Consider the following 53,667-nt stretch of genomic DNA (forward strand, 5'->3'; position numbering starts at 1 on the left):
TTTGTAATAGTGTCAACACTGTTTTTTTTCTTAATTTTCTCTGAAAACCTACCAATACGCGGACGGCAAACAAAGAATTTTATTTAAAGCGCCTTATCAAGTTATTTTTGAAATGATCTGAATATGATTCCGTCTTAGAGTCCATGCGTCTGTCAACAATAACATTGCATGACTTACTCAACTCGTGTAGTTAAATTTCCACAGACCCTTTCTCTTGGGTCTATGAGTTTTCAAGGCTAATAATTCAATATACTTTTGCGGGAAGAAGAAAAAATGTGTTTCTTTTTCTTAAACGAAAACGCTGAATAAGATCAATGAAGGTCATAAGTATTCGCGCGTCGCCAAGTAACGGCCACATTCATAATGGGCGTTTTTTAGTAAAAATGATCTGTTTTATCTGACTCTTACCACAGCTAACTTCGTCTGAATTATCGCCACAATCATCTAAGAAATCACACTCCCAGTACCAAGGGATGCAATTGCCGTTCGCACAGATAAAGTCATCATAGCCACAATCCGCTGTGAAAGGAAGGTCGTGAGGTTAAATATGATATCTATTGGACCCCGACATTTGAGTTCATTAGTAAAAATTCGTGAGTCCTAGCATGTAAAATTTTCCAGGAGAGCGATTTCATCGGTTTTGTACTTCTAAAATGCATACTTTACTCTTACCGCAGGTTAAGTTTAAATGTCATTGCACCACTGGTATCCAGTCTAATTTTGAACTTTCACCCCAAATCAAGCGGGATTAAGAGAGAGAAAAGAAATGCATGAAGACGTAGACACTCATCCTGAAAAGCAAAATCTCAAGGCTGGTACTTGATAACTGGACAGCAATCAACTGAATATTGGATTAAGAGTTCCATTTACCACTCCACGCAATCACAGATATTGTTCAACTTCATGGAAGAATAATTATGCTCACCTGCACTAGATAGCTGCTTGGAGGCTATTCTTGAATCAACTTCAAAAGTACAAAACAAAAAAAAAAGAAAACTGTAAAACCAGAATACTTTCCACTCTCCTGTCAACCTTTTACTCATCTTTATTTTTGCGTTGAAATGTTTTAATGCTCCACATTACATAAAACAGCATCGCATTGAGTTAATAATAATTTGTAGTGATTCTTCGAAGAGAATGGCGGCGACACAAAATGTTTAATCACGAGTGACAATGGCAAGGCGGCGTCAACGATTTGCATCGATAATTTTCACGGGGCTGGAATCTTAAACTTACCGACGTTATTCTTTAATTCTTTACGTTTCTGGATTATGCTCGAGTTCACCTTCCTTGTTCGCTTTGTCTTCTCAACCACTTTCATGGCTTTCTTTTTCTTCGCTGCCTGCGCGAGCAGTTTCTCGGCCTTTGCGTTTGTAGCCTTCTTTCTCTTCAGCTGTCGCAGTTTCTCTTCGAGGAGTGTGCTCGCGTGTTTCTCTGGGTTCTTGTGTCGGGTCTGCTTGTTTCGTTTCGCCGCCTTTCCCTCTGTCATTGTCTGCTCGTCGTTGTCGAGTATTGCCTTGGCTTTCTTCAGCTCTTTGCGTTTCCCTTCAATCTCGACCGCCGTCTTCCTCAGTTCGGCGCTTATCTTTTCCTTCAGGCTGAGGTACTTCTCGTCGGTGATGTGTTCCGTCTGATCGTCAAACATCGCGTCTTTTAGATTGCGCAGAAGGGACCCAACGTGAGGAACCAGTTTCCGTTTCATTTCAGTCGTCTCAGCGTCTTTTCTTTCTTTGGGCACCCCGACGCCAGCCTCACCAGTTGAGTGCATCTTCGCCTTAGCTGCTCTCAGAGCATCCAGCCTCCTTTCCATGCGTCCTTTTTCCTCCTTGCGCTTGTTCTTTGCAACCATCTCTGTGGCCTTCTTTTTTTCAACTGGCGTTTCAATTCGTGTCTTCACAGCGAGATGTTTCACTTCTCTGAGCGCAGCCATTTTTTTCTGCATGCGCTCCTCTTCCTTCTTTTTCTCCATGACAAGGTGGTCTTTCTGTGAAGAAAATGATAACTTAACTTGTTGACTGCTTCTCAGGGACAGTTTTTCAGACTCTCAAATTTTTACGATTTTTTCTCTGACCTACTTGTGGGGGTTCATTTTAAAGCTCTTGAAGTAACAAAAATTTTCACCGTCTTAGTTTTTTGAAAACTTAAAATTTTATTTTTTCGCATAGAGTTAATGCAGGAATGGCGGCCATTTTGAATTTAAAATATCTAGTACCAAATTTTGCTCGATGACCCCCTGATTTTTATTCTTGATTTGGTATGAGTGTGGTTGAATGTTTCATTGAGGAAAGTTTAAGCAAACGTTTTGGTCTTTCACTTTCGAGGCGCATACTGTCTTAAAAGTCGATCTAATCGATCAAACGTTCATGGAAGAGCTGTGTTACTCCTTGGTAGCAAAGCCATCGAAGGCGATCAAATGGTCTCATAAGGTTTTCCTAATGAGTTTAACAAGTCATTATGTCATACTTGTTATGTTTCTATAAAGAACCTCAGAGCCTCGAGAAAAAGAGTCTCGGTAGGACACGCGGAAACTGTGCGTTTGATTATGTACACACTAAAAGTTAAAAGCGCCTCTGTCGATATAGATGTTTTCTATGAACAACACAACTTTTGACAAGATTTACATGGATGACGCAAGGGGAATAGCTATAGACCTTTGATTATATTTTAATTATTTACGTTTCTTAAACAAACACAATTTCTTCTATAGGCCTAATTATCCTCACTAAAGCTTAGTATGTTGAACGACAAGGAAGAAAAGATGCGAACTGCATTGCACTGTGTGTTATTGTTGACGTTTGGATTCTCGTCCGTACAAGCCAGTCAGTAAACAATACATTGAAATGACACGGATTCAGAGATACAATCCATGTAGACAAGTTGACACTATGTGTTGTTACAAGATAAAAGAAACAGACACCACAAAAAAAAAAACACTGGAAAGAACATCAAAACTAGCTGCCGAGGGAGTACAGATTACTTGGAACCGATTTTCAGATTATACAATGGAATGCGGCTTTGACTTAGGCCTCGACGTCCCCGCCCATTCAGTGGTTAAGAAGAGGGATTTGTTTGGAATCTGACTCTTATCCCTGCCACGCCAGCCGGTTCCAAACTGATGAAATTCCGTAAAAACAACGCGCTTTACATTATGCATAATCTGCACCCGCTCCCGCCTTCCATTACTGGATCATTTCGTTGAATACTGTTTTATTATCACGCAAACTGTCACTTAATGCTTTTTTCATACACTCAATTGTCATCACGTCCAATTCAATATTTACCGAGTGAAAATATTAGCAAAAGTTTTAGGTTTTTGTCCTGTTTTTCAGCATGGTAGAGAGATTTAACGATCGAAGGGTTAAAAAACAGATCGCATTCATTTGAAATCATAAAGTGTACTCATTGTCGACGTTCAACAAATTCAAGAATTCGGTACCAGTGGATGAAACTACCCGTAGCAAATGAAGACATGACACATAAAGTTGCTATCATTGGGAGAGGTAGCGACGTAGCAAGTGGAGACAGGAGTGTTGGTCTCATTGCGTCCTTGAAAGAAAGCTTCCTGTATGATTATTTTTTATTGTCTTTCTGTACAAAATGCATAATCGTGAACGCACAAATACACATCGAAATTACAGTTACGTCCCTAAATCGATATGTTCGTCTGTTCATCCGCCCATCCATCAATCGAAGCCTCTCTCTCCATCTCTCAGTCTTTCTCTGTCTGTCTGTCTGTCCGTCTCTCTGTCTCATTCTTCTTTGATAGCTCTCTCTCTCTCTCTCTCTCTCTCTCTCTCTCTCTCTCTCTCTCCTCTCTCTCTCTCTCTCTCCTCTCTCCTCTCTCTCTCTCTCTCTCACCACACACACACACACACACAAACACATTCTTCCTCCCTTAGACATGTCATCTTGAAGCAACGACCAGCCAAAAGACAAACAGGCATCAAGGTTCAGGCAGAATGTATCCTGACCATTGTTTTCTCAGCATCGCAATTAAGAACTCATACAATAGCCATTCGCTTTCACACGCTCATTGAATGAGGGAAAGGGATTCACGCAAGCCGAGATTGGAAACCGATTTGCATGTCCATGCGCGATTGCTTTTCAGTTGACTAACAGGACTAGGCATGCAGATACACTCTCGACTGTGTGCAACTATGACGGCATACAAAGACATCGCCAAGACATATTGCGTGGCATTGCGTAATGAAAGTGTAACTAACGTGACCCTGGAATTACCGAGTGTATAGTATGTGACGTTCCTATTTGTTTGTGTCTCACTTCTCAAACATTTTATCCAAGGGACGTTTCAGAAGAACGTTTGCCCACCAGCGAGACTTTTAGAGGAAAAGGCGACAGAATTGCATAACACTTGAGAATGGAGGGTCGTGGGTATTTTAAAGTCAAGTCGTGTAGTTTGGTTGCTTGAAAACACAGCGCGGTCGCAGCCTTTTTACTTTTGAGGAAGGGACTGTGCTCATGAAGTTCATTAAAACTACCGTACGTTTGATGGATGTTGTAAAGCAAGAATCCACATCTTATCTCCGTAATTGATGCAACCTTTGACCTCAAATACTGAAGCACTAAAGATGCACTCGATTATATACAGAATCACATATCAACCTATATTAATGAGCATGTACGTGTCAAAACTGTGAATTAGCATAGTAGATGATTATATATTGCGTGGTTTCATCCAAATTATTTTCGGCAAACAATAGTCGTCACACTTCAGTTAGTCTCTGTTGAATGCCGCAATGAGTTGCGTCGATGACATACCACATTGCCGATCGCGCGACGATTATTCTGATGAATTGGGGCGGTTTGTTAAAAAATGCAGTGAGGTGAAAAAAAGCGGCAAGTTTTGCTGGTAGGTGCCTACGATAATCTAACACCACGACAAATATTTAATCGGATATGCAGTATTGAGGAATGGTAACGCGTCGCATCTACGCTTGTCGACCGGCTGGTTCAAAGAGCAGTTGACAGACCCCCGTGCAAATAACGATCCATTAAAATCAACAAGTTGTTCCGCGATGCGGGTTTGTTTGTTTGTCGTCGGTTTGCTTGCACAGCAAACCCACACTTTTGTAAAACACATACACACAAGCGAAAGTGTCGACGGCGGCTTGCAATAAATTTCTGTCAAGTTTCCTACATATTTGTCAAATGATCCTGAACCTAACAACCACAAAACAGCGAATGGACGATTTAAAGTAGAACGCGCCATTTGGACTGTCAAACTTTTCCGATATTCTTTCGTGATCTACCACTTGTAGAAACTAATTTGAAGCCCTTGGAGAAAGAAAAACGTCACCGTCTTAGTTATTTTTTTAAATCTAATATTTTACTTTTCTTCATAGAGTTTACACTGGGATGGCGGCCATTTTGAATTTCAAATATCGGAAAATCTTAGGTAATTTGTTTCTCTAGTACCAAAATTTGCACGGTGACCCCTGGTTTTTATTCTTGATTTTGAAAGGCAATGGTTGAATTAGTCCTTGAGGAAAGTTTGAGCAAAATTTGAAGTCTTTCACTTTCGAGGCGCATACTACCTTAAAGTGTTCCCTTGCTATTTTCTGAACAAAATAAACTGTGAAGAAACGTGTTCGACAAACTTCATAATTGCTATGTTAATAACTTACCAGACTACTAAAATTAGCCGTTCTATGTGTCATACGCATTACTTCAACACAATTTCCTGATACTTATGTTGTGGTTGTTATATATGTGTTTATGTTATGCTGTTGTTGTATATATAGTTATCGGAATTGCTAAAATTAAACTTTACGGTTATTGTAACATATAACATTAAAGTTCAAAGTGTGGATGGGATTCGCACGTGTCACGAATTTCACTTTCGCGACAAATCGCTGAAATTGCAGCTGGCGCGATGCTCAGAACGGCGTTCAACAGGTGAGAGATGCTATTCAGACAGTCTGAGTGGAGCAAAGAAAGAGACAAGATTGTAACACGTGTGTTTACCTTTAAATTATGCTAAAGTGAAACCTTTTGTTCAACAAAACCGCACTGCATTCGCGCTTTCGCAAAAGCGGTGGATGCATACTCCTACCTTCTGCTGCAAAGCCGTGATCTTCTTGCGTTTGATTTCTTCTTTCTTCTCTTGATTGACAGCCTGCACGGCTACCAAACAGGCAGCCGCCAAAACGACGGCCGTTGCAAATCGCATTGCTTATCTTCCGTCAAAAATCCCAAAAGCCAAAACGAGTATCAGAACTTCGCCCGAACCAGGAATGGTTGTGCTTCTCTAAAAGGCGTCAGTGCCGGTGTCAAAGCCAGAGGATTACCCATAGTGCACAGCGCAATATCATCTATTGCAGGTGGACTGCGCAGGTGGGCGTAACCGCCCAACTTCCAGTACACGTCAAATCCTTGTTCATTATGCGCTGAGTACATGCTTTCTTGATCTTGTTACAAATCTGTTTACGGAACTAGTCTGTTTTTCTATATATATAATTTTGGTTTACAAATTTCCCATTTTTTCTGAATCATGAAAACCCGTTACACCACAGTCACCAGCACTTGTCCTGAACTATACGCCAGCATCTGAAAAAAAAGACTTTCGATCTGCCGTAACCGACCATTTAAGATGAGACCCTAGCAACTCCAGCTGTCCATTGCTTGCAGGGAGGAAGCATTTGTTTCCGATGGTCTCTCACAAATCAAGGAACAAAGAATTTGTCGATGGAATGCAACAGAGCACAGTGAGCTACTCTATCAAAATGCCTGGCTGTTTGTGGAGTGTCTCCTTGGTGCGTCGGTGCATACCCTTCCTTCGCCAGCTGCAGTGTTCGTAACCTTCATTAAATGGGTCATTTAGATGAAGTGTAAACTGGAAATCCCCTGTGTGTGAGAAGCAGGACACGGTCTTGCTTTCTAAACATTTTTTAGCCAATTGTATGATGCAAAAGTGTGAGAGTAATGAAAATCAGCAAAAATAACCGATTGCGAATATAGTTATGGGCACAACTTTTTTCACTTTTCTCATAAAGCATATCTGACCGCAGAAGTGCTCAACAAACTACTTCGAAAAAGTAGTATTTTGCAAGTCACACCTTGACTGGAAAACATGCAACTTCTCGACTTAACTTGCTCTCAGCGCGGTCGGCGTCGTCTTAACTTATACACAGTGCCGACCGGACACATTGATTGATCGAATATTTGAAAAGACAACCACCGCCCTTCCAGTCAAAGAATCAGTAATACTACTACTTGCATCGCCACAGCAGGAAACGTAGTTCCAATCAAACGCGCTACATTTGACCGACAGACAGTCGCTTATATCAGTAATATTTTCTCTCTGGCTTTCTGTATTGTATATACATGTCTATGTCCGGGTGCCGTTGACGCAAATTCAAGCTTAACTTACTGGTCATGAACACAAGTTACTGATAAAATCTACCTTGTACTCCTCTTTGTAAATGCAGTGTATCTATGTAATATACTGCCTGAGAAGTCAGAACAGAATTTATAGATTCCAGACGAAAGCCAAAAGTACAGCATCGTACTGGGCAGAGTCAGAGAGATGTGGACATTTTAGAAGTCGCATAGTCATTGATTTTGGTGGAAGAATTTTAATTGCCATTTCGCCAGGCACTTTTGAGCTGCTTTGTCATTGACTATTCCAATTGTTCGGATCAGTCGACGTTTTGGCTGGCGTCAGCGATGCGTTTTTTAAGTAACCATGGCGTAGACACAATCTCACATTCAGGGCAACGCGCCCTATTCCCTATTGCCATTTCATCTCCAAGACGTTGACCTACAGTTCTTTTGTTTATAATCCTTCAGTGGCATGAATAAATCTGGTCCATCCATTCTTGAGCCTGGATTCCCACCATCGATTACGCAAGTTTCCTTTCAATTTCGACCCTTTTGTATGTCGAAACATAGACAGAAAAGGGGTATTATCTATGGGTGAAATAAGTAGCTTTTTTGTTTATCGGAGGGGTTTCTGAGTTTCTTCGTTAACAAAATGACTACCCTCGTTTCGGATGACGTTTAGCTTTGTACGATTCTGACAGGCGAGGGGTCAGTGTCCATGCAAATTGGCGAGCTACAAGTGCATTAGATCAAAATAGTGAATTTTGCTATGATTTGATGAACTTTTGTGTCATCTGATCTTCTTGTAGTAGAAAAAGAGCTGTTTTTCGCAGGCGTTTAATTTCCCGCGGTAGAAATTTTCGAACTTGCTCACCGTTTTGCTCTTGTTTACGCCATTCAGTTCCCCGACTTTATTCCACGATTCTTAGGGAGGAATAACATGCATACTTAACAACTGCCCACGCGTGACAGCCATTGAAGATGTATTAAAGACAACGCTAAGCTATACTCTCTATTCGCAATGCCATAATACCGCTTGTAATACGAACAATAGGCGGCTAGAGTTTTTACGACAGCGCACACTGCAACCTGCAAAGCAGGTGCCTGAAAGTTGGGAAAAATACATTCTGAGTTTATTTCTTGTCCTTAAATTGCTGTTTCATTTTTTTCTGTTATTTCCCTCAAGCACTTCGTTACATGAAAGTCATCACCTCAAATGTTACTTTGTTAATAACTCACTGTAGAGTTCTCTCTTGTCCCTTTTCATTTGTACGGGTCAAAACGGAACGCTATTATGCTATTATTTTTAGGAGATCTGATATCATGAATCGTTCAGGTCGAAGCGTTAGAGTCTGTGTCGGAATATTATGGTGAGGATTTTGTTAACCACACGCGTAAAAGGGAAAACAACACGATCCACTTGTCTCAAAGCAATGCACTACTTTCGCCGAATGATAACTTTATTCGGTCAAACAGCGTGAATGAAAGTGTATGGAAACAAACATTTCCATTCGTGTCTCATGACTAAAACCACCGACAATAAGCAATTGTTTACTCTGTTCGGACTGTGATGTACGTGCAACCATGGTGTCTACGTCAGACCTATTCCATGATGACGTCTGAATGTGTGAGGGCACAGAAAGTCTTGACGTCATGGTACGACTTCCGATCTTGTTCATGGTGACAAATGACGAATGTTTCGCTGGTGTTGTAACGAAAGAGGAGGACATGAGTTTCTTGTGATAGAAAAAGCAAGATGTTTGAATCAGATGACACCAATATTTGTCGGAGTTTAAAACATGAGATTACATTATACCACTGCAGTAAAGTGAACAGTACACAACTAATTCAAATTAGACTTATAAACGTGTTCTGTGCGTATGGTTGAGGAAAAAACTTCAAAAAAAATTCACTGAATATGAAAAAGGTTCCAGCATTGCATAGAACTGTTTTCTTTAGACAGTTATTGGCTATCCATAAAATGCAGACGTCATGTGTATCTCACCACAACCACACATTCAATAGCAAAAATAGATCAAAACGAAAAACGATATGACCGTACCTTAAGAATCGTCAGATATTTTATGACACAACACAAGTCCACTGGCATCTAAAGACCATAATGTAAAACCCTTTGAGATATGGTAATTTATCATAGCAGGCAGCGAAACATACAGAAAACCCGACAAATCAAATAATCAGTATATAAAAGAAAAACAACCATTACAATTTCGGAATATATATATATATATATATATATATATATATATATATATATATATATATATAATATATATATATATATATATATATATATATATATATATATATATATATATATATATATATATATATATATATATATATATATATATATATATATATATATATATATATATATATATATATATATATTGACAGGATAGGTCAAGCAGCACCAACTCTAGGACACAGTGTTCTTCTCTACAAACTAAATTATTATATATATATATATATATATATATATATATATATATAATATATATATATATATATATATATATATATATATATATTTAGTTATTGATTTATAGACAATTTATACGGTTAATATATTTTTCAAAAGTCACAATTTGTTAAGTAAAGCCACCAAGGGTAACATCAGTAAATGTGGTTCATCGAAGCGTTAATCCAAACACTTTCATCCAAATCCCCAGAGAAAATCTTCATGTTATAACACACGCCGACGAGTGCCCATATGTTGGAAAGAGAGTGCGTGTCATCTCAGTCGGCAAGGTCATTCTGACCCATCATATACCAGCATCGATCGTTTACGGCGTCCGTCCATTTAGTTCTGCTAGATTTCCATCGAAAACATTAACCTATCATGATTGGAAGTCAAACTGCATCGATGTTGAATTGTCAGAGAGGCAACGGATGATGTATACTTTCAATTGTTTCTTGGTTTTATAATCTCTCGTCAAGCAGAGCGACCCGGAGACATATATTTGTGAGATCTCAACTTTTAATTAAAACATTCTAGTCTGCTTGCTATTTGGACTCGTGTTTAAGCTTGCTCAAAGGATGGAGTTTCCATCATCTTATTTTTGTGAAAATGGAAAATTTAATTTTCCCACCAGGGTTAAACAAGGCATAACGACTATTTTGAATTCCATATGTCGATAAATTTTAGCTTTTATCTGCTGTAATTCCAACATTTGCTCGGGTACCCCTCACTTTTACTCGTTCATATCAAAGAGAGTAATGGTTCACAGTTTCCTTCAGGAATGTTTGAGCTAAACTTTTAAAATTTCCATTTTGAGCCGGAGCTCGTTGCTTTTAACAAAGTCGACCCGTTAAGGTTTGTTAAGCACCGGTTATCTCATGACTAGCTCTAAACGAGAAAAGGAAATAGTTAAATTAAAGTCTTGTTGACAGTTTATTTTCTTGAGTCACCAGTTCTTATGTCATACGAAAACGGAAATAAAAAAGAACAAAAGAGTAAAACGTTGATTTATCAGACATCCCGTCGACTGAATTCCCTTTTCTCTCTATCGATAATCATTGTAATGATAGCTAGACAGTGCATGCAACTCGTTCAAGTTGGTAATCCTGGGCAAAGAGAAATCCCGGGGATTACGCTTGGAAAGGCAGAATTCGTGTCTTCTATTTTGATAAGGAGGCAGACATAGCCAACGAGAGAAGCACTCTCGCCGCCAGGTTGTAATCTTATGTTAGATGTTGTCTTTGGATACGACAATTCTATGGTATCGCATAAGTCGACAATAAGTATAGATAACTCCTATGAACATACTATGCTGTTCTAAATTATTAGCATATATACCCATCCGTAATCCAACAATCATTGATGGAAAGTTAAAATGCCATTGGTCATTGTATACGACAACCATAGCTCAGTATAGCACAGCAACGATAAGTACCTGTACAAATAAAAGAAGCCAAAGTTATGAAACAACAGGGTAATCCGGATTCCGAAAATATAGTTTACGTTTAATTTATAATGAGCACGGAAGCTTCACTGCTTTAAATCCGGGCGCAGGCTTACGGATATTTGCCTCTCATAATTTATCAAGCTATTCGCGTTCATTGTCTCCGGTCCGGGAATAGATCTTTTACCGGTTCCATGAGTATTACAAAGCGTGCACTACTCATTGAACTTTTTCGCTGTAGGATATACGCAGGGTATGTTACTCATAGAACACTGTGGCAAATTACACACTGACATATCGCCGATGGATACACAATACTTAAGGCATATTTTGGATTGCAAATTTATGTCATTATTTTATAACAGTGCGTTGCACACGCAAAATCGGTATGTTTTTGTTGTTGGTTTGAGTGTGTATAACGGTGTTTGAAGCAGCCACAGCAATGAATTATGGATAACTGGTAAAAGGTCTATATTAAACACGGCGAGAGACAGCCTCGGGGACAATTCTGTCCACCAGCGGAGCTAACGACCCATAGGAAATACGGTAAGTTTTAAATCGGGTATAGTAACAGTAGTAGCTCCGGCGATCTTGAATTACTTTCAAATACAGATTTTAATCACAATTTTAAGTATAGGGTCAGCGATTACTGATTTAATTTTCATTAATTTTTGGCAATTAATCTTCAATTTGCTTCATACTACAGCTCTCTTCCGCAAAAGTTCCTGGTATTCACTGTAATTTGACTCAAATATGGTACCTGATCACAAAATGATCAAACTGAAAAGTCAACAGCTACTGTTGACGCGATCGTAAATTTCCACGAAGTACAATTTGATATCACAATCTTAACCACAGTATTCGACTGTACCGATGTAATTTTCAAGAACATTTCACATCTTAAACTTAAGTTTTTATTTTGCACGATTACTCCTTGACATAGATTTTGCCAATGCCGATATAGATAACGGGTACCACAGTACAAATATGGCGCAGATTTTTTGTCTCATAATCATTCGTGCAACTAAAACATCCACCAACTCCACTTACAGACAATCGATGTTCAAAAACCCCCGAAATTTTGGCTAAACATAAGTCAATTATGGCCTACTGGATACCAAAACTCCACAAAACACCATACACAAAGTTTATCACAAAGTTTATCAGGGTCTTCAAACTGTTCAACAACTGTAGTTATGGAAGATACTGACTTCTGTTCTGAGTACCATTAAACCTCGACTTCAGGCATACTGCGCTGTTATTTTTCTTTCTTGCGATCAGAGTGGTATAAATTTGTATATTAAACAATTCCAAGGAACTATATGATACTTTGAAATCAAGATCTATTTCGACTTTCGATTTTTCCACTTTATATACCACAGTACCGCACGATAAATTGACAGAACGATTGAAAAACACCATCAAGCATATTTCTACAAAAATGGTTCATGCCGTTACAAGTAGTATTGGGTATTATTCTACATATTTTCTTAAGAATATGACGAATTCTAAAGTTTTTTTATACAGAGAAAGAAACTACTGGATGTACTGGATGCTTTATTTCCTCATCGACAACATATTTGTTGAATTTGGAGGACACATTTTTCAACAGTGTATAGGAATTCCTTTGGCACTAACTGTGCTCCCTTGCTTGCAGACTTATTTCTATACTCAAACGAGGCAGAATTTGTCAGTAGCTTAATCACACCACATACAAACAGAAAAACAGACTAGCAACGTGACCGGCCTCTTGTTTCATGGCCTTTTCATATTTAAATGAGCCTCGCAGGTGTTAGACTTTTTGGAGACTTTGTTCGTGGTTGATAATTGCACGAGATTATGCGAAAAGTACGACGAGATGGCATCTTGCTGCCAGTCGCGTAGCAACCATACTTTGTGAGGTCTCAGCGAAGAAACACTGCTTCACGCCAATCAAAACATAACACGCCAGCAGTTTCATAAACACGTCCTTACATGACCAACTTGTACAAGGCGATATGAATGACCGTAAACCATTGAGTAAAACCAGACAGTATCGATAAAGACTTTCAAATTTGGTTCAAACACACTCATTGTATATTTATAAAAATGTGAGAGGAATTTTTAAAATGGTAAAACTCACTTTCCCGAAGTTCAAAACTTTCCCGTTTTCACCAGCACGTCAATTCCACTCAGCGCCACACGACAACAACAACAACAACACAAACTTTGCCGAACATACTTTCGCTTAAAAATTGGCGAAAATCCAGAAACTACTGAATGCATTTACTGGTGCATGGTTGGCACCCTTCGGAAAAGAGAGTCGAGAGCTACCTGAGGCGAGGCGTACATGAAGGGCTTACGTAACCGCTTCATACCTTGAATAACACCCGTTGCCAGTTTATCTCTAGATTTGTCTGTGATCACACAGAAAAAGGTCTCTGTAGCTAGAATTTTCAAACTTACATTCAGATACATAGCCGATGTCACTTCAATGAATACGTCCACATTCAGTGATTATCTCGCTATGATTTATCTTCCACAATTATAGATTAAAGAAAGTACACAGAAATGACCTCTTCTGCTTCATATCTGGATATTTTTTCTTGAATTTGACTCCAATGGTCACCTTTCTACTAGACTATATGACAAGAGACTGAGATGATTTCAACTTCACTATCATAAATTTTCCACACCTCATATAACAACCCTGTGGCTTTACATTTATAAGCTTATTGGATATGCAATAGCATGCAGTTCATATGGTGATTTTGTAGAGAGACATAGCCATCTCTGTTACAAACTTTTAAATCAAGGTTACACCAGAGAAAGACTTATCTCTACATTCAAACGCTTATTTTGGCAGGCATCACAAGCTGGTAGATCAAGTATGATGTCTCTCTTCGACAAATGATCGCTGATGGCGTCAGTGATACCTTTTTAACTTACAGATTGAATGGGGGTGCCACATGGGCAGGATGCGCTTACTATTTTCGAAACACCTGACATCACTTCTTGGCTTTTGCCAGAGGTCCATATATCTTTCTTTCACGGATTTGACTTTGTTGTGTGTAACGATACTTTGCTGTCTGTTCTGTGCTGTTGTGTTTGTCTTTGTAGCAATTGACTAAGTAATAACGAATATTTGCCTATTGCTGCTAGATTCTGGATGGGTATGATTGTAATCATTTTAATAAACACACCTGTCGCTATAAATCGAAAGCTTAAAAATTCAACAGGGTGCACCAATACGAACACCCATCAAACACACAAAATACCTATAGATTTAAAAATGATGAGTCTTTCAGTTATTTTGTAACGATTACGTAGTGATTATTTATTACAAAGGGTTGAAATGCACACAGAAGTCAATGTCTTTGTGATTGCGAAAAAATATATAATTCAGTAATAGAAAATGAAAAAGTTCCCACGGTAAAATCTTAAAGTATTATAACTACTAACAATAACTAATATAAGTAGTGTCCCGTGATATAACTGCTCGTTTTACTAATGATATTATTAACGTAATCAGTCATTTGAAAAACTTATGAAAACTATTTTATGATCGTCATTTCATTATTTAGCTTGTCAGCAAAGCCTTTGTGCATATCCTACTGTGCATTTGTATCATTGATAAATGACTTTCAGTCTTGACTCTAATTCAATTATCATCAATAGTGTTGACATATACACTAGGCTTTGTCAATAAACTGAATATTGCGAGTTTCATTATGCTGTAGGGAGACTGAAGGAAATTGCATTACAGTATTTAAAACAGCTCCATTACAAGGCATACCGCTTTTTTCTTAAGCAAGTTCAATGCGATTAATACACTTTTATGGTTTTTTTTGGAATTAAAGTCATGAAGTGCCACAAAATGGATCGGAAAATGATAGAAAACGGGTGACAAGATATTTTAGCCCCCGCTCTGATAAGCCATATATGTCAAAATGTTTTGTATGATTAATACGATTGGAACTAATTTGGGATAATTGGATGGTGAAGTAATAATATCTGTTCAATCTGCAAATGTAAGCTTATCTGCTTTTCTTTTAAGTTGTACATTTGTTTTTATGAGTCAATTGTAATATGCGACATTCAGCTACAGGACACCTAACATTTATGAGAAATTTGGAAAATATCAAAATCCAATTATCCCAAATTAGTTCCAATCGTGTTCATTCGGTAAAGAAATTTTCAATGTACATTGAAACAACAACAGTTGATGGTATAGGCCACCAACCGAATACTTTCAAAACTAACGAATTGGAAAGGGAGGAAAGATGTACGATAAAAAGTTAAAATTTTCACGTGCCTCATTCAAGGCAGGGTATAAGGAATTCTAGAGACCTTGATGAAATTGTTGTTGTCATCTGGATTCATTTGGCTTTATCGAGTTGTTAGTCACGTTTTTCTTTATCCCAAGTTGTTTGTCAGACTTTTCACTATCCTCTTTTTAGGCTAAATCTTCTCCAAGTTTTATCACAGAGATCGTTCTCGGTTTTCCTAGAAACAAGAAAAGACGAAGGAATTCAAAGAGTCAAAACGAGATTACCTGCGAAATAAACGGTCCATCGTTGGTATTGCAATCGATCTACTGTAAAGGATTGGAAATTATGGCATAAGGTATCCATCCTCCATGAGTTAAAAATAATGATAACGATAGCAGCATGCCGAATGCATGTCTAAGAGCGCTCAATTATTGACGGGTATGTGACTTTTCAGCGATACCTTGCTCTTTTTCTATTCCTTCAAATCACTTTATACAACTGTATACCAGGAGGCAAACACCGCATTGTATCATTCTCTGTAAAGGAGTGAGTGTAGCATTATTTTATTCTGGTAAATTTGAACGCAAAGACAGGTTTTTCTTCGCCTAAATGTGCTCATTGATTTTCCCTTTCGTGGAATGAAAGCGTGATTTTAGTGTAAAAAGTCTGTACGTATAGAGATGAATACAACACCGCTAATTAACAATTTGTCCTCATCTCATTGACCATCGTAACCGAAATAGGACATTCCGTCTCTGAAACTTAGTGCCGCTCTAATTTCACGATAGGGAAGTTATTTAGGGAAAGCGGCATATTTTACAAGAAATCTAAAAACGATAACATCCCACTACCCTGCAAGACTGTCGACGTGATGTTACCATTCATCGCAATGCCTCAATTTTTGAGAAATGTTATTGATGCTAAATGCAATACCATCTTTTCTAAGTAGGCGGCGGCACTACCTGCAGTTGCCAACGTTTCGCAAATGGAAGGATTTCCCACATTTGTGTTACAAGACATTGAGATCAATACATTTGCTTTTCCTTCAGAAGGCAGGAGTGCTCACGTGGAAGTTATCATCGGTATTCAATGTCACTATTTTGATGCGTGACTTGTAGACTCTTCATAGTTCAGGATCTAAAAGAGTTGCAAAGTCCTTTAATAATACCTATAGATATATTGATGATCTCATCAGTTTGAACAATCCTGGAATTTCTAATTACCTCCATCACATATATCCAGATGAATTAGAAATTAAAGAAACAACGGAGAGCATGAACTCAGCATCGTATCTTGATCTATTTATTGAAATTAGACACAATGCAATACACACCAAGTTGTATGATAAAAGGGATGATTTTTAATTTTGAAATCATTAACTTTCCCTACTTGACCAGTAATATTCCGTCGAGTCCAGCTTATGGTGTTGTACATTTCACAACTACTGAGATACTGTAGAGCTTGTGATTCATATGGAGATTTTCAAGAGAGACACAGCTTATTAGTCTTAAAGCTGGTGAGACAAGGATTTTCACAAAGTAGGTTGGTTAGATCTTTTAAGAAGTTCTATGGTAGATATGGAGATCTTATATCTAAATATGGCAAATCTGTCACTCAGATGATGAAAGACAGTATTCCCGACTTTGACTCAGAACAGTAATTTAGCAGATAGCTGAATTACCGTACAATAACTTTGTCACACTAGTTCAATCTTGACGGGTGTAGCATGCTAGCAGGGTACGCTTACCCATTTCCGGACACCTGGTACCACCACTTATATAGTGGTTCAAGATTGTACTACCGATTTTGTCAGTGATCTTATGTTTCTTGTGTGTTTGTTTTTACTGTTTATTGGACCTGGTAATTTATTTGCCTTGAATGATAATGATTGCTGGAATCGATTTGATGTCATATTGCCACACCCAGGTGGACATGTCTGCTGGTGGATGCAAGTCCCCGAGCATGTCAATAGCCTGGTACTTCCACAACCAAATGTCATGAGTAATATAAAGTAAATACCGGTTTGGGTCGAGACCGGAAAAATAAAACTACCCCTGATGGTTTGTTTAGGGCAAACAATCCATTAGCTGGACGGAGCCCTCGGATTATAATATCGGACATACTCAAAGAAAATATAGAATGTGATTGCTCTGTGTCACCGTGTACTACTAGAAACTGCAAAACTTGCAACATTCTTATTTCAGATACTGTGACACAGAGTAATCTATCCAAAAAGACTTACCACACAAAGGCATTTGAACCACTCTCTTGCCAATCTAAAAACATCATCTATGGCATAGAGTGTTCTTTGTGTGGTTTAATATATGTTGGAGAGACCGGGGAAAAACTTTCAAAGAGGATGTGTGGGCATAGGTCTGGCATAAATAACAATTTGCCTACCTGCCTATACACCCACTTTAATAATCCTCTACATTCAGTTTTAAACATGAAAGTTAGAATATTGGAAAAAATCTACCATCCTTCCAATAGTTCTAAACTAAGCAGGAGCTATCGCAAACAGCGTGAACACCATTGGATCACTGAACTCGGCACAGCTATGCCATATGGCTGTAATGACAATGTTCTAGGTGTGGGTAATCTATCAAGCCCTAGAGGGAAATCTGTCAATGTCATGGGTTTGTTCAACTCTCGTCCGAGAAGACGACGAAGCCATGGTCATAGACATGGTAACAACACTAGAAATCCCCAGTTCAGTGATCTCTTACCCATGCTTAACCAACTTTTGGTGTTCACAAAATAAGAACTGAGCTGTTTGGATGTTCCTTGCAAAAGTTAAGATCGCTTTTGTTGACTGTTGATAACATGAATTACAATCTGGAAACACCCGAACATCGGTTAATATCTATTATTATAGATATAGGCCATCATCGGCTATTTAGACCTGTTCGGACGGACAGCATCAACAGTCAGCAGAGGATGTTTTTCCCTGTACGGTTTGTCAACAAAGGAATTGACAGTATTAATATCAGCAATATTTTACACAACAAGGATGTCATTGATAAAGTTCCTCCACATTTTAAATTTCAAGAACCACCTATAGTTTCCTACAGCTATTCTAGAACTATAGGTAGGAAACTATTTAATTACAACAAGGTTTTAAAGGATCTAGACCTGGAGAACATTCATGACATTACTTGTGATTGCACGTCATCTTCCTTTTGTTACAAGCCGTATGGTCATGTAATAACTGGTGACCTAAACATCGTCACGAATAATAAACTTCGGCAGTTGTTCCAGTATGGCCCTAAATATCGTGAGCCACCAACCATAAACTGGAACTATAATTTTAAAATCATTATGGATGCTGCCGAGACTTATGCAAAGAAGTGGGCCTCTGTAGAAGATGAAGACGTTGAGTGCCTCTCTGACTGGTTACGTACTGTCAGAGATAAAGTTCAGAAACGTATATCACGTCTTCGTTCTTCATATACTGTCATCAAGACAACATCTTCATTTGATGACTCCACCATACGTGAATGCCTAGATGCATTGCATGATAAATATGTTGTCGTGCCTGCAGACAAAGCTTCTAATAACATCATTTTTGTCTGCAAGCAATTCTACATTCAGTGTTTGATGAATGAACTGAAAATTAATTCAGGTGACAGTAATACCACCTACTGTCCATCAAGCCTGTCCAAACAGGAAATATTTGATAATCATTCATCGGTTTTGAATGCATTTGGCATCAAGCTATCAAATGATGACAATGTTCTACCTCGACTATATTGGATTCCCAAAATCCATAAGAATCCATATAAGCAACGTTTTATAGCAGGTTGCAGCAGATGTACAACCAAACGCTTGTCACAACTCTTGACCACAATTTTGTCAACCATCAAATCTGGTCTGGTACGATATTGTGACAAGGTTTATGAAACGAGTGGGATTAATCAGATGTGGATATTGAAAAATTCTAAAGAATTATTACATACTCTAGATACCAACAAAAGCAAGTATGGTTCAATCCGCACATTTGATTTTTCTACACTTTACACCACCATCCCACACAACAAGCTTAAAACTAGGTTGTCATCATTGGTTTAAGCAGGCCTTCTTTACAAGAATGGCAGTCGTAGGTATGATTACATTGTCATCAAACACAATTCAGGCTATTTTAGTAACAACAGTGATGCCAAATGCAAATACACTGATACGGAAGTAATTAAGATGCTACACTTCCTAATTGACAACATATATGTCTCATTTGCCGGTATGACATTCAGGCAAACTATAGGCATTCCTATGGGTACAAACTGTGCACCACTTCTTGCTGATTTATTTTTGTATTCATATGAAGCTGAGTTCATGCAGACTCTTCATAGTTCAGGATCTAAAAAGAGTTGCAAAGTCCTTTAATAATACCTATAGATATATTGATGATCTCATCAGTTTGAACAATCCTGGAATTTCTAATTACCTCCATCACATATATCCAGATGAATTAGAAATTAAAGAAACAACGGAGAGCATGAACTCAGCATCGTATCTTGATCTATTTATTGAAATTAGACACAATGCAATACACACCAAGTTGTATGATAAAAGGGATGATTTTAATTTTGAAATCATTAACTTTCCCTACTTGACCAGTAATATTCCGTCGAGTCCAGCTTATGGTGTGTACATTTCACAACTACTGAGATACTGTAGAGCTTGTGATTCATATGGAGATTTTCAGAGAGACACAGCTTATTAGTCTTAAGCTGGTGAGACAAGGATTTTCACAAAGTAGGTTGGTTAGATCTTTTAAGAAGTTCTATGGTAGATATGGAGATCTTATATCTAAATATGGCAAATCTGTCACTCAGATGATGAAAGACAGTATTCCCGACTTTGACTCAGAACAGTAATTTAGCAGATAGCTGAATTACCGTACAATAACTTTGTCACACTAGTTCAATCTCTTGACGGGTGTAGCATGCTAGCAGGGTACGCTTACCCATTCCGGACACCTGGTACCACCACTTATATAGTGGTTCAAGATTGTACTACCGATTTTGTCAGTGATCTTATGTTTCTTTGTGTGTTTGTTTTTACTGTTTATTGGACCTGGTAATTTATTTGCCTTGAATGATAATGATTGCTGGAATCGATTTGATGTCATATTGTCTCCGTTCAGATTCATGTCCGCGGAATTCTGGTAAAATAATGGGTTAAAAAGCGGATTCATCAGTAAAACCAGAAGTTTTTTTAAAGAACTCACAGCCCTGTCAGAAACTCACCGTTGATAACGATTTTAGTCGGCGCCATATATATTCTCTTCAGTGCCAATTTCAGTAACTCCTTGAAGAAATTAATGAACAAATGCATGATTGATGAAGACACACATTCGCACAGAAGTATACCCTCATCCAAACACAAACAAACAGACAAACAGACAGACAGACCCAGGCAGACAGGAGGGCAGACAGGCATGCATGCATGCATGCATGCATACATGCACACCATACATACATACATACATACATACATACATACATACATACATACATACATACATACATACATACATACATACATACATACATACATACATACATACATACATACATACATACATACATACATACATACATACATACATACATACATACATACATACATACATACATACATATATACATATAACACACATACATATAACACATATACATATAACACACATGCATATGTACATGCATACTGATGATGCATAGCATGAACTAACTTTTGAAATGAGAAGTCTTCAGTGCATGTTGATAAATAACGCGTCAGTTTCACAGCCAGTCTATGGTTAATGAGTATGTTTAGGTGCGTTATTAAGATGACGAAAAGGCCAATAAAAGCAGGTTTATCATGAAGTGCGGTCCTTTTAAAAAAAAACCGCTCTGACAGTATAGCATTTACATTACGATAGAGTAAAAATAATGAGGGTCCTTTGTGTCAAATAAAGATGATCAAATTCAAAATTTAGAGCTTTTCGATTATCAGACGCGTTATGATGCGCGTGATGAGTTGGTCTGTCTGAAAACATGTACTTTGCTCACATAGGTTTGAGTGTTGTTAGACAGAGTGCAGCATAGTGTTAACAATTGATCTAAGTATGTGAAATAAAGAGAAAAAAGAATGTATACTGTTGGTGACCTAGACAGGTTGTATAACAAATACCATAGACTCAACACGAATAACAAATCAAGCCAATACACCCGTTACTTCCCTCCTTCCCCACCCGGCCGAAACCTCTTTCAGACTGACTATTGAAATAGCAAGTACAGTACTTCAATGAACCCTTTTAACTCCAAAGTCAATTTCCGTTGCATTTCTAAGATATACCTCAGTCAATTTTTTACAGATTTTTGCCAAAATTTTGATGAAAAAATTTAGCTAATAAAATGTGATGTCCTTTTGATCCAAAATTATCAAAAACGTTAGTGGAAATTTCATAAAATTTGGCAAAATGTTGCACTAAAATTTGGATCGGAAAAATTGCAGCACTCAAAGGATTAACAGGTAAAATTCCATTCAATTTGACATAAAATGACAGTCTGTCCGTGAGGATGACTGCTGCCTAATTGGGAAGTATCTGTGATGACTGATGTTAAGTCTTTTTATTAAAGTCATCGATAAAACAGTATCCCCTGCATAGAGGGGATGGGATTCTGAGTATCTGACACACAAACAACCCTGTCTTTAAAAGATCCTCCCTCAAGCACAGAAACGAGAACATACTGTAAGTTGTAAATGAAGTGGAACTCTGTGATTGGTCATTTAGAGGCCGCGCCATGGCAAACCGACCAGTATCCAATCCGCTGATACGCACAGCCGATTAACAGGCTGGCAATGTTTGCCGAGAAATTAGAGTGGAGAGGAGATATGGACTTGTAGGTAATAAAGAAAGCAGTCAAACAGATTGGAGTCGAAATCTTTATTTGAAACTTCACAGTCAAAATTAATAAAATAAAATAAAACAAACTGTTCCAAAAAGAACCCCATCCCTCCCCCACCCAGGAGACTGACTGTGCTTGAACCCGTGACCTTTGAGTGGACCCTCAGACTTTCGCAAAGTTCGAGCGCAAATCTTGTACAAATTGGTGCCCACATCGAAACGAGTTGCAAGTTTTTGAATTCGAGCGTTGCAAAGGTCACAGGTTCAAGTGGGACAGTAAGGAGCGCAAAAGGAAGTTTGCACACTGAAACTTGAGACTGAACCCTCACAAAAAGAGTTAGTAAAATAGAAAGAGCGCCCTCATAGATGTTGTGCAAACCATATCAAATTTTTTGGGTGTAAAAGAAAATGTTGACTTAAATACGATTGGAACTAATTTGGGATAATTGGATGGTGAAGTAATGTCTATTTTACTGCAAGGTGTTGATATAATTATTTTTCGGTAAATGTGATCTTTTTTCATCAAAGTACTTGAAACCTTGGATGAAAGTACGTTTGTAAGGGGTAAAGAGTTAAGGCTGAAAGTTCAAAGGCAAAATATAGCGTATGACGCACAGGGGGAGGGTCATCGTCTTTTACGCATGAAAAATGGGGTAGTTCACTTTTTCTTGCAAACACTGAAAGATGAAGGATCAGTTTTTCGCGCAGCGTCATTTTGCAAAACACCGGCCCTCCCCGCGTAATTTCTATCCAGTAACTAAACCACTTCACTCACACGGGGCTTCAAATTTTTTTACAATGTAAGCTTACATGTACAATATCGTGTGGCATTTCTTACCTGGGGGTTGCGTTCCTGACGCTGCACAGTCGCCTTGGCAATCACATGGTGCCTGGTTACAAGATGCAGTTGGCGAACAAGATTGACAGCTTGGAATTTCTACAAAATAAATTTGGTCAATTACTGATAAGCTAATATAAATCGTAGGTTTTCGTCCTCGATATCACTATATAATACTATATACGATATTTTTGTTTGGCTTTATTTGCTGGGCCGGATGGGGTTCTAAGGTAGAATACGCTTTGGGGACAGATCTTCAGACACTTAGTCTTTTACAATACTCTTTTGGCATACCACTTGCGGGGGCTCATTTTAAAGCTTACGGAATAAAAACAGGTTTAACCGACTACGTTTTGTGAAAACAGCGAATTTGTTTTCTTCCATAAAGACACCAAAGGGTTGCTTCCATTTGACTGGTAAATATTGGGTTTTTCACGGTGACGCCGGTTTTTCCTCTTGATTTTGAAAGAGATGGTTTAAAGTTTGTGCGATGAAAGCTTGAGAAAAAATACCAGTCTTTCATTTTTGAGGCACGTACTACCTTAGAGCAGCAGTTACGTGTTTTCAGATACAAAACTCATGTCAAAAATATAAGCTAAAATCTATAACGGTACATGCTTTCATGAAACTATCGGCCCTAGGGTAAGTGTTTTGTTCTTGTGTTGAAAGGAGAAAGTGAACCGGAAGTAAACTTTGGCGATAAAACCTGTACGTAAATATTATGTAAATGATGCAGATCTTTGACGCCACTGATTTTGCGCCAGGCGTGTCTGTCACATTAGAAAATTGGAAACTGAATTTGGAAGTCACGAGCGACACAGCACTGCAGACTTCGAAGAGAGCACAAGCACCCTGACTGTATGTGAGCAATATCACAGACGCCTGTATCCACCAGATTTGCAGTGGTAGCACGTAACACCTGGTGGACAGGATCAGGTCATTTCATTGTCGAATTTGTCACAGAGTAAACATGATCCCCCGCTTTCACTTGCGACATTATCAGCACAGACAAACTCTAAAGAATATCAGAAATAAATCATCAGCGATCGTCACATGCAGGTCGTACCCAATTAACGCTCAATAAGTATCCATTCAGATCTACTTATGACTTCATAGAGCCATTCAAAAATTCCCACGTCAGTTCTTCGGGGTCATCTCATCATTATCGGGTAGGTTAGAAAAATACTTTGGACGATGGTTTTTTATCTCTAGGAGTGTTGTCGGATGGCCATTTTTTACACATTAAGATTTGAACCCGGTACGTAGTTTTCCAACTTGACATGCATGCTAATGTACTGCTCTGAAGTATGTGAAGAAATTAACATTTATAGGAATGGAGGCTGTCGGTTAGTTCCTTCTGTAACAAATTTAAAGTTTCTTTTCACATCCAAGGCACCTTTTCCATCACATTTCTTATGCCATCACCTATAAAACAATATTGTTTGCCTCTTATGTCGTCAAACCACTGGATCCTACACCCCTCGTGGCAAAGTTGCTCGCCTTGCAAAAGAATCAACCTTACCCGCCCCTCAACAATCAAAAAGGCTTTCTTGTTTCTTATGATCATATATGTGTGACGACTCTGTACATACCGATTTCACACAGGTATCCAGTAAACTGGTAGGGACAGGAACACCAAGAATCAGCGCCATCACCGAGACAGCTACCTCCATTCAAACAGCCATCCACGTCGCAATTTGGAAATTCTACAGAGTATTTAAAAGATTAAAGCATGATGCTTACAGTTTACATACAACACCACACTACCCTACCCTACACTACACTACACTACACTACACTACACTACACTACACTACACTACACTACACTACCCTACGCTACGCTACGCTACGCTACGCTACGCTATGCTACGCTACGCTACGCTACGCTACACAACACTACACAACACTACACTACACTACACTACACTACACTACACTACACTACACTACACTACACTACACTACACAACACTACACTACACTACACTACACTACACTACACTACACTACACTACACTGCACTACACTACACTACACTACACTACACTACACTACACTACACTACACTACACTACACTACACTACACTACACTACACTACCCTACACTACACTACACAACACTACACTACACTACACTACACTGCACTACACAACACTACACTACACTACACTACACTACACTACACTACACTACACTACACTACACTACACTACACTACGCTACGCTACACTACACTACACTACACTACACTACACTACACTACACTACACTACACTACACTACACTACACTACACTACACTACACTACACTACACTACACTACACAACACTACACTACACTACACTACACTACACTACACTACACTACACTACACTACACTACACTACACTACACTACACTAAACTAGCTACACTATACCACACCACACTACACTTGTTACACTACACCACACCACACCACTACTGTACATTACGCTATTCTACCCTGTATCACACAACATCGCACAGCACTACGATACAATCAAATACAAACCAGATGTGAACTGAATGTGCTCACGTGTTTAATACATAATAGTAGTGATCGATCAGCGATCGGCAGATGCAAGTCATACCAGATGAACGCTAAAAATAAGTATCCATTTAGTATTGATTATTTGTAACTTTAATAGAGCCTTTCCACAAATTCCACGTGAGTTTTTCAGGGTTATTTTATGGCTATCGAGGTAGTTTTGAAAATTACTCTTCGCCACGATGATGTTTTGACCTCAAAGAGTTATGGAGGCTGGCCATTTTTTACACATTTAAGATTTGTGCTGTTACGTAGTTTACCGACCGGAAAAAGACTAAAACTTACCCGCCCTCAACGAAAAAAATTGCCCCTTGCCCATTTTATCCCCTTTGATATGTGGAAAGTGAAAAGAATCTACAAAGTGACAGCAAGAGAGTACTTTTTTTGCAAAAGGTTTTCATGTTGCTCACCATCATATACGTATGACTACACTATACACACCGGTTTCACACTGGTATCCAGTAAACGGGTAGGGACATGAACACCAAGAATCAACGATATCGATGATACAGCTACCTCCATTCAAACAGCCATCCACTTCGCAATTCGGAAATTCTGCAGAGTATTTAAAAGATTATATCATGCTTACATTTTACATACAACGCTTAACTACACTACACAGCACTTCACTACACTTCACTTCACTACACTACACTACACTACACTACACTACACTACACTACACTACACTACACTACACTACACTACACTACACTACACTACACTACACTACACTACACTACACTACACTACACTACACTACACTACACTACACTACACTACACTACACTACACTACACAACACTACACAACACTACACTACACTACACTACACTACACTACACTACACTACACTACACTACACAACACTACACTACACTACACTACGCTACCCTACACTACACTACACTGCACTACACTACACAACCCTACACTACACTACACTACACTACACTACACTACACTACACTACACTACACTACACTACCCTACATACACTACACAACCCTACACTACACTACACTACACTACACTACACTACACTACACTACACTACACTACACTACACTACACTACACTACACTACACTACACTACACTACGCTACACTACGCTACACTACACTACACTACACTACACTACACTACACTACACTACACTACACTACACTACACTACACTACACTACACTACACTACACTACACTACACTACACTACACTACACTACACTACACTACACTACACTACACTACACTACACTACACTACACTACACTACACTACACTACACTACACTACACCACTACTGTACATTACACTATTCTACCCTGTACCACACAACATCGCACAGCACTACGATACAATCAAATACAAGCCAGATGTGAACTGAATGTGCTCACGTGTTTTAAGACATAATAGTAGTGATCGATCAGCGATCGGCAGATGCAGGTCATACCAGATGAACGCTCAAAATAAATATCCATTCAGTATTGATTATTTGTAACTTTAATAGAGCCTTTCCACAAATCCCCACGTGAGTTTTTCACGGTCATTTTATGGCTATCGAGGTAGTTTTGAAAATTACTCTTCGCCACGATGGTGTTTTGACCTCTAAGAGTTATGGAGGCTGGCCATTTTTTTACACATTTAAGATTTGTGCCTGTTACGTAGTTTACCAACCGAAAAAAGACTAAAACTTACCCGCCCCTCAACGAAGAAAAATTGCCCCTTGCCCATTTTATCCCCTTTGATGTGTGAAAAGTGAAAAGAATCTACAAAGTGACCACAGGAGAGTACTTTTTTGCAAAAAGTTTTTCATATTGCTCACGATCATATACGTATGACTACACTATACACACCGGTTTCACACTGGTATCCAGTAAACGGGTAGGGACATGAACACCAAGAATCAACGATATCGATGATACAGCTACCTCCATTCAAACAGCCATCCACTTCGCAATTCGGAAATTCTGCAGAGTATTGAAAAGATTATATCATGCTTACATTTTACATACAACGCTTAACTACACTACACAGCACTTCACTACACTTCACTTCACTACACTACACTACACTACACTACACTACACTACACTACACTACACTACACTACACTACACTACACTACACTACCCTGTACCTCACATCGCACAACAATATGATACAATAAAATACAAAAATCCATACAAGACAATACAATGTAACACAATACGACACCGCACAAATAATGCATTAAATACAATACAATACAATACAACACACCAAAACAATTCAACACAACAGCTCAGCATAGCAGAGCAATATACAATAGTACACAATACAATAAAACAACAAAACACAATACAATTCATTCCAATACAATAAAATAAAATAAAATACGATAAAATACAATAGAATGCACCAAAACACAACACACCACAACACGACACAATATAGCACAATACAATAGTATGATATAAAATAATATTACACCAGTATATTGATGGCGCAAATACAGCGATCTGATTGGTCGAAACGCGAAAAGAACCATGCTATATTCGCGATATAGCACGCGTAACAGACGTGCAAGCTCTCGGCAAGAGCAAAAATCCATTTTTTTACGTTCCATGCCAGAATTTCAATATACTGTTATGATATAATAGCAATAAATCACACCCAGCGACGGTATACCGCTCGGTGACCACTTCACATCACGCTATATCGCTCGTACACATATGTCGTGAACTGAGTCAAAGTCTCGTGGTATATCGTCGCTTGGTTTGCTTTATGCTAAAATACAATACAATACAATACAATACAATACAATACAATACAATACAATACAATACAATACAATACAATACAATACAATACAATACAATACATATTGAGGTTATCCCTCGATATCACCTCTTGATGCGGTCGTATTGCTGCGAGTGCGGTTGTGGGCCGCATCACACGAGTCGAAGACGAGTGTGATGCGGCCCACAACCGCACGAGCAGCAATACGACCCTACCAAGAGGTGATATCGAGGAATAACCTCTTTATCATATACCTATGCCCACGTTATTAAATGAATAAATCTCGTATACTGAAATATGATACGTTTCACTGTGGTTTTTCTTGATGGACTACATTTGTTTGCGTCATCTTGCTAAGGCGGATTGATATACTAGCGTCTGACGTAATCTATCAGCTGGCTCATTGCCAATTATTTTACGGTTGAGCAGAGAAATGCTTGAACTCTGTCATCAAACATGTAGGATATCTACCGAATCGGTACGGTACATGCAAGTGTTGTGTTTGGTATTATTTTCCAGATCGCATTTACCATGAATACACGATATTTTTGAAAGTTGTGCTTTTGAATTTGCCGGTCCTCCGACATGTCCGATTTGCTTGTCGTCTGCGCGTCTGAGCTTATGCACGGACCGAACAGCTGGTCTGTCATCGATCTGTCAGTGCCGGCATGCCCGTACGGTGTGATGCTCTGCTCTTTAATTTGTTCAAATTGGTAGCACTACTAGCAGGTTAATCCGATATCGACACATGTGTTTTATTTAGTTACCCCGCATTTCCCTATGCTTCAAAACCCTGCCACTTTTGGAGATCGGACATGATATCGTAGTCAAAGTCAAAATCATAGACTGGCACCCACAGGCGCTTGGCACATTGCTGGGATAATAATCGTATTTAATATGTAGAATGTCTATATACGACTTGATTATTCAGTAAAAGAATCACCGTACATGAGATATAAGTGTAGGCCTATAGGCCTACATATTGACTGGCATTATACCGAGTGGCTATGGCTGCCTGGCTCAGGCCAGGCGAACGCACTGCATAATCATCAATGTGTAGAATGTCTACATGACTTGATTATTTAATAAAGAATAACGGTACGTGATATTACTGTACATGTCGGGAGTGGCTGTAGCTGCGGGGCTTTGGCCCGGCTTGGGCCCGTTGTCCACTGCTGCACAGACATAAACTCAAGGCGTGAAAGCTTTTCACCGCCCGATTTCATAAATCAGCGAAATTCAGGATCTCTGAGCGTTTTCGGTGATGAAAACTGGTCATCGGTCAGGTGGTTGCATAAACAATCGATCGACTGGCCCTTTTGCCTAAATCATACCTTACCCTATGCTACTGGCAAGAAATCGTCCTGAAATCGGCTGGGCACACCAACCCAGCGCCGGCCATTTTGAATAAGCTTCCTGCAACGCACGCGTCCAATGAAAGAAGAGCAATTGAAAGACAATACGTCATCTGCCAAGGGTTGTAATGCACAGGCGCATACATTACATGCAGCTCATTCAAAATGGCCGGCGCTGGGTTGGTGTGCCCAGCCGATTTTAGGACGATTTCTCGCCAGTAGCATAGGGTAAGGTATGATTTTAGGCAAAAGAGGTCAGTCGATCGATTGTTTATGCAACCATCTGACCGTTGACCAGTTTTTATCACCGGAAACGCTCAGAGTTAATGAATTTCGCTGATTTATGAAATCGAGCGGTGAAAAGCTTTCTGGCCTTTTCATCTTGTCTGTGCAGCGGTGGACAACTGGCCCAAGCCGGGCCCAAGCCCTGCAGAGCTCTACAGCCGCTTGGTTAAGCTGGCTCACATGTACAGTAATATCACGTACCGTTATTCTTTATTAAATAATCAAGTCTTGTAGACATTCTACACATTGATGTTTATGCAGTGCGTTCGCCGGGCCCGAGCCATAGCCATTCGTGTATAATGCCAGTCAACATGTAGGCCTATAGGCCTAGGCCTACACTAATATCACGTACAGTGATTCTTTTTATTGAATAATCAAGTCGTATATAGATATTCTACATATTAAATACGATTATTATCCCAGCAATGTGCCAAGAGCCTGTGCTGGCACCATAGTTTGTTTTGATTAGGGCGCCACCATGTAAGTAGTCCGGTATGCAAATCAACAGGCCGTATCAGGCTTTGTTATGTAAATCAACAGGTCGTATCACTTTTTTATATGCAAATATTCAATTGAATGAAAGAAAGACGTACTGATCATTCCTTTCATATGCAATCAACAAGGCGTATCACTTTATTGACATGCAAATAAACATGATAAATCATGTCACTGAACTCAGTACAGACACAATACAGGGCATAGGTATATGATAAAAAAAATACAATGCAATGCAATGCAATACAATACAATACAATACAATACAATACAATACAATACAATACAATACAATACAATACAATACAATACAATACACGGAGTTCTCCATGGCTTGAAAAACAGTGGGCGACTATAATGTATAATTTGCATAATATTTTGTTGTGATAAAAACAAGTCCATTCTTTTGTCAAGTCATTAACATATGAATAGATTGTTCCCAAAACAGGGGGTGGCCAACCCCTACAAAATCCCCCTGTGGAGAACCCTTATAGAATTCAATACAACAAACTTAATAAAATAATCGCTATCATACCAATCCATAATCCAATAACACTAGGTCAAAATTTGTAAGACAATAGTTGTATAATAATAATAATAATAATAATAATAATAATAATAATAATAATCTTTTATTTGCGTTTCAAGGCCTCCGGCCCATATGCAAAGGGGGTACATTGGAATTTTTTTTCAAAAACAAAAATACTACAAAACATATGAGTTGAGTGAATCACAGAATATATCAGAAAAGACTAATAAATAGACTCGCAACTGACAAGGTATTTCCCTCCTAAATGCTCTTGGTAAAGTCTTTACCACAGTCCTCAATGTTCGTTTAACCACATGGTCGGACAGTTCAAATATAGTGTCAGATTGCCAATCAGGGCTCAGAAAGAATCATAGTACTGTTGACAATATTTTTTTTTTGTATTTAACATTTTATTGGGACACTTGAGGTTTACAAAAAGGTGGTTTTCCAATTGTTACATGAATGTATTTTTACATATCTCATGATTTTCATGTAGTAATACAGATTATAATAATAATAATAATAATAATAATAATAATAATAATAATACAGGTCTTGTACTTGTAAATAAAAGGAATATCAAGTTGACACACACAAGAGACAGAAAGAAAGAGAAAAAGAAAACTTATAATCTTAAAAACTGTCCCCATTTCTTAAGATGAGAGTTCAACTTATTCTTTTTGTTAGCAATATGAAATTCCAAGTTTTGAATATTTTGCAGATATTTTTTGAAAGCACCCAAACTTGGTTTTTGTTTTTGATATTTTGATCTATAAATGTAGTATTTAGCAGCAAGGATTACAAAGTTTAAAAATAAAGAAAATCTTCCATCATCAAGAATAATTTGCCTAACAGTTGGGTGACTCTGAAATCCAATTCTATTTCCCTATAAATACCCTCCCAAAATTCCACCACAATTACACATATCATGAAACAAATGAACCAGTATTTCACTCTGTTCCTCACAAAAGGTACATTTCTCGGAGTCAACTCTTGATGGTGTCATTTTTGATAACGTTACATTGGTTGGAAGTATATTATGCAGTACTTTAAACTGGAATGCTCTAGCTTATTATTATTATAATAAGCTGTTGACAATATTTTTGTTCTGCACTCTATCATTCAAAAATATTTAAGCATAAGACGCGGTAAAATTTATTGTCTCTTTATCGACTTTTCCAAGGCCTTTGATAGAATTAACCACTCTCTTTTGTTATATAAACTTTTGTCACTGGGTATGAAAGGCAAAATAATTAAAATTTTGCATTCTATGTATAGTGGTATCAAGTCTTGTGTGCGGGCTGGTAATGTATCGTCTCAGTATTTTGAATGCTCAGCTGGAGTGAGACAGGGATGCATTCTCAGTCCAATACTATTTAGTTTCTTTATTGAAGAACTCAATCATATGTTCATGTCATCTGGTCAAATGGGTATTCAGCTAACACAAGATATGTGCGACCTTTTTGACCTCCTGTATGCAGATGATGTGGTAATATTTGCCGATTCGATTAGAAATCTCCAGCGTCTAATTGATATTCTTTCTACATTTTGTACAAAATGGCGTATGGAGGTTAACCTCGACAAAACGAAGGTTATGATTTTTCGAAAAGGGGGTCATCCCTCCCGTTTAGAAAAGTGGTATTTCCGTGGTGAAATGCTTGAAATAGTTTCGTATTACAAATACTTGGGTCTTCTTCTCTCTTCAAGAATACTTGGTCGAAAGCGGTGTACACTTTAGCTTATCAAGCCAGTAAGGCTTTGAATATATTGTCCGCATCCAGACGGAAATTAGATTTTCTGGATATTAATGTTCATTTTAATTATTCGATGCAATGATAGTACCAATTTTATCATATGGGGCAGAAATTTGGGGATTTCAATATTTTGAGGTTTTAGAGAATGTACAGAAGAGGTGGTGTAGGCTACTGTTGGGAGTACCTAAACAATAGTTGTAAACATAGACACAAAACAGCACAGAACATACAGTAAATAGACGGTACACAAACAAAGTCATATTCATGAAAGAAAGATATATGGACCTCTGGCCAGAAGACCAAGAAGTGATGTCAGGTGTTTCGAAAATAGTAAGCGCATCCTGCCCCACATGTGGCACCCGCCATATATCAATCTGTACGTCAGATAGGTAGTGGTCACTAACTAAGGCCCCATGTCACCGATGCCATCAGTGATCATTTGTCGTTAATAACTTAATCGTTACAACCTCAAAGCTTACCTGTTTCGCAGAATCTTCCAGTGTATTCAGCGGGACAAGAACAATCGAACTCCAATCCATATCCTGACCAGCCGCAAATGCCTCCGTTCAAACACCCATATCCGCACGCCGGTGGAGGCGGTTCATTTTCTTGGCAAAAGATATGTGAAAACATAAGAATATTAATGCAGGGACCTAGAGTTAATAAAATGAGAATTCTAGCGAAGCAATTTACTGCAGAGAATTATCCGAAAAATTACAAAAAGACGATATACGGAACTCTGGACAAAAGAACCAAGAGAAAATGTACCAAAAATTATTGGCTGCGAGGAGCAAAGGACCTGCAAATCCTTTTCCAATGATTGAACCTTTCATTACCAATAGCACGCCCTGCAAGTATTAAAGAACTCGCAAGAAGGATTCATTGTCGACATAAGAAAAACCTTTTGGGTTTAATCGTATTCCATCGATATAACGCTTCTTCAAAAAAACTCTGAACACTTCCTAATACTTTTCTCCTCGAAATGTTTCATTATCCACTTTAAAGTTCAAGAATTAAATGCAAGATTCACCATGCAAAGTTTCAGATTAAGGAAGCAAATTATGTCCGATTGATTGAGTAATTAAATTAATATGGTCGCCGATCACGCTTTGGTGAAAAAAAGAATTGTCGTTTCCTCAAAAGGACAAAGGAAATTTAATTTTCTTGACATTATTCAAAGTGAGCCAATACAAGTTTCCGATAATAAAATATTTATAAGTGTTTAAGGATCAGTAGCTGTAACGTTTGATGATAATTTCTCACTATTTCTGTTTTTAATGACTAAAAAAGCGTGGGAGTTAAGGAACTAGGCCAGTAGTATCTGGAAACCCAGGGTTTTGTTTTTTCAAGGAAATTAGCCCAACTGGAAAATTGGCTGATTTCCTTCGCCATTAGAACTTGGTATATTCTCAATGGTTTCTAGGGTGATGAGCATACCTGTAAAGAAGTAAGCTTACGGCACAAAGATGAGAAAAATCGAACATAGCATTAAACCAAATCAACCTCCGAATGGGAATGCTGAAGGGACGTTTGTAGGAGAGTACTTTTTTTTAGTAAACATGTTAACAGAATACCTTGCAATCCAGGATGATCATGTACGGGGTATCTGAAAGACACAGGCTGGATACAATTATGATTTCCTGGACCTTTGATCACACTGGCGTGAAGGTGAGCCATATCGATGACTGATGATTGAATAATGTGCACTATATTCTATGACCTGTCCGTCGCACTTCAATTGGTCGAGCTTAACCACGTGACTGACCACAAATACACAGTAATGGTTTGTTTACATGCCCTTTCATAAAGGTCATGAAAAATCACAAAATGAAATGGAGCACCTGTTGGCCAAGTTTAGACACTTTTTTCCAAAAAAATCTCCGGATTTGAAAAAACGTTTTACAGCCCGCTGACAGTACACTACTCACTGACAGAAACGCGCAGCACGTCACTGTTAAGTGAATACAACATTTGTATGCGTAATACGAGTTTTGGGCCCCATTGTCTTTCGCGAGGGAAATTTTCGTAAATTTTTAAGGTTTTCTTGAGTTTGTTGATAATATAATGGACAATAATAGAGTCCGCCCTGACCATAATGGTTTATTGATAGATGCGGGCGAGAGGAAAGCCTAAATTAACACGCTAGTCAAGGCTCGCCCCTTTCCCTTTATTTCTATAACGACAGACTCGTGCAAAACGGAAATTTTCGATGCCAATCTAAATTGCGATGCACTGGTTTGACTCGTGCAAAAACGAAACATCACAATAATATTATAATTATGTTCTAAGTACATAGAATACGATTGGAAATAATTTGGGATAAGTGGATGGTGAAGTAATGTCGATTTAATCTGCAAATCTTAGCTCATCTGCTTTTCTTTACTGTTACACATTTGTTTTTATGAGTAATTTGTAACATCGCAACATTCAGCTATACGGCACCTAACATTTTTGAGAAATTTGAAAAATATAACGATCAAATTATCCCAAATTAGTTCCAATCGCGTCATAGTACTCCAGACTGATAGTTTAAAAAGGTGCTACCGTGACACTCAGTTAACAATGTGAAAACAATTGTGAGGAAATATCACGTACAATTTCTCTAAAAATGTATTTTAGGGATTCGCGCCAACCACACAGACAAGTTGAATTAATGCTTTAGTTGTGGTCGGTCTCCTTCATCGAGAATCGATTCTGGGTGGCGTTAATTGATTGTATTGGTCTGAATGAGGCCGACGTTTACCTGCTCCGCAGTGGGCTTCATCGGAATTGTCTCCACAGTCATCCCATTCATCGCATTCCCAGTCACCTGTTATGCACATGCCAGTGTCGCAGACAAAATCATCTGGATGGCAACCTAAGGAAAGGAACGACAAACAACAAACCTGTTACATTGCGTTCATATTCAGAATGCCGGTTGATAGATGAAGACATTAACATGGCCCTGCGGACATGCAACCAATTGGCTACATGTTTCCGTGACGCTGCACGTTAGCCTGTGATGTGCAGCGGCTCGGAGGGTGATATCTCATCGGTAGATTATTTACAGCAATTTAAAACGAGGACTGTTGTGTAGCTGATCGGCTGTTTGGAAATGATTCAATGGTGACAATCCGGTGTTTTCAGTCGGGTTCAAACTCACAACATATGGCAGCCAGTCACCTAGCGGAGAAGCAGCAGACAGAACCGCTCGGCCAAATCGCCATAATAAGAGTAGTTCAGTAACAGAGCTAGGTTGTTGTAATTTTTCTGACTGCGACCCCTCCACGCGCTGTAGAATTCATGACCACTCACATTCGTACACTCACTATCACACATCGCACACAAACTTTATGGAATGATTTTGGTAGACCAATTTGCGAAAAGCTTCCGAGGCGCGGCATAGAGGCTTCATACATTGTACATACTGGCTTTATACATTTTCTACCCTGGGTTGATAGTTCTGCTGGTGGACAGAATTGTCCCCGAGACTACTCGTTCGCCCAGTTATAGCGTTGTATTCATTGCTTCGCTTCCATAATGTTTGTGTGTGCGATGTGTGATAGTGAGTGTACCTGCGTGAGTGCTTCACGAACTCTACAACGTGTGGAGCAGTCGCAGTCAGAAAAATGTAACAACTTAGCCCGGTTATTGAACCACTCTTTTTGAGAGTTGGGATTGATCCGAGCGGTTCTGTCTGCTGCCTCTCCGTTAGGCGATTGATGCCATATGTTGTGGGTTCGAACCCGATTGAAAACTAGCCGTATATTATACATTATGGATTCCGATTCAGAATGGATTCGATGGCTTTATTGTTGCCACAAGTTGTTTTATCTCTACGAGAGTGGGTCTACATTATTGGAAGAAGGGTTTCAGGATAAGATGGGTTCCCGAAATCTCAACGATATGCTGACTCTGTTGTAAAAGCACTAGTAACACGATTGGAACTAATTTGGGATAATTGGATTTTCATATTTTGCAAATTTCTCAAAAGTGTTAGGTGCCATATAGCTGAATGTTGCAATATCGCAAATTACTCATAAAAACAAGTGTGTAATAGAAAAAGAAAAGCAGATGAGATAACATTTGTAGATTAAATCGACATTACTTCACCATCCAATTATCCCAAATTAGTTCCAATCGTGTTACTAGTAATTTCTTAGCCATGTAGTGTACGCATGCGTGAATGTATTTAAGCCAATAGAATTCACCGATGATGGCATGTATATCTCAGTGAACACTTTACAGCAGCCTTGTTCATCTGAGCTACTCCGTAGTGTCCCATGAATCGCACTGCCAGTTTAGCTCGTTCAATTCACACTACAGTGAACGAAATGCAGGAAAGTTGCATTTTGAACGGCAGATATAGAGGTCACGCGGTCTGGGCACGGTCCCTTTGGACCGTGGTCTGGGCAAAACCCTTCCCGACGTTTTGCTGAGGGAAATTTTCATGCAGCGGACGTATATACGATCGGACTAAAAGACTTAAGTTTCTAACAATTCAAGTGCGATTGCGAAGGTCATGTAGGAAATCACTCTTGTGGCGTATAGGGATGAAACATAATTGCAACATGATTTTGTATCACCTGCAGGTACCTCATATGGTTTAGTCTGAGATGTCGTTTTCAACGACATTTAGTCCAAAAGAAAGCGCACTGCTTTAAAAAAGATGAGAAGAAAAGACGGCCCTCTTATAACACAAAGCTCACCATATCGTAATCATTATTATATCGGACAACAAATAGCAAGCATTTCAAAAACATTTGTAACTCTAAAGTCAAGACCAGAGATTTAATGTAATCACAACCCTTGTGACAGTGAAATTTCCAGCCTGATTTTTATGGTGTTTCCATGTGGCTATGCGAAATTTCGTGGTCAAATATAAGTTCTGTGATTTTTCCATCTGCATGAATAAATTTAATCGTTGATACAGTACTTGTTACTCGGCGGCCATGAGTTTTGCTTCGTGCACCACCAGTAGCCAGAAAATGAAATGTTGTAGGTTCGTATGGTCATAAATTAAAGATGAGACTATCTGATTCTAGAAGAGGCTCGCTCTTCGTAATTTACAAGAAAACAAAGATTTATATAATAATATTAGCAGAGTAATTTCTTACAAGTAGCGTGTAGCATCGCCAACATTTTACCAATAATTTGACATGATCTGAAATGGAAGAGGTCACAAAACCCCCAGGGTTTATGGGTCACTTCAAATAGAAGAATACAGGGAATGAGGAAACACAATTGCCATCATTGCATCGACAAGTGCTTGTATATTATCTTGGTAAAACGGACGGAATCTTGGAAACCAAATGGTTCAATGAAACTATCGCATTTTAAGATTACATAGAATACTCAAAAATCGATTTGATATCATCGAGCGTGACTATTAGGCCAAAAACAAAAATACATGCCTTAAAAATGCCAATACATGCCTTAAAAATGCCAACTCTTATATTTCATCACAATTTGAACAAATCTAATTTAGGTCATCCCGGGGGACTTGCACACAAACTCTTAACGCTGTTTTACAGGGGTTATGAAGAAGATTTTTGTAACAACTATAAGCTCGGGTTTTGAACCACTCTGTTTTTAGAGTGGGGATTTGACCAAGCGGTTTGTCTGTGGCTTCTCTGCTAGATGACTGGGTGCCGTATGTTGTGAGTTCGAACCCGTTTGAAATCACTATATTTGACCAAAATGACTTTTTGTAGCTAATTTGCATATAATCACGGTGCTAATTTGCATATACTATGAAAACAAAAAGAGACAGTTCGCCAAAAGTATACGATGCGTCTACACACCAAATATCAAGCCTGTAAATAATACGATTCTTAAAAAAATTGAGTGAACGGACATCCTCACAAACATACATACAGACCGATAAACAGACAGACAGACACACACAGACACATCCATCCATTCATCCATGTATCTATCCATCCACACACACACACACACACACACACATACATACATACATACATACATACATACATACATACATACATACATACATACATACAGACAGACAGACAGACAGACAGACAGACAGACAGGCAGACAGACAGACAGACAGACAGACAGACAGACAGACAGGCAGACAGGCAGACAGGCAGACAGACAGACTGACCATGTGCCACGGGTGCCGGGTGGATACCCATCCAAATAGCATCTGTGGGCTAAAGTCTAGAGTATTCATATGTTAAGTGATCGTTGTATCTTCACATATTGTACTTTATCGAAGGAGGAAGTTTTGAATATATGACATACCACAATGGACTTCATCGGATAAATCTCCACAGTCATCCCAATGGTCGCATTCCCAGTATTCGGGGATACACTCCCCGTTGCTGCAGGTAAATTCATCGTCTCCGCAACCTGATGAGATGGGACATAGACGTGTTCAGCGCAAAGCTGCTTTTGAATGTTTTTAGAAGTGAACACGATGGTCTTATTAACTGTTTTAGGGAGCCGTCATTATTTACGGCCGTGGATGGGAGGAATCTGAGGGGGCACTCAAAAATATTAAAGCCACTAGGGGGTTGCTCGAAATGTGGAGGGAAAGAATAGGTGTCTTACTCATTTTCTGGTGCAAAATAATTGAAACACCTTTCAGATTGCACCATTTTACACATCAATTTCTCAAAATTTTCTAAGCAAGAGAGGGGATCCCCCTATGACACTTTCCCTCAGGCTCTCGCATGTTCTCCCCCTGTACTTCTCTAATTTTGCCCTGTCAGATATCCTTTTGAAATCCTATGATGAAACCCATCCTAATTAAACAATGCTATATGGTTGGATACTGGTTATATCATAAACAGCTTTATATTTTGCTGTGACTTTGAATTTCATTTTGTTGGTTTCACCTTTGTCAACCGTCATGGAATAATCGGGTACACCAGTATCTGACAGATCTTTACTGTTGCTGTATTTATGTAATTTTACAAATACATGCATTGACATTTAACTTTGCTAGGTGTGTGTGAGTGTGTGTGTGTGGGGGGGGGGGGCGGTCAGTCAAAATTTCTGTGTTAGACAGCGGGGGTAATCGAAATTTCAGAGTTTCCGATGAAATTCCTCTGACCCCCGGTAATAAATAATGACAGCTCCCTTCTACGGTCATCGTGTGTTCAGTAACGAGATGGTTTTCTTTCAAGTCGAAATCAGGATGAAAGAGTCGCTTTTGAGGTTGAAACCTACGGCTAAACCATCTCTAACTAACTAGTTTTAGATTTACTGCCTCTCAAGAACAGCTTTTTCTGTCATTGTTCTAGTATCGCTGTGATGTCCAATATTCTATGTAGTAGATCAAAATGATAGGTGTTAAAATCAACAGATGCAGATAAGATTGACCGAGAGAACGAAACAACAACTGGATGATAGAACGTGGGTGGAAAAGGCAAATTAAATACAATTCGCCAAAGAAGCTGTGGCAAAATCTTTTAAAACTTTACATTGATCAAACTTTTAAGTTAGGTTATTTTCTTGGAGTGAGACGGTGTTGTCGTACTCCACGCACTCGTAAGAGCATATACCATAACCTAAAACCGTAAAATTTTATTACATTTTCTACAAAGCGTAGAACACTGATAACGTGCGACAATTTGTCGAAAACGATATCTACACTCGTGTCCACGATCAAAAATAATGCAGAAAAATCTGTTTTACCTCGCTTGGCATAGGCTAATGTTTTGGCACAAAAATGTTCACATAAGGTTTCAAACTTAAACGAGTCTCAACGTGACGTATGGTGAAAATACTCATGTGCAGTTTGTTATGCGCAATCACTCATAACAGTGATGCAAGGTTTCTCGGAGGGTCGTCATTGAGCCTGCGTGTTCGTGTGGATGATGTGAGAAATGGAACTACCGCAGCATCTTCGTCAGAATGTCGCCACAGTCATTCCACTCGTCGCACTGCCAGTTGTCAGGGATGCATAACCCATTGGCGCACGTGAATTGGTATGAGTTGCAACCTGTGTCGTGCAAAGACAAAGAAATACGTTTGATTTGCATCTTCATCAGTAGAGGTAGCCCTATGCTTGATGATTTGTATGGACTGAGTCAATCTTTTGAGTAGTTTTGTGATAAGGAATACCATCCTAAAAGCGCTCGTTAATCAAGTTAAAGAATCAATGCACGGTCAATGCAAGGTCAATTCCAGCTTACTGTACTGCCATATTTATCAATTTAAGGGAGTGAAAACATTGTGCTACATGGGCATGCGCGTCTCCTTGTTCGTGTTTAAATGCGCAGTACACAGGGTCGTAGGACCTTTCCCTTAATTGACATAGCGAGTGAGAGGAAAGGGAAAGGGAGCCAGGCAGAGACAGAGAGGATAGTACTATTGAGCCGAAGTTTGCCGATCGGAAGATCAGCAGCTAAAATCCACAGTAGCATATACTGGCTGATGAAGAAATGATCGTTCCCTTTTCTCAGCTGTTCACCGGATTATACCGACTTCCTGCATGACACTAAATCACCAAAAATATCATTGTTGCAAATTCTCGGATACAATTTTAAATCGAGGAAAGTCGAATTTACTAGCACTATGACACACTTACTACAACTCTGCTCGTCCGAGATATCGCCACAGTCGTCTATGTAGTCACACTCCCAGTGATGAGGAATGCACATTCCATTCACACACTCGAATTCGTCGCCACGGCAACCCGCTTCAGAGACGTATGAGAACTCTGAAGTGAAAGATAGCGGCTTATTATAGATGGCGTTTACAGCACAAGGTGTTTATATATAAGTGAAAGATTTCTGGCAGAAGAAGGTACGATATTGCTCTAGTTACCGTTTGATTGCAGCTGATGTCGAGTCATTTCTAAAGTCAGTTGATGCTTACCCCATCCTTTCATGGAAGTCAGTGTTTTCCATATAAATTTATCTCTCAGAAACACGATCATATAGGTCGCTGGTGATGTAAAATGTCGCGCGCTGACCTTGTCAGCTTGTTTTTCCGTTTAGTGAATTTTGTAAACATTTCAAATCGTATGATCAGTGTCGTGAACTCGGGAAATCCTTATTTCTCCCTCGGTAGTAGGGGAAGGAACTGAGGAACGTGCAGAGGGGACTGAAAGAGAAAGTGGGGGGGGGGGGGTCACGAGGAAACCTCAGTTTGGGGGTCCTCCAACATTGCACGCAATGTAAATCATACCGATAAACACTTCTGGACAGGACAGAAGGCAATCCTCTCAGAAACCGGTTTTCTGAGGTTATCCAATGAAACAACTGTTTCAATGACTGATGATCATAAACACTTTATGCTTGTGAAGACTATAATTCTGACTAACAATAATTACACAGCCGTATGGACACCCTATTATCATTTACTGCTATACTGACGGTCGCAACGTCAGCATGAACTCTGGCAAGCAGTTCGAAAGGGTGTTACACAGACACAAACATCAAAAAGACACGAAGAAAATGAAGGACAGGGAAAAGGGATGGAGCAAGTGTCAGAACTCACCGCAATATTCTTCATCGGAGTTGTCACCGCAGTCATCCCAATTATCACACAGCCAACTGTACGGGATACAATAGCCGTTAGGACACGCAACCTCGTCATAATTACAGCCGTTCCCGTACGAACTTAGTGTTCCTGAAAATGATGAATATTCTGAATATGGGTCTGTAATATACATGCATATAAGCTTACACACCATTTTTTTATAAATAAAGGGTATCTTCTCGGTGAAGTAAAACACTGTATGCAAAAGCGCAGAGGTGTACAGGCATGCATGAAATTGCTTCATGTATAAAGTGTCGGTATTAACTTAAGTTCAAGATCTATTCAGGAAAGAGCAGCCAAAGCAGGTATTACTGTCAAGAATACAGTCTAAGTAAATAAATTTATACAATGCGAATGTTGCACATAATATACAGCACAATGATGGTCTGGAGTGGACTATAAGTGAGTCAATTTCAGTCTCCTTGTGCAATGTCTGTCTGTCAGTCTGTCTTCCTCTATCTGTCTCTCCTTGTTTGTTTCTGTCTGACTGTCTACCTCTGTCTCTTAATTTCTGTCTGTCTGACCATTCTGTCTGGCAGTCTCTGCCTTTTCATCTGTCTATCTGTTTCTATGTTTACCTATCACAGCTTTTTTCTATCTCAGCCTGTCTCTCGGACTCTCGATCTGTCTATCTGTCTGTATCTGCATGTCTCAGTCTGTCTGTCTGTAGTTGTTTGTCAGTTGATTTCTCCGTCGTCTTTGCGTCTCCGTCTGTTTGTCTGCCTGTGCCCGTCCGTCCGTCCGTCCGTCTGTCTGTCTGTCTGTCTGTTAGTAAAATTTATGTTTATCTGACTCTTACTTACCGCAGCCAACTTCGTCTGAATCATCGCCACAGTCATCAAGGAAATCACACTCCCAGTACCAAGGGATGCAATTGCCGTTCGCACAGGAAAAGTCATCATAGCCACAATCTGCTGTGAAGGGAAGGTCGTGAGGTTAAATATATATGATATGCATTGGACCCGAGATTTGAGTTCGATATGAAACTTTGTAAGTCGTAACATATGAAATTTTCCAGGAGAGCGATTTCATCGGTTTTGTACTTTAAAAAATCGTACTTGTCTCTTGTCAGAGAGTAGGTTTGAATATCATTACATAGCTGTAAACTTTTACCCCACATCAGAAAGAGTAAAGAAACGCATGAAGACGGAGACACTGATGCTGTGAACGTTACCATTGGCTCTCATTTTTGGTTGAAAAGCAAATTGTGTCTCACGGATAGTACTCTATAATTGGACAGCAATCAACTGAATAGCGGATTAAGAGTTCCATCCACCACTCCACGCAATCACACATGTTGTTCAATGTCACAAGAGAATAATTATGCTCACCTGCACTAGATAGTTGCTTGGCATTTCTTGAATCAACTTCAAAAGTAAACGAAAGAAACAAAGAAGATTGTAAAACCTGAGCACTTTCAACTCTCCTGTCAACCTTTTACTTATTTTAGTTTTTCGTAAATATGATTTTAATTCTCGACATTACATAAAACAATATCGCATTGAGTCAACAATAATTTGTCGTGATTCTTCCAGGGGAATGGCGGCGACAAAATTTTTTTAGCGACAATGGCAAGATTGAGACTGCGACATGCATCGATAAATTTAATGCGACTGGAATTTTAAGCTTACCGACGTTTTTCTTTAAATCTTTGCGTTTCTGGATTATGCTTGGGTTCATTTTCCCTGTTCGCGTCGTCTCCTCAAACATATTCATTGATTTCTTTTTCTTCACTGCTTGAGCAAGCAGTTTCTCGGCCTTTGCGTTTGTAGCCTTCTTTCTCTTCAGCTGTCGCAATTTCTCTTCGAGGAGTGTGTTTGCGTGTTTCTCTTGGTCCTTGTGTCGGGTTTGCTTGTTTCGTTTCGCCTTTCCCTCTGTCATTGTCTGTTCGTCGTTGTCGTGTGTTGCCTTGGCATTCTTCAGCTCATTGCGCTTCCCTTCAATCTCGACCGCCGTCTTCCTCAGTTCGGCGCTTATCTTTTCCTTCAGGCTGAGGTACTTCTCGTCGGCGATGTGTGCCGTTTGACCGTCAAACATCGCGTCTTTTAGATTGTGCACGAGGGACCCAACGTGAGGAACCAGTTTCCTTTTCATTTCAGTCGTCTCAGCGTCTTTTCTTTCAATGGGCACCCCGACGTCAGCCTCACCAGCCAAGTGGGCCTTCGCCTTAGCTGCTCTCAGAGCATCCAGCCTCCTTTCGATGCGTTCTTTTTTCTCCTGGCGCTTGTTCTTTGCAATCATCTCTGTGGCCTTCTTTTTTTCAACTGGCGTTCCAATTCGTGTCTTTTCAGCAAGATGTTTCACTTCTCTGAGCGCAGTCATCTTTTTCTGCAAGCGCTCCAGTTCCTTCTTTTTCTCCATAACAAGGTTGTCTTTCTGTGAAGAAACATGTGAAATGTGCCTCTTGGATGAATATTCAGACTCGCAAAGTTTTACTTTTTTTATCATCTACTGCTTGTCAGTGTTCAGTTTAGAGCCCTTAGAGTAAGAAAATTTTCAATATGTTTTTTGAAAAGTAAAAAATTTTATTTCCCCGTATACAGGTAAAGCAGGAATGGCGGCCACTTTGAATTTACAATATCGGTAAATGTTGGGTATGTTTTACGCTGGTACCAAACTTTGCACGGTGACCCCTGATTTTTATTTTCGGTTCGGTACGTGTATTGTTGAAAGTTTCATTGCAAGTTTGGGTTAGGGTTAGGCCTATATATCTTTCACTTTCGAGACGCCCACATTGCCTTAGTGATTAATTATATGAGGCAAATAAACATGGATGAGCTCTGTGACTCCTTTATAGTAAAGCCATTGAAATTATCACATATATATGGCATACTTGTTATGTCTTTCTGGCAACGAATATAAACGTTAGAACCTCCAGAAAAAGAGTCTTGGTGAGACACCGGGAGAGGGGGGGATATCGCCAAAATATGTACAAAGTAAGAGTGAAGAGCGCCGCTGACGATATACATGAACTTTGCTGTGGACAATATGAATTTTGACAAGATTCACTTGCAACAGGACAATACCTATAGACTTTTGAATATGTTAATTATTTACGTGCTATAAAAAGAACACAATGTCTGCTGATCAGACTCCATAAAGTATACTGAAAGAATCGGAAGTAGCAATACCAACACTTCATTGCGCGGTGTGCAAGAATGCAATGTCCTCACTGCTACTGAGTAGTCAGCAACACGTGACAAGCCTTCAGTGATACAACACATGTCGACAAGTTGACACTGGGTGTTGCTACAAGATAAAAGAAACAGACACAATAGAATCGCCGGACATTGCATCAAAACAAACTGCGGATGAAGTAATGATTACTTAAAAGCGATTTCCAACTTACACAATACTATGCGGCTTTGGCTTAGGTCTCGAAGTCCCCGCCAATTCAATGATTAAGAAGAGGAGTTCGGAATCTTACTCATATTCTTGCCAAGCCAGCCTGTTCAAATTTGATGAAGTTTCATGAAAACACTGTGCCTTTTTAATGATTAAATAATGCATATTCTGGACTGCTCCGGTCTTCCGTTGGTGTGATCGTTTCTTTTAATATTGTTTTAATATAACACAGAACTTTACTTGATATTTTTTTTCATAGCTTGAATCGTTATGACGTCTTATTTAATGTTTCCGAATGACATGTTAAACGTTTTAGGTTTTTGATTTGTTGTTCAGGTGTCCAGGTCCTGTTGTAATCGCAAAAACGTGATCACTGTGATTGTTCAACAAATAGAAGAGTATAGGTACCAGGGGATGAGATTATCCATAGAAAATGAAGCTATGCTAAATGGGATGCTATCATTGAGAGAGGCAGGGAAGTTGCCAGGTGAGGTAGCAATGTTTGCCCCATCACGTCCTCGAAAGAAAGCTTCCTGCATTTTATTGTCTGTCTGTACAAAGACAAGTAACGTGAACACACACATGCATGTCGAAACTACAGTTACGTCGGACCCCTAGATTGATCTGCCCGTTTGTCGTCCGCTCATCCATCCATCGAACCAACTCTCTTTATCCCTTGTCTCCCCGCCGTTCTCTGTCTGTCTGTCTGTCTATCTGTCTGTCAGTTGCTCGTATTCCACATGCCATCTAGAATTAACGACCAGCCAACGGACAAACAGGTATCAAGATCCAGATAGAATGTCATTGTGACCATTGTCTTCTCAGCATCGCATTTATGATGCCAGACAATAACCATTCGCTTTCACACGCTCATTAAATAGGCAAAGAGGTTCACGCAAGCCAAGATTGGAAACCGATTTACATGTCGATGCCGGATTGCTTTCCAATAGACTAACAGCAGGACTATGCAGATACACTGTCTGTGTGCGACTGTCTGTGTGCAGCGGACCGCATACAATTTACAAAGAAGTTGTTAAGAAATGACGCGTGACATTGCGTAATGAAAATGTGTCCATCGTGACAATGGAATTACCAAGTGCACGATGTTTCTATTTGTTTGTGACGTGATTTTCAAACATTGCATGCAAGGGATTTTTAAGGAGACGAGTGTTTGCCAGTCGATATCGAAACTCTTATAGAAAAGTGACAGAAATTGCACAGCACTTACACTGGAGGGTCATGGATGGGTTGTAAAAGTCTGCCCTTGTATTTTGGTTGCTAGTGCATTTTTAGATCACATTTGGTATATGTGTATGTATACAAAAAAGAGTTTTATGGTAGGTCGACGGCGTCTGTCTGTCTGTCTGTCTGTCTGTCTGTCTGTCTGTCTGTCTGTCTGTCTGTCTGTATGTATGTATGTATGTATGTATGTATGTATGTATGTATGTATGTATGTATGTATGTATGTATGTATGTATGTATGTATGTATGTATGTATGTATGTGTGGATGTGTGTCCGTCAACATCAAAAACTCCCAAACCGCAGCACTTACCATCTTAGTATTTGGTGTACAGATGCACTAAGGAACTAGAGATGCGAATTTGTGCAAATGAACATGTCATGTCAAATATATGCAAAGGAGAAAAAAAGGGATATCCTGTAAATTGCTAAAATTCTGTAACCACAGGCCAGATTTTGTGGAAACTTAGTATGCAGGTTCGATTTGTGAAAATTGTCGTGAAATTTTGATGGTTGTATTTTTTGGCAATTTTCCCCGTTTTTGGTCACAAAATCTTCTCTAAAAGAGCTCGTCTCGTTGCCTGGAAACTTGGTATGCATAATCCTACGATTAGTATCAGTCAGACTTGTTCAAATTGTCGGAAATTTTTATATGTGTGCTTTTAGGGCAATTTTTCTCATTTTTGGTCAAAAAATCATTTTCTCCCAAAGTTCTTGTTGTATTGATTTGAAACTTAATAATCTTCATCCTAGGGTTGTCTTCTGTCGGAATTCTTAAAACTGTGGTGAAATTTTAATATTTGTATTTTAGGGCAATTTTTTCTCATTTTTGGTAAAAAAATAATGTTCTCTGAATTAAATATTTTGATTGCTTTGAAACCTGGAATTCATTACCTAGAAGCAACCATAGTTGAGAATCTTTTAATCGTGACGAAATTTTCATATTGTAGTTTGGGGCAAGAACCAAGTGTCTTTGACGCAATGTTTACTTTTGGAGAATGGATTGTGTTAAACAAACTTATCAAAAACTACATCGCGTTTGATGGATGTTGAAAAGCAAGGATCCACATCTTATCTTCGTAATTGTTGCAACCATTGACGTCAAATACTGACGATTCACACATCAACCTACTTTAAGTAGCTTGTACGTTCCCTCTCAAGTACAAGGTGTCAAAAAGGAGTGTAGTCGATGAGTATATATTTCGTGGTTTCGTTCAAATTGTCTTCGAAAAACAGAATAATTGCCATACTTCAGTTCCTCATTATTAAATGCCGACACGAGTTGCGTCGATGACAGACCAAATTGACCAAATTATTTTGATGAATTTTGTGGTCTGTTAAAATATGCTGTGAGGTGAAAAAAGTTGCAACTTTTGCTGATGTGCGCCTACGATAATCTGACACCACGACAAATATTTAATCGGATATGCAGTATTGAGGAATGGGAACGCATCGCATCTACATTTGTCGACCGGTTGGTTCAGAGCAGTTGACAGACTCCCGTGCAGATAACGAGCCATTAAAATCAATGAGGCTTTGTTTGTTAGTTGTCGGTTTGTTTGCACGGCAAGCTGCCATAGTTTTGTAAAACACATGCAGACAAGCTGAAGCGCCGGCGTCACTCTTAAAGGGCCATTATTTGTAACTTTTGACCATTTTTTACCTCGGAAAATTTCATGTTGGAGGCTCATATTTGTTGCAAAATGTTGTTTTTAATACGAAGAAACAAACATGATTAGTGATGTTATAGCCACATAAAACTGCTAATTTTTGTTCAAACGTGTTGCCCTTCCGAGCTCGTTTGTTGACGTCTGGCATGCTCAGCGTGCTGGGGAGAACACAGATATGGTGACGCCGCGATCACGCCAGATGTACAAGTTCACGTTTATTGCGGGATCAAAACAACATTGCGTCGTGGATTGCCAGACATCTGGCTACGCAACGTGCTCGGACAATGGACTACGACGTAAGTGCCGGGCATAAGTAATGAATATTTATTTTGAAATTGCTGTAAATGGCTCGCGCAGGTGCAGAAGAATGCCTACGTTGCAATCCGCGTGTCAACAGAGTTTGTATTTCTGTCCGGACAAAAATTGAAATTTTCGTTGTAAAATCACATGTTATTTAGTTGTAGGGAACGTAATGTTTCCGAATAATATGCGATTCTCTGTTATTTGACAGGCTATTCAACATGAGCCAGTGATCATTTCAATCAAAACTAACGGAAAAATCGCAAGAAGATACAGCTAATGGAACTTTAAAGACCGGACGTTTTCTACATATTTCTCAAACTATCGTGAGACTGACAACCACAAAACAGGGAATTGATGATTGAAGGGTACCCCCTTGCTATTTTCTGAATCTGAAGTAAATTTCCAGAAGGGATTGCCAGTCTGGGCTGAGAATAAACTATGAAGAAACGTACTACACAACAAACTTTAGAATCATTTTGTTAAGATCTTACCAGATTTTGAAATTAACCGTTGTATATGCCATCTGTATCAGAAACTTCATACTTCAGTTGTTGTTGTATATGTGTATATATTATGTTGTTAATATGTATGGTTATCGCAATTGCGAAAATTGAAATTACGGTTGATGTAACATTTAACAGTCAAGTTTAGAGTGTTTATGACAACCACACGTGTTACGAATTTCACTTATACTGGAAATTGCTAAAGACGGACGGTTGCAGCTTGCACGACGCTAAGAGTCGCGTTAAACAGGTAACAGGTGATAATAAGACAGTCTGAGCAGAGCAAAGAAAGGGACAAGATTATGACACGTGCCTTTACCTGTAAGGGAGCGTTCAGTTATCACGGCCGGGGATACGCCGGGGTCATCTTAAATTTGAAAACTGCAAACGGGGGGGGGGGGGGTCATCTATTTTTCAAACAGCACATGCGGAGGGAGGTTCAATTGATTTTCATAAGTATCCGTCCCGCCAAAAAGCACTTTTAGTGCTAATAATATTCTGGGAAGTAAAAGTGAGTTGCTACATAATTTCATTTGCTGAAGTAGTTTAACTGTAAATCTGAATAAAAGTATAATTATCTGTCACATGAACATCTTGCCTTGTCAACTCTGAGGCTTGTCTTCTTGTAAAGTTAGCTGGCTGAGGGCAATAGACAATTCCGATTACTTGCTTATTAGAGATATAGTAAGGTTTATCAGGGAAATATTTTATAGTTCATCTGTAGACTATCATAAGATTAAATAAAATTTTAGGTGAAGTTCCAATGATCATAATTGTTGTCTACATCTGAACTTTTAAACACTCTATTTGAATAAAGTACATTTTTATCAATTGCCAGACACTTATTAAAGCACATATTTAGTTAATTTAGTATGTGAGAAAGTAATTCATACTATTCTCATAGACTCCAATGTACAGTGAATCAACATTTTCGGTGAAATTCCAAATCAAAGTTTACACACTTGCACTTGTAACAATCCTATTCTAATAAAGTACAATTATGTCAATTATCCAACGTCTATATATGCACGAGTATAGCAAGTTTTTCGCTAAAAAAAATATTCACAGTTTGTCAGGTAACAGGACAGTTATCCCCGGGACATTTAGTCCCCGAACATTGCCACATACCATTTACCCCCGGCTATTTACCAACGGACACTTACCACTCGGACAATTGCCACACAAGACATTTACCACCCTGACAATTACCCCCTCTGTTAAAAATTCATTTAAAGAACGTCTGATTCATTATCTTTATTCTCAAACAGTTTCAACTTTGTTTTGACATAGCGTAGACACTGTCTATGATTCAAAAAGCCTTATGGAATGTATTATATATATTGGTGATGAAGGAATTAGTAAATATTTTATGAAACATTTAACACACCTTCTACCCGTAAAACATGAAACTGAAAATGTGTGTAACTTTCGATGCAACCCAGTTTTGACCTTAAAAACGATAAAAAATGAAAAAAGAGACAAATATTATTAGTTGCTTAGTATTAGAGACAAGGTTATGTTTAGGGGAAGCCAAAAATGATTCGTAAAGAGACATTATTTTAGTCTTTTTACTCCATATAGTTGTTATTTTAATGTAATTTTATAGTATTCATTTATCATATAATGCATGGTTAGGCATACAGTGTCAAGTTCAACATTAACAGTTCAACTTACAGCCGCAGATACTCCGCGTGACGTAGTGGTTAGTACAGGCGTCCCGGGTTCGATTCCCTGATAGGCATCGGGTAAAATTTAGAATGTGTACTAACATTACGAGGCATAGTAAAAGGTAGATCATGTGTCGCCCAGCAGGATACAGTACTAGAAAAGATGCACACACAGTCTTCGCGATTGTTCGGGAACCTTCTTTTTCCATTATTTCCCATTTAAAATAATCGCAATCATACCAATCCAAAATCCAATAACACTAGGTCAAAATTTGTAAGACAATAGTTGTAAACATAGACAAAAAACAGCACAGAACAGACAGTAAATAGACGGTACACAAACAAAGTCAAATTCATGAAAGAAAGATATATGGACCTCTGGCCAAAAGACCAAGAAGTGATGTCAGGTGTTTCGAAAATAGTAATAATTTTGACAAAGCAATATTGTCGTTGTAAATAGTATTGGGGGTGAATATCCGGGTGGTAAATGTTTTTGGTGATTAATGTCTCGGTGGTAAATGGTTTGTGGTAATTAGCCGGGGGTAAATGTCTGGTGGTGATTGTCCAGAGGGTACTTGTCTGGATGGTAACTGTCCTAGAACCGTTTGTCATAGACTCCCATATATAAAGGATCAACATTTTCAGTGAAATTCCAAAGTCAAATTTTTGTACACATACGAGTTGTAACCACTCTATTCCAATCAAGTACACATTTATGTCAACTATCAAACGTCTGCAAATGTATTGCTAGACTAAGTTTTATATTGCAAAAGTATCATTCATAGATTTCCAATGGACTAAAATGTAAAGTGAAACAACATTATCAATGAAATCCAAATATCAATTTTTTGTATACACACATGCACTTTTTACCTGCCACTTTCAAGCAAAGTACAATTACATGAATTATCACACATATTTAAATGTAAAGGTATAGCTTGTTTTTAGGAAAAAAATGCTAAAAGTTCTTCCAATAGACAAACGTGTATTATGATGTGATATTTTAGTACGAAGCCCTTTATTGGCCACATTTCGCTTATTTGCAGTTGTGCAAAAAATGGTAACCCTCCCCAAAATACATGCTTAAAATTTTATGACCCTTCAAAACTGCTTTCGCAAAAAATTGCGACCCACCTGCAATTTCTGTTAAATCCCTTTGAGAGGAGATTTCAAAATTATAGCAAGTCAAAAAGTCGAGATTTGAACGCAGTGTTAGTGTGTGAAGAGAGTCTTTCGAAAAAATCTGTGAACTTATTTTTGGATTCTATCGACGCGCCCCCTCCAGAGGCGCTTGTGAATGCAGTTTTACTCAAACAATGTGAATGACCCACCCTCTTAAGTTGACAAAGAAGTCTTTACATCTTAGGAGGGGTCTTCTTTTTTGGTGCAACGGGTATACCCAGGGGTTCACTTATTTAACTGATGCCAGGGAAGAATTTGCCGGCCTAATTCTGGTCACAATAAATGAAAAACTCCCTGATATATTGCTAAAATGAAACCTGCTGTTCAAGAAAACCGCACTGCATTCGCGGGTTTCGCAAAACGGTGAACGCATACTCTTACCTTTTGCTGCGAAGTCGTGATCTTCTTGTGTTTGATTTCTTCTTTCTTCTCTTGATTGACAGCCTGCACGGCTACCAAACAGGCAGCCGCCAAAACGATGGCCGTTGCAAATCGCATTGCTTATCTTCCGTCAAAATTTCCAGAAACCCAAACGAGTATGAGAACTACTGCAGCCAGGAATGGTTGTGCTTCTCTGAGAGGCGTCGGTGCCAATGTCATCGCAAGAGGGTTACCCATAGTGCACAGCGCACTATCATCCATTGCAGGTGGACTGCACAGGTGGGTGTAACCGCCCAACTTCCATACACGTCAAATCCTTGTTCATCATGCGCCGATTACATGCTTTCTTGATCTTATTACAAGTCTGTCTATGGAGTAACTGAGTCTTTTCATAAATTTGGTTTACAAATTCCCAGTTTTTGCTGAATCATGAAAATTTCTAGACCAAAGTCACACAGAACTTGTCATAAACTACACGCCGGCATCTAAAATATGACTTAGAACTGCCGTAACCGACAATTTAAGATAAAACCCGGGTTTTATGCAACTCCAAGTATGTATGCCTATGTGACTGTCCATTTGTTGCAGAGACGAAGCATTTGTTTCGGATGTTTTCTCACGAGAGATCAATGATTCAGTAAGAATAGGATTTGTAAACCAAAATTATAGAGGAACAAAGAATTTGTCGGTGGAGTGCAACGTAACAAACAACAGTGACCGACTCTAATCAAAATGCCTGACCGTTTATTAAGTGTCTCCTGGGTGCATGTATACACTTCCTTCGCAAGCCGCAGTGTTCGTAACCTTCATTAAATGGGCCATTCAGATGAAGTAAAAAACAAAAAATCCCCTGTG

At 38.9% G+C, this 53,667-nt stretch overlaps 3 protein-coding genes across 6 annotated transcripts in view; all 3 read right to left on the bottom strand.

The window, feature by feature from the left end:
* LOC139131072 (uncharacterized) overlaps positions 1 to 6,344 on the bottom strand; it is a 21,493-nt gene extending 15,149 nt beyond the window's left edge. For 2 of the 4 annotated variants that reach the window (XM_070697020.1, XM_070697019.1), the window contains exons 1-4: positions 6,074 to 6,335; positions 1,237 to 1,984; positions 926 to 964; positions 409 to 519 (exon numbers count right to left, since the gene is read on the bottom strand). In XM_070697020.1, the coding sequence (XP_070553121.1) occupies positions 409 to 519; positions 926 to 964; positions 1,237 to 1,984; positions 6,074 to 6,190 (1,015 nt within the window). In that variant the 5' untranslated portion in view covers positions 6,191 to 6,335. Of the gene's footprint in view, positions 1 to 408; positions 520 to 925; positions 965 to 1,236; positions 1,985 to 6,073 lie in introns of all 4 variants that reach the window. The other 2 variants (XM_070697018.1, XM_070697017.1) reach the window with 2 other exon arrangements.
* Positions 6,345 to 20,765: 14,421 nt separating this feature from the next.
* Positions 20,766 to 39,469, bottom strand: LOC139131091 (delta-like protein 4). The gene is made up of 6 exons (XM_070697042.1): positions 39,273 to 39,469; positions 35,764 to 35,877; positions 33,500 to 33,628; positions 24,840 to 24,953; positions 23,248 to 23,346; positions 20,766 to 20,827 (listed from the first exon to the last, which is right to left on the bottom strand). The coding sequence occupies exons 2-6, from the start codon at positions 35,840 to 35,842 to the stop codon at positions 20,781 to 20,783; spliced, it is 468 nt and encodes a 155-aa protein (XP_070553143.1). The 5' UTR covers positions 35,843 to 35,877; positions 39,273 to 39,469; the 3' UTR covers positions 20,766 to 20,780.
* A 1,398-nt stretch (positions 39,470 to 40,867) lies between these two features.
* LOC139132112 (uncharacterized) lies at positions 40,868 to 53,124 on the bottom strand. The gene is made up of 7 exons (XM_070698503.1): positions 52,813 to 53,124; positions 44,153 to 44,897; positions 43,853 to 43,888; positions 43,325 to 43,435; positions 42,480 to 42,611; positions 41,566 to 41,697; positions 40,868 to 40,977 (listed from the first exon to the last, which is right to left on the bottom strand). The coding sequence occupies exons 1-7, from the start codon at positions 52,927 to 52,929 to the stop codon at positions 40,868 to 40,870; spliced, it is 1,383 nt and encodes a 460-aa protein (XP_070554604.1). The 5' UTR covers positions 52,930 to 53,124.
* Positions 53,125 to 53,667: the final 543 nt, after the last annotated feature.

Source organism: Ptychodera flava, chromosome 4 (genome assembly GCF_041260155.1).
Source record: "Ptychodera flava strain L36383 chromosome 4, AS_Pfla_20210202, whole genome shotgun sequence".
Lineage (NCBI taxonomy): Eukaryota > Metazoa > Hemichordata > Enteropneusta > Ptychoderidae > Ptychodera > Ptychodera flava.

Coding starts and splice junctions, on each gene's coding strand:
- LOC139131091 (XM_070697042.1), bottom strand. CDS start 35,842: ATGTGCATAACAGGTGACTGGGAATGCGATGAATGGGATGACTGTGGA. Junction 33,629..35,763: donor TGAAGCCCACTGCGGAGCAG/GTAAACGTCGGC, acceptor TCTTTTGCCAAG/AAAATGAACCGCCTCCACCG. Junction 23,347..24,839: donor TGGATACCTGTGTGAAATCG/GTATGTACAGAG, acceptor TTTATTTTGTAG/AAATTCCAAGCTGTCAATCT.
- LOC139132112 (XM_070698503.1), bottom strand. CDS start 52,929: ATGCGATTTGCAACGGCCATCGTTTTGGCGGCTGCCTGTTTGGTAGCC. Junction 44,898..52,812: donor TCACGACTTCGCAGCAAAAG/GTAAGAGTATGC, acceptor GTTTCTTCACAG/AAAGACAACCTTGTTATGGA. Junction 43,436..43,852: donor CAAGCAACTATCTAGTGCAG/GTGAGCATAATT, acceptor TTCCCTTCACAG/CAGATTGTGGCTATGATGAC.